Genomic DNA, 72,089 nt, shown 5'->3' with positions numbered 1-72,089 from the left:
TTTTTTTCTGCCTACACACACACACACACACACACACACACACACATTTTTTAAGGAGGACTTCTACTGAGTGGAGTGATAGATTTAGAGAAAGATGACAAACATGGCCAAAAAAGAAAAAGCATCAACAAACCAATTTTTTAAAGGCACAGAAGAAAAGGGGACACAAACAGCTACTTTTTAAAAATTTTCAAACAGCTACTTTTTTTCCTTAATATGTTGAATTCAAACTTTAAAAACAAACCATGTAATAGAAGTTTGCAGTTCCTTACGCAAGTTGCTATCTTGTTCTTTTTTGTAGACCAATGTTTCTATTTGCTATTGTTAAATTTACAATAAAAAGAAAATTTTAAAAATGCAAGACATATGAAATTTGGTTGAAAAAAACTGGGAAGGGGCATGCTAATTGTCTTTACCTATTTGTTTTTCTGGGTTTTTCTTTTAGTGAAAAAGGTGTTAGACTTGTTCTGTTTGACCTCAGAGGGCTGAATTAGGAACAGTGGATGTAAAGTAAGATTTTAGCTTGTCATCAGAAAGAACTTCCTAATGATTAGAGTTGCCCCAGCTGCTGTGCTGCTTTGGAAGGTAGCCAGTTTCCTCTCACTGAAGGTCTTTATTTGGAGGTTATCTCTTGTCTGGGATGTTGCTGAGGCTCTTGTTCAGGTAGAGGTTGGACTAGATGACTTCTGAATTCCCTTCTAACTCTGAAATTGTGTGAAGGGTCAATAATACTTTGCCACACTGACATCAGAACACTTTTCTGAGGATTAAATGAGTTAATAGATATAAAAGTAATTTCAAAACTTAAAAGTGCCATATAAATATAAGGGATCATTGCTGTTATTAGGGTAATTTTAAAGGAGGGGAGGTATTCTATAGCCTTCTCTTCATATATTGTGAAGAGGCAGGAAGGTAGAAAGAGGGTTGGGGCTGGAGTGAGGAAGACCTGAGTTCAAATCCAGCCTTATATACTTACTGACTGTGAGACCCTGGCCAATACACTGTACCTCTATCCACCTCAGTTTCCTCAACTATAAAATGGGGATAATAATAGCACCTACCTCTCAGGGTCCTTGTGAGGATCAAATGAGTTAACATTTGTAAAGCATTTGCTACAGTATCTGGCACGTGGTAAGCACTTAATAAATATTTATTTCCTTTCTAAAATTAAATAATAAACAGAGATTTTCTTCAGATTTACTAGTTTGATTGTGTTCAGAAATTCAAAATCCAAGGAGAAAAACTAAAGTTGCTTTAATATCAGATATTAAGGAGACTTTAATTTTTTTTCCAAATAATATTTAAATAATTTTTTAAAAAATAAGACCGTTTCCTAGAGGCATCAAGGAGGACCCCCCTCAGAAACAACTAAGTCAGAATAGCAAAGCCAGTGAGATTTTAATGGGCATCTAATGGCTATTGGCAGACACTGCAGGGAAACAACACTTTCTAAATATTTTCAAGCATTTTTTGTATCATAGACCCCTTTGGCAGTCTGGTGAAGCCTATAATCACTTCTCAGAATAATGCTCCTAAATCCGTAAAATAAAACACATAAGATTACAAAGGAAATCAATAATATTGAAACAGAATAATCAAAATAGTATAGAAAAGAAATTTATGTACCACCCGAAACTTATCTATGATCTCCTTCCTGGCCTTCCTGATTCCAGATTCAACACTATCCATTGCACCACCTAGCTGCCTCTTTAGCAAGAAGGACTGTTGTTTTTGGTCTTTATGTATAGGCACAGTGCCTAGAACATAGTAAGTGCTTAATAAATGCTTGTTGATTGATTGATTTTGACAATGAGAAAAACTGTTCCATGACCATGCACTTTATCTTCCACAATCTAACTTGAGTTTCCATGGTACTTTACAGGTTACAAACTTTTATAACATTCCCAAAGTGTTATCCTTTTAATTTGGCAGATAATTCAGTTGTTGATACTGTATATAATGTTCTCTTGTTTCTGCTCACTTAACTTTGTATCAGTTCATGTAAGTCTTTCCAGGTTTTTCTAAAATCCACCTGCTTGTCATGTCTTTTAGCACAATAGTATTCCATTACATTCATATAAAACAATTTGTTTAGTGCTTCCCAGCTGATGGGTATTCAGTGGGTATATATTCTTTTTTTTTCAACTTTTTATTTTAATAAAATCAGAATATGCATAGTACATGCAGTGCTAGCATCTAAACTAATATGATAAGCAATTACTAAACCTACAGTGACTTGAAGTTCAATCTTTATATTCAGCAAGTTTAAATCCATTCTTGCACATGATTTTTGAATCCTTATTTATGAACTGAAAATATTGCTGGCTGATAAAACTTGCTAAAATATTACTGCTGAATGTACAAGTCATTGATTATGCCAATACAACAAAGATAAGCACATGTTTGAGGATTGCAATGTGCCAGACATTCATGGAGAAAAAAAACAAAAACAAAAACAACAAAAAAAAACCACACACACACACACACAACTAAACAAAACTCACGCAACAAACATCTGAGAATCTGGACACTTCACATCAGTGTTTAGAAGTGTTTCATTAATATCTTAAGACAAGTGTATCAAAACCTTGGCATATTTTAATTTCAAGTTGCCAATTTTGTTTTACTAACATCAGAAAGTTATGGTTACACTGCTAATGCCGGGTCTGCTTAATTTGACTTAAGAATTTTATATGGGGGCAGCTAGGTGGCGAAGTGGATAGAGCACCCACCCTGAAGTCAGGAGGCCCTGAGTTCAAATCCTGCCTCAGACCAAACATTTGACACTAGCTCTGTGACCCTGGGCAAGTCACTTAACCCCAATTGTATAAAAAAAAGTTTAATATGACTTAACATTAAAAGCTCACACTACTCAGGGGATATATTCTAAAAAACATACAAATAAAGACATTGCATGAACACAATGCTAAGTTCAAGACTCTGTGTGTGGGTGTATAAGAGAGAGATATAGAGAGACAGAGAGGAAAAGACAGACAGTTGGGGAAGAGTTAATGTGTATATATGTATTTCTCTTTCAGTGAGGAAGGGGTAGAAATTGCTTCTGGAGGATACTGAGAGGAATTGAAGAGACTAGAGCAGTTAGTAATGTGGTAACAGGGTGGAACTGGGAAGAACTGAGATAATATTACATAAAGCACTTTGCTGACCTTAAAGCCTATATAAATTTCAGCTATTATTGTTGTTGTTATTAATATGCAACCTCCAAACTAGACCAATATCTTATCTTACACATTAGTCACTTACAGTAATGACTTCCAGGGACCCATAAACTGCCTCCAAGATTTTAGAATCTCAGAATAAGCAAGAGTCCTCTTTGATACCCTTCTAATTCACTTTCTAAACTCTTGCTTCCTTTCCTAGTGGCCTCATGCTGTCCTCTGGCTGTCCAATGCCTCCGACCTATGGATATCTTCCCTACCTCTCCAAAAATTTCCCTTTCCCGCTTTTTGTCCCAATGAAAACACATTCCTTGAGAATCGCTATTATGCCTTAGGCCTTGTTTGATTACTTTATTAAAATAATTCTCACTAAAATGTGAATGAGGTTTAACCTCACCCAGAGGATACCTGGTCATGTGTCATTGGTGGGAGAAAGTCACTTCCAATTCTCCTTGTCTCTATTGGTCATCCCTAATCTGTGACATTCATTGTGTTATTTGCCAAGGGCGTAAATTGCCTGAATCAGTATGTAGTCCCACACCATTATCCCTCCCTTCTTTACTTTTAAAAGCAATACCCTTGAAGAGTATTTAAGAAAGTGTGGATCCATATTTGAAATGTTGGGCCTCCAGTGCAGAGGTCACCCTGTATTCTAAAATTAATACATCATGACTAATGATTGACCCAGGAGAATTCAACCCCTTGATCAATACCTTAAAATTATAAAATCACACTGGCCCCAATCACAGTGTACAAAGGATTACCCTGCTTCTTTGTCCTTTCTTGGGAAGCTTTCCAGGATAGGGAAAGGCCTAATAGGCAGGATACTAAGGTAGAATGACAGGCAATGTAATACAGGAAAGTCTTGTGCCACATCTGTTCTTGGTCCGTTCTCAATATCTCTACATGATGCTTTTTGGGATCATCCAACTTTTTCAAAATGCAAACACTAATAATAAAGTGTCCACACTTAAGGAAGTCATAACAATGTTCTTCACTCTCCAACAGTTTCAAATCATCAAATCTTATGTGTTTTCAATCTATCAACTTAACAATTGATCTAGATGCATTGAAAAAGGATTTCTTGACCTGGAGGGCATATATCTGTGAATTAAAAAAAGTATGTATATATTGGTAACTATATTTCAATATAATTGGTTTCCTTTGTGCACCTATTTATTTTATTTTCTGTATTTAAAGACAACATTCCAAGAAAGAGTTCATAGGCTTCACCAGACTGACAAAGGGGTCCATGACACACAAAAAAAGGTTAAGAACCCCTGCACTAGCACTGAACTCCTGCGCAAATCACTATGATGTTTTGAAGCACCCCTATAGTATGTAGGGGTGTATATTTTTGCCCCAGCTCTTTTTGTTAGTTTCATTGCACAAATGGAAATAATCATTGAAACTTCTCATAATCAGTCATACTTGGATCAGAATCAGGAAGACTTAAATTTGAATCTTGCCTCAGATCCTTCTAGCTCTGTGACCCTTGGCAAATCACCTCTCTTAGCTTCAGTTTCCTCATTGGTGAAACAGGGATAAAAGTAGCATCAGCTTCACAGGGTTGTTGTGAGGATCAAATGAAGAAGCGTGTAAAACGCCTTGCAGACGTAAAAGCCTATATAAATGCTAGCAATTATAATCATTTTACTGAGGTTCTGCCTTCTCCAGGGATAGGTGGGACTAGGTGGATGCCAAAGTCCTTTTCAACTCTCAAAATCTGTGATCCTAAACATTAGGTCAAGAGCTAAGCATTGGTTTAACACGTGGATTTTCATGAAGGAGGGCAGCCTCAGAAGCTGCTTTTCTACCTATGATTCTCAGAAAACTTCTTTAGACCTTCAGAAAGTTCTAGAACTTTATACCAAAAGCTATTTAAATTCTTAAAAATTAATACTGCACAATTAAATTAATATTTTAGATGAGTAATAATTTATCAAAATGTGGCTGTTAAACAACTTAAGACTAAATCAGAATCGCTAAGGACTAAATCCAGGAATTCCAAGATCATCAAAAAATGAAGCTGTTCAATAATTTAAGATTAAATCATAGAATCTACAGCCTAGGTTTAATTTAGTGTAGCCCTCTGACTTTTCAGATGAGGAGCCGGGGGTCCTTCAAGGTTTCTGTCAACATTCTTAATAAGTAAAAGGCAGCACCAATCTGGCTCCTGTGTCGGGGCAGTAAAAGGACTCAGTAGATTTGCAGTTCAAGTAAATCACCACCTGGATTTTAGTCCTGGCTGTACTGAATGTAAGCTATATGACCTTGGGTAATTCAGTTAAATGCTGGGCCTCAGTTTCTTTATCTGTAAAATAAGGGTGACATTTTTACTGCCTACTTCACAATGAGTGGTGAGGAAATTGTCCTACATTAGGGGATCCTAACCTTTTCTGTGTCATGGACCCCTTTGGCATTCTGGTGAAGTCTGTGGACCCTTTCTTAGGATAATGTTTTTAAATGCATAAAATAAAATGCATAGCAGTACAAAGAAAACCAATTATTTTGAAATAAAACTATATTTTTCCCCATCTTAGGTCACAGATCTCTTGAATCTATAGGTTCATGGGCCCCAGATTCAGAACCCCAGATTCAGAAATGTGAATAGCTTATTTTGGAAAGGTTAGTCATGTAAGGATCAAATAAGATAGTGTATTTAAAACCTCTGTCAACTTTATAAATATAAGACATTAGAGAACTGGACAAGACTTCGTAAGTCACCTAAACTAATTTAGCCTTAATCCAAGCTATTTGGGACAAATGGGTTATTCTTTCCTTACCTCCTCATGAAGTCTTTCCTAACTACCTCACCTTTTAGGGATCACTCCTTCCACTAGACTGTGACACTTACCACTTGCACCACTCATTTGACAGCCAATTACTTCCTTGGATGTTTATCTTTTTATGTACATATTTAGTCTTCTCAATTGGATTGTAAACTCCTTGAGGGTAGGGATTTTGTCTTAGAGCTCTTTGTGTTGCTAATGATTAGTACGGTATTCTTAACCCAGTACTCAAAGGATGAGGATCACCCCTAAGATGATATTTTTCTTCCCTCTAAATTAAATCCCTCCTGTTGCAATGTTCTCTTATTCTTGCTTTGGCATAGCTGCAGAAAGGTGAATTATCAGCTTTCTAAAAATCTTTTTAAAATGAAAAAACAGTTACTAGAGTAAAATCACACAGCTGCTGATGTCAATTACATTCTAGGTAAACTGCACCTGAAACTGAAGCAAACAGATCCGCAGTGAAGAAGAGATTAAAGTTAAAACCTGGGAGACAAACCAAACTTTCCAGAAGATCTGAAGATCTGGGTTAATAACTTGCCAGGTTGATGTCTTCAAACAAAGAAAAAAACTTCAGAAGTCATTGAGATAGAGTTCTAGCAATGGAATCACTGGATTAAAAAGTTATCAGTTTTTTACATATCCTTCCTCAAAATGTCTGCAAATCTTTAGCTCCATGAGCAATTAGCTAAATTACCTATTGTTACTTTATACTCCTGCCAACTTCAAATCCTACCATTTGGGAGTATTTTGGTTATTCTAGTGCAGGGGTGGGAAATCTGCGGTCCCGAGGATTTGTTCTGGGAAATTTGGATTCAATCAAAGGGCTGCACTTGAGGACCAAGAGGACCACTTGTGGCAGATTCCCTACCCCTGTTCTTTTTTTTTTTTAAAGGCATTGGGGTTAAGTGACTTGCCCAGGGTCACACGCAGCTAGTAAGTGTCAAGTGTCTGAGGCCAGATTTGAACTCAGGTCCTCCTGACTTCAGGGCCGGTGCTCTATCCACTGCACCCTAGCTGTACCCCCACTCCTGTTCTACTAGATTAAAATGCTATCTTAAAATTTGTCTTGGGGGCAGCTGGGTGGTGCAATGGATAGAGTTCCAGCCTTGGAGTCAGGAGGAACCGAGTTCAAATCTGGTCTCAGACACATAACACTTACTAGCTGTGTGACCCTGGGCAAATCGCTTAACCCCAATTGCCTCACCAAAAAGCAACAAAAAAAAAAAAAAGGAAAAAAGTTGTCTAGAATTCCATTTCTGATTACTATAGAACTTGAACATCCTTTCATGTAATTATTAAAAAAGCTTTTATTCTCTCCTTGTGAATTTTCTGTTGATATGCTTTTGACCATTGCTCCATTGTGGAATGTATATTACAAAGATATGGGTTAGCTCCTTATAGATTTGGGATATCAGACCTCTAGCAGCTATGCTTACTGTTCTTTTCCCCAATCTCTTTCTTTTAATTTTAAATATATTACTTTTATAGTGAAAAATGCCTCTATCTTTATTGAATCATGCCTACCAATTTTGTCCAAGGATTATTTCTTTTTGTTTGATTGGTAAAAATGTTTCTCCTCTATGTAGTTGCAATATGTGTTTTATCTTCTTCCTTCCCTCATTTTATGATTTAAAAAAATATATTTAGATTGCTGATTCAGTTAAAGTTTATTGTGGTTTCTACTGCAAGATTTGGCTCCAAATTCATTTTTGGTTAGTTTTTCAGTAATTTTTTTTTTTTTTGTGATTCCATTCCCCTGTGGTTTAAAATGTAGATTTATTCTATTTCATTGATCTATTTTCTTTATTCTTTTTCTAAGACCAAACCATTTTTATTCTTATTGTTTTACAGGACATTTTGTTTTGTTATTGTTAGAGATCTTAAATAATTATAATATATTAATAAAATTCAAATATCTTTAAGTTATTAAAGTTTATTAAATAACTTTATGAAGTGATTAGCAAAAATTTATCAATAAGGGTAACAAAGATGAAGGCCAAATGAAAATGCCATATATTTGAAAATCTGTGGGTTTAAAAAGTTTAAGCGAAATCACTGTTTATTCATCCTATTACTTTTCATTCTGGATGTTCACTTTTGTGATATCATAGAATTCCTTGACAGGACAAATTCTCTATTAAGCGCTCATTTCATGTTTTGTTCTTTTAAAAAATTATTAATCCAAAAAGATCTTGATAGGTATTAGGCTGAATATAATTATATTAATATAATATAACCTATAATAATATATTATACATTATATAACATAATAGTAAGATGAATCCAATAGGGAAAATGTAAAGTCTTGCAGTTGGATGTAAAAAAATCACCTTCACATGAAGATGGGGGAGGCATGGTTAGAGAGCAAATTTTTGGAAAAGATCTGGGAGTTTTAGTGGACTGGATGCTCAATATCAGTCAGAAACATGGTTGTGGCAGCAAAAAACAAAAACAAAACCTAATGCAATCTGAAGTAAGAAAGTCTGTAATCTGTCCTCAGCAGAGGTCATCAGAAGTATTCTATTCAATGCTGAATACTCCAGTATAAGAACACTGATTTTCTCCATTTTATGATTAAAAAAAAAAAGTCGGAGCATGTTCCCCAAAGGGGGACAACCAGGATGATTAAGCTTTGAAAATATAGTGTATGAGAACTGTTTGAAGGAACTGGGAGTGTTTTTGCTTTTCATTTGTTAGCACAGCATTAGGCACACAGGAAGTACTTAATAAGTGATGTTTGATTAATTAACTGATGTTTAACCTGGAAAAGAGGAGTCTAAGGTGACCTTGAAAGCTGTCACATGGAAAAGAGACTACATTTGTTTTATCTGGGTCTTTAAGACAGGATAGAAGTTAAAAAGAGAATAATTCGGGCTTGAGGTCAGGAAAATCTTGCCAACAATTAAATTGTCCAAAAGTGGAATGGGCTTCCTCTGAGAAATGGTGAGTTCCCCATTGGAAGTCTTTAAATAGAGGCTTAGATGACTGCTTGTTATGTGTGTTACAAGAGTGGAGGACCTATAAACAAAGAATGCTGGACTGGACATTAGGAGAGCCTGTGTTAGAATCCTGCCTCAAACACTTACTGGTTCATATGACCCAGGGGCAAGTCACTTAACTTCTCAGCCTCAATTTCCTCATCTGTAAAATGGGGGTAATAATAGCACCTACCTCACAGGGTAGTCATGAGGGTTAAATGAGATGTAAAGCATTTTGCAAACTTCAGAGTGCTATGTAAATATTAGTTATTATAAGACAACCACTAAGGTTTCTTTCAACTTTCAGATTTTGTGATTTTGTGAATGTACCTATTCTGCAGAGGTAAAGACATACCCAAATCATCCCTATCTTGAATCACCCTATGATAAAATATATAAGCCCCACCAATCATCTAATAATGAAAAGAGTACTGGACTAGGAATGAATTGGGTCAAATAAGAAGCTATACAGTGTCACGTAGAAAGAAAAGCAGTGAATAGGCTTCATGGCTGCTGATGGCACTTTCAGCTCTTTAATTCTGTGAAAATGCTGCTTTGAATGTCTTCAGATAGCTCTTTTTTATTGTTTTAAAAAATACTTTCAGGGTATATTTGCAACAATTAGGTTGGAGGTTATGATTTTTAAAAAAAATTTTACTTCATGATAACAGATTCCACTCCAAAAATATTCTACAAGCTTGCAATTATACCAACAATAAATGAGTGCTCTTGTTTCTCCACAACCCCCAGAAGAACTGAATATTTGTGTCTTTTAATTATTTCTGCCAATTTGGTGGTCATAAAATGGTATCTTGAAGTTGTTATAATTTGCATCTCTTTTCATTATAAATGAGGCTGATCATTTTTTTTCCCATGTGATTATTCATCACTTGTTTCTTCTTTTGAAAATTGTCCATTAATAGGTTTCATTTAATTTGTACAATGCGGACTGAGGATTACCATTGTGATTTTATAGCTATGTGTTATGTCATGTAGATGTCATCTTTTGTCATCAAGAGTGCCATATACCAATGAAATCCCAGCTAAAAAAAAAAGCCATCTTTGCTAGTTTGCTGGGTGTGAGGTGAAACTTCAAAACTATTATAATTTTCATGTCTCCTATTATTATACCACAGCAAGAAGAATGTAAGAAGATTCCTTTTTGAGGTAACCTGTGCTTCAGATTGAAGGTTTTCTTGTTAGGCAGTAGTAGCTTCTCCTGTTCTGTTAGATTTGCCAGGCTTTGACCGACTGTTCTGCCTTGGTCTCTGGCTTCTGTGCACCCCTGGGGTCTTGACTGTCTCCTTAATTTACTCCTGTTCATCATTCTCAGCTTTTGCCTTGTCTCTCCTGAGCCTGACTAACATCCTTGTCTCCCCTGTCCATGGCTAAGACAATGATTTACCAAATATAACTTCCAAACCATCTAAATATTTCCCCCCAATAACTTCTTAAATTCTGTTCCTTAGGCTTGTTACAGACATTGCAGTTTTAAGCCAAGAGGGAGAAAAGCAATTCAACAACCTGATTTATTCTGTTAGTTAAATGATTTAGAGCAAAGGTTCTTAACCTGGGGTCTGTTAACTTGTTAACTTATTTTAAAAAAATTTTTTTTCAATAGCTGTTCTTCAGTGTAATTGGTTTCCTTTGCAATACTATGCATTTTATGTATGTAAAAACATTATTCTGAGGTGACACAGATTTTATCAGACAACCAAAGGTGTCTGGTAATTAGGAATGTAAAATGCTACGTTGTTTATCCCTTCCTCTTTAAACTTGATTTTTTTTTCAACAAATATTTTCCAAATGCCACTTTTAAGTCACCTTTTCTAGATCATTTTATTTGAAATCAGGTGTGTTTTTTTTTAATACCTAATATATTTCTGAATTTTTCTACCTTCTGCCTGTAAGAAACTTGGGAAAGACTTTATTTTTCCTCTGCTTAGCTAAGTTTTACATGTTTACAAAGTGTCTTTTAGTGTGTGTGGACACTGGTTTATGGCCTGGCAAAGTACTATAATTCTATATTTTAAGGGGATCAAAGACAGGAGTTTGGAGGTCCCTAATACTATGCTCTGAGATGAAAGAGAATAACTTGAAAATCCAGAAAATCCAAAAATCCAGGGCAGGGGTAAGGAATCTGGACTTAGTCAAAATGCCAAACTTGAGGACCTAGAGGGCCATATGTGGCCTCAAGGCCAAAGGTTCCTCACCCCTGATCCAGGGGAAGTCTAACTCTGGAACGTAAAAGTCGGCACCGGAACCCAGATGACTGAGGGTAAGGCCAAGAAATAACGACAACCCCACCTGAAGCAGCGGGCAGAGTCTAGTCCTGGCACAAAGTCCTATTTCAGGAATTAAAGATGGAGAGATGAGTAAATCAAATAAAACAGTGACCAGTCTTAAAAATCATTTCAAATCTAGAGATTCCTCCAAAGAAAGAATGAGTAGAACTATAAGCTGAGACTCAAAGAAAAAAAAGATATTCCCCTAGGATTACATGAATAGATATGTAGGAGAAATTAATCAAGAGATAAAAAATTAAATAGAACCTCTTGAGGGAAGAATTAGAAGGAAAATAAGTAGCTTGAAAGAGAAAGTGATAAAATTTTTCCAGGAAATGAATTCTTTGGAAACCTCTATTTCAAGAAATTCTAAATGAAAACTGCCTGCATCTATTAGAATCAGAAAGCAAAGATGAAAAGAATCCACTGCTAGCTGTGTGACCCTGGATGTCACTTAACCCCAATTGCCTAACAAAAGAAAAGAAAAGAAAAGAATCCACTGTTCACTTCCTAAAAAAAAAACTTTAGGGCAGCTAGGTGGCACAGTGGATAGACCACTGGCCCCAGAGTCAGGAGGGCCTGAGTTCAAATCCAGTCTCAGACACATAACTCACTAGCTATGTGACTCTGGGCACGTCACTTAACCCCAATTGCCTCACCAAAACAAAACAAAACAAAGCAAAACAAAAAAACCCTAACAGGTTAAGTCCCAGGAATGTCATACCCAAAATCCAAAGCTCCCACATCAAACAAAAATTAATGTAACCATCTAGAAAGAAACAATTCAAATACTGGGGAACTACAGTGAGGATTACACAAAATGTGGCAGCTTTCACTATTTATGAGAGGAAATTTTGGAATACAATATTAAAAAAGGCAAAAGAGATAGACTTGCAACCAAGAATAAGGGACCCTGCAAAGCTGGAAATAATCCTGCAGGGGATATATAGATTTTCAATGGAATAGAGGATGTTCAAGTATTTTTGATGAAAAGACCAGTAGAATAGGAAATCTGAAATATGAACACGAGTTGAAAAAACCTAGAAAGGTAATTTTTTTTTGGAAGGAGCTATTTGATGATGTAGAGTTAGCATTCTAATAGAGAGAAAAGAAAAAAGTGATCCTTCAGAACCTTAATGTGTTCGTTATTGATGGAATTAAATGAGAAAACATGTATATAGATACTCCATCATACACTCTAATTTTCATGTTCCTCAGTTTATACTCTTCTCTTGACCTACTTATTCCTCCACCCTACCTTAGGTATACACAGAGATGGTCATATACATAATCCATTCATAATTGCTATAATCCATAAATTCTAATTCCATGTTCATGAACTTTGAAATTCCTTTATCTGATCATAATTTATTATTCTACCTTTGCCTCTACTTTATGATCATTAACCTTGCTCTTTGTCTTCATCGTGACCACCAATCCCTCCACCCCTCAGCTTGTTACTAGGTTCTCATTCCTGCGTTGGCTATATCCTCCTTCCTTCCTCATTTTGATCCCTTGGTGAACTAGTTCAACTCTACACTCTCCTCTTCTTTCAAGTTCCTTTCTTCTTTTTCTTATCACCAGTTTTGCACTTCCAGCCTTTACATTACCCCCACTATTCACTTTCTTTGTTCCTAGTCCTGTGCTATTGAATGAAGCTAGAAAAAAATCACAAAACCATGCTGACTGGACAACTACAAATGTGTGTTACATAATCTCAGCTAGGACCTCATTGATGAAAGGCAAACCTTCCCAATTCTATTACCTCTCACTCTCCAAAATGTCTTTTCTAAACCTTTTTGTCCTTCCTCAAACCTTTCATGGTTTCCCTTTCCCACCACCCTCCCAGCTGAGAATTTTGCCCCATATTTCACAGAAAACATTGAGACTATTCTCAGAGGGCTCCATTTTCTCCCCTCCTCATCTCACATCACCCAGACACCTTCTGCCACTATCTCTTCCTTCATTCCTCTCTCACATAATGAGGTGGCCCTTCTCCTTCTCCTTCCTCTACAAGCGCAAATGATCCCATTCCATCCCATCTTCTCCTATAGATTGCCTCCTCTATTTATCTTCAATTATTCCGTGTCTACTGACTACTTCTCTACTGCCTACAAATATGCTCATCTCTCCTTCATTCTCAAAAAACTTTGATTTGAGCTTTCCATCCCCATAACTATTATCCCATATCTCTCCTGCCTTTTGTGGCTAAATTCCTTGAGAAGATTGTATACAGTAGTTGCTTCCACTTTTTCACTTCTCATTGTCTTCTTAAGAGTGAGAGTGCCTTCTCATGCTCACTATCCTCTCTCTGTCGCTTCAGTCGGACTTCCAACTTCATCATTCAAATGAAATGGCTCTATCCAAAGTTACTAACAATCTCTTAAATATCAAGTCTAATGGCCTTTTTTAATCCTCATCCTTCTTGACCTCTCTGCAGCCCCCAGGCTCACAACCTAGTTATTATCCTCATCATCTCTCTTCCCCACCACCCCCATATACAATCTGTTGCCAAAGCCTGTTGATTTTACCTTTGTAACATCTCTCCCATATGTCCCTTCTCCCCTCTGACATTGTCACCATTCTGGGGGTGGGGGATGGGTAGGAGGGACAGGATTACAAATCAGATAACTTTGTTTGCTAGAATCTGGTTGCAGAATTTTAGACTCTTCAACAAGGGCAGCCCTAGATAAAATTGTGAAGAAAAGGAAGTTTTCTTCCAGGCTTTTGAAGCTCCGGAGTTCTTATTCTTTATTCTTCTTAACCTCAATGATTTCTCTTCCCCATGAGGTGACTAGAGAATTCTTCCCAAATCTCTCAATTGCCCCCCGACCCCAACCACATCACTGAAACAGAATCTCACATCCAGCATTCACACTAAAGCGCAACAGACTAATAACTTTAAATATATATATATACACACACATATATATATATATTAATTTCCAGGACTATGCTTTAATGAGGATAAAAACTTGATGCAAAGGAAAGAAGGTCTGATAGCATACTAGGCATCTGGTGAAAAGGGGAAAATCTGGTCAGAGTGGGGAATCAGGATTTCCTACTCTAGGGTTAGTAAAACCATCCTGAGAATCCACAGATGTCTCTCTTCGGCCTAAGAGAGATTAATGAAGGAAAACTCACAGTCTTCCTCTCTGCTTCCTTTTTCTGTCATAATTCTTGGTAACTATCTTCATTTCAGACTCCTTCAGAGATCCTACGCACCCAAGGTCTCTAACTCTTAAATTCAACACAGATTTCCCCTACTACAAAAAAGCTTTAAGAGTTCACCCTTACCTGCAAGGTAACATTAAAACTCTTTAGGTGACATTCAAGGACCCTTGCAATCTAAACCCTAACATTGCTTTCCAAAGTTATCTCATACTACTCCCTAAGAAGTACTTGGTGGTACAGTGGATAGAGCTCTGGGCCTAGAGTCAAGAGGTGCTGAGTTCAAATTTGATCTCAGACACTTAGTAGCTGTGTGACGCTGAGTAAGTCACTTAACTTCTGGTTGCTTCAGTTTCCTCAATTGTAAAATGGGGATAATAATAGCACCTGCCTTGCAGAGTTGCTGTGAGGATTTTTGAGATAATATTTGTAAAAAGTGCTTAGCACTGTGTTTGGTGCATAGTAGTCATTATATAAATGTTTATTCCTTTCCCTTCTCCTTTCCCTCTATTTTGAAACTTCCATTCTAGCCAGAGTGTTTTACTTAACATCCCTTAAAAATGTCATGAGCAATCCATCTCCCATGCCATTAAACCTTCTTGCAATGCTCACCTTTCTGTCTATTGAGCTCCTATCTATGCTTTAAAGTCTAACTGAAATAGCACCTCCTTCCATAAATTTTCTTGACCACTCTAACTCAAAGCTGTCTCATGTGCTGTTAAATTCTGTTCAACAGTAGAGAAGTCCAAACATGTCTATGAATTCAGTCATAAAGTCTATGAATCATGGCCAACATACCCCACATGGTGGCAACCGTTTTACAGAGGAGTTGCCCCTCTCGTATACCATCAATCATATTTTAGCAGCTATAAAACCCAACATAAGAAACTTCTCCATGTTTGTTTTCTGACCTAACTATTTTTCAGCTTTGCTGGGGGAATAATTTGCACAGATGTATCTGTGAGTGACCAGGTTTCTTTATGATCCATTTTACTAAGCAACTCTGACCCTGAACTTTTTATGGCCAAATCCCTATTCCTCTGCTGTCAGTGGATATATGTTTCCTTCCAGACTAGTACCCTGGGGCACTTATCTAGGTCAAATGAGCCATATCTTCTTTGTTCCAAAAAAAGAGAAAAATCTCAACAAGAATGTATGATACAGTGGGATTCCTTTCATGTATTGACTGGACTAGAATAAGGGGTGGGGAACCTGTGGCCTTGGGGCCACATATGGCTTTCTAGATCCCTGAGTGTGGCCTTTTACTTGAATCCAAATTCTACAGAACAAATCCTTTTATTATTAGACTTTAATAGAAAAGTATATTAGGCAGGAGTTTTAAATTTAGATTCTAAGCACTCTAGGTAACAGGTGTGCTAGGAATGTGTTAATTGATTGACTGTAATGTCCTGTAAAACTTGCACTCAGTCAAAAGGCCACACTTAAGGATCTAGAAGTCCACATGTGGCCTCAAGGCTACAGGTCCTCCACCCCTGGACTAGATGGGTGTTGAAATCTCTTTTTGACTTTCAAATTCTGTGATCCTATAATTCTGAACTCCTGGGAAAAATAGAAAGCAATTTGGTAGAAAATGGGTTTAGACAGATATCACATATCATAAAAATTTTCAAGTGGCTAAGAGATCTAAATGTAAAAGGTCACATAATTTTAAAATTAAACAGTGAAATCACCTTGAAGATCTTTGATCAATGGGAGAATTCATAATCAAGAGCTAGAAGAAGTTGCAAAAGAAAAAAACTGACAATTTCAAAAATATAAAAATTTTTCAGTTGTCATATGAACAAAACATAAATAGAAGAGAAAACATTGATTAGAGGAAAAATATTTTTATATCAAATATCTTTAATAAAGGCCTATTCAAGAAACTTAGGGAATTGATACAATTCTCCAAATCTCCAAAAACCAAGAGCAATTCTCCAATATTTTAAGAGGTAAAAGGATATGAATATACAGTTTTCAAAAGAAGAATTGCCAACTATTAACAACAACATTCAAAAATGCTCCAAATCACTAATAAGAAAAATCCAAATTAAAACAACTTTGAGATTTTGCTTCAAAACCATCCATTTGGAAAATTTCATAGGATCATAGAGTTAGAGTTACAAGAGATGGAGGAGACCACTGAGTCCAGTCTCATCACTTAACAGCTGAGGGAAACTGAAACAGAGAGCTTAAATGACTTGCCCAGAGTCACACAGGTAGATGATAAAGGACAGAAAGGATGTAGGAGAGGTTATAGGAAGCTGCATAATTCACTGTGAATAGAGCCAACCATTCTAGAAAACACTTCGGAATTAAAAGTAACCACCCTTTTTATATCCTTTGTCCTAGTGATCCATCTATTGGGCAGGTACCCTCAAATTGGTCAACAACAGAAAGTCCTCACATATAATATAATATTCACAGCAGCACTTTCTTATAGTAGCCAAAAAATGGAGACAAAGTGAATGAACAAATTGTAGCCATAAAATGTAATGGACTACTGCATTTAGCTAGGTGGTGAAATTAATACAGTGTTGAATTGGAATCAGAAATATCTGAGTTCAAACCTTGCCTCAGCCACTTACTGGCTATGACCTTGGGCAAGTCCCATTTTAACCTCTATCAGCCTTAGTTTCCACATCTTTAAGATGGAGATAATAAAAGCACCTACCTCACAAGGTTGTTATGGAGTATCAAAGGAGATAACATATGTAAAGTGCTTTGCAAATCTTAAAATGATATATAATGCTTGTTGATAATATAATATACAAATATTAATTTGCAAAATAATAATAAATATTAGTAAATAAATTCTTTTTGCACTGTAAGTCGACAAATATGAGTAATACACACAAACGTGGGAAATCTAATATGAACTGATAGAGATTAAAGAAAGAACTAGGAGAAAACATATACAATGAATAGAACATTGTAAGTGAAAACAACTCAAAAAGGAACTAAAGGTTAATTGTAGGCAATGATCAATATTAGTTTCAGAGGACAGATGATTAAATTTACCTCTCTTCTATTTAGATAGAGAGATGAGGGACTGTGAGTACCAAATATGTGCATTGCCAAATGAATGTGTTGTGTCAATTAGTTTTATTTGAGTGATTTTATTTTTGGAAAAGAAATAGCTCTATGGGGGAGGAAGAGAGAGGATAGACAATATTGGGAAATTATTTTGCTATTAAAAACAAAAAGTAGCAAATAAACTTTAAAAAAAAAAGATAAAACTGTTGGTAAACACCCACTGATATCTGTGGGGGATGAGAGATTTGGTCATGGGTCTAGAGTTGGCAGACTCTAGGCATTATAGCTACTGATGAGAGTTGGCTTCTTAATAGTCAGTATAGATGTCTAAGAATAAGTGCTAAAGTCCATCTATATTTAGCAGTAGAGACAAGTGCCAAAGAAGATATAATTGCTTTTGATGCTTGTTTACAATGATTTTTCACCCATCTGAATTTTTATTTACTTACTTCTTTATTTATCATTTGAACCTCCATTTCTTGCCTCCAGGTCTTTACACAGGTGGTATGAATCTGGAATGCATGTCTTCTTTAGCTCCACTTCTTAGAATCCTGAAGCTTTTTTCAAAACACAGCTCAGTTGCCACTTCCTATGCAAGGCCTTTATTGATCCCTTCAGCTGTAATGCTTTCTTCTTCTTCAATAACAAACATTTATTAAGCAACTATTACTAGAAAAGCACTTAAGAATTTTGGAGGGCATTGTTTTTGTACATACTTTGTGTTTAGGTATTTGTGCACATGTCATGTCCTTACTCCCTTATCTACCTCTCTCCCCGCCAAAATAACCAAAACAACGCAAAACACAGTAAAAGGTTCCCTGAGTGCAGGAACTTTTTTGTTGGTCTTTGTGATCCCTGGGACTAGCTTGATACCTTGTACATAGTAGTTAGTTAATAAATGGTGAATTAAATGGAATTTTATGTTTCACTTGAGACTTAGAATCCTCAAACTAGAGAGCCAGAAAGGACCTTAGACTTCATTTATCTTAATACCCTCATTTTACAGATGAGAAATCTAAGGCCCAAAAAGGGTAACAGATTTCCTCAATATAATACACTTACTTAGTGGACAGAGCCAGGACGAGGACCCACTCTTTCATATTTATGAGTTATCTTGATGAACAAACCCTCTAGAAATCAAATTCCAAATCATAAATAATTAAAATAGGGGCAGCTAGATGGTGCAGTGGATAAAGCTCCGGCCTTGGAGTCAGGAGGACCTGAGTTCAAATCTGGCCTCAGACACATGACACTTACAAGCTGTGTGACCTTGGGCAAATCACTTATCCCTGATTGCCTCACCAAAAACAAAAACAAATAAATAATGAGAATAATGTTGACATATGTTATACAACCTAACAGTGATGCTCCCTTTTAACTGTGTTCATGGACAAATAAAGGTAAACATCCTGGGGAAAATGACAAAGTCTCTGAAAAGTATAACCTTCATCCTCAGTCTTCCCTTCCTTCGTTTTCTTCTGTTGATATCTTCCTTCCCCACTCCATCTGTTCAGGTGCCCAATGTAGTCCTGCTTTTTAATTCATTTTTCCTCTATTAAAATGAGAAAGTACCTTGTTAATATTTATATTTCTTGATACATTGATTCTGCATCTGTGTGAATGAGTTTCAGTTGGTGCTATTTTAAAATAGGGCATTTGCATTCTAAACCTTTTCTCTCTAATTGTGGAAGGAGAGGCTCAGTCCCTTGTTAAAGAAGGAAGGAAAGAGATTGATCTAAGCACCAACAGTGAAAAACAAAGTGGATGAAAAACATATTGGCCAGTCTATGACAAACATCTTATGTGAGCAAGATGTTTTAATGAGTTAGATATATGGATATATCTTGAATAGGTGTTATATAGATGAACAATGAGCCAATGAGATATGACAAAAATGGAGTAAGGAGAGATAGGATTAATTCATGTTTGGAAAATTGCATAGTGCTTTTAATTATTCCTAATAGTTATTTATTGCAAAGCCCAATGCCAATTCTCTAATACCAATGTTCTTCCAGTGATATTATTTGGCTGCAAATTATGAAACCATTTAGGAACAAAAGACTATCTCAGTGATAATGCCCTATTTTGAAGAGGCTCACTGGCTCTCCCTCCTGCCAGTAACTACAAACAGCTTTGCAACAATAGAATGGACCAGTCTATTACCTAGCCAGAAATTTCCACATCTCCCTACTTTCATCTGCTGCCTCTAGGCATACTCTGAGAGGGAAGCTGATACAGTTTTCGTACCTATTGCCTGGAGCTGCTATTTTTCTGCACCCATATTTCATCTGCCCTGGCTTCTTTAACATGGTAATACATATACGGTAGCATTTTCTCAGTGACTATGGCAAGCTCTTACCCAGTTTTAAAGATCAAGGAAGCTGGTATGCAAATCAAGCTAAGTAAAGCATTCAAGTAAAGCTTTGTGGGCAGAAAGAACAGAAGGTGAGAGGAACAAGTACCTAGAAAAAAAAACCCAGCTTCGGACACCACTTTTCAAAGATGTCAGAGCATCTATCACTTTAACAAATATGGAACGATGGACAAAGCATTTTCTCCCTCTCTTTTTTTTGTTAATATTCAGTCACCTAATAATCACTTTTTTTTACTCACTATAATTCTACAGTGTGAGACTAATTGAAGAGCTTCATTTCTATCAACGCTGCTTCAAATGTCTTAGGCCATCAAACAAATGTAATTCAGCAAAGCACCTAGTATTAATGACATTGAGAAATACCCAAAGTCATTATGCTGCCCCAGGAAATGTGGCCATCATAGAGTTGAGAGACCTTTAGAAAATGCTTATGACAGAGTGGGCTTTATTTCTATGCTTTGAACTATTTATTTTCCTTATCTTGCATCCTTTGCTTATACAACTCAGGTACATTGACCTGACTCCTCTATGAGTGGTTACACCCTGACTTTTATCTATGCTGCAGTGATGGATCCCTATTGAACCCTCATTCCTTGTTATATACATTGACTGATGCTTGTGCTGAGTCATGTTGTTATACATTGATTGATGCTTGTGATGAGTCATGCTGCCTATTGTCTAAAAATTTCCACCAGGATTCAGTTGTTCCAGTTTAGGTGCATGAATTCTGAACCCAAATCACATAAGGCATTTTCTAATTGGTTAAAAGCTCCTTGAATATCCATGACACTGAACATCTCAGAATTCTGGAGTTGTTACGCCCCAAGGATAACTGCTGTAGAAATGGCTCTTTATTCCTGTATGTATTTTTGCCCAATAAACAGCTGATTCTGTCTACCAGTAACTGAATGGCATATTACTTGGCTCAATACATAAGTGAAAGAGCCAATTAGCTTAATGGATATAGTTAACACAGTCAGCATAATAACAATAATAACTGGCATTTGTATATTGCCTTAAGGTTTGAAAAATGCTTTGCATGTATTATCTCATTAGCTGATAGTCAGCCTAGCTACATAATCAATAAATCACAAGGCAATAGCACTAACCATTTGTTTTGAGATTGTGTAGAAATGTGGGGTAACAGAAATGGCACTGGTCTAAGAGTCTGGAAACTTGGATTTGAGTCCACTTGTACTACTTACTGGGTGGGACCTTAGACAATATACTTAACCTTTCTAAATCTCAGTTTCCTTATCTATAAAATGGGGATATTGATAGATGTAATACCTATGTCCCTGAGTTGTTGTGAGGAATAGTGCTTTGTAAACTTTGGAATTATAAAGAAGAGTTATTATAGGAGAGAATTAAATGAGATAACAAATGTGCAGCACTTTGTAAACCAGGTACTATTTAAACATGAACTACTGTTATTTAACTGCATATTGGGGAAAGCAAACCACATTCCTCAGGATTTCAAAGACCTTGACTGTACACCAGTAAAAACATGAAGGGGATTGTGGATGGTGTGATGATCATTGAAGCATATCTCTCTTGTCCACCGTTGGGAAGATATTAACATGTATCATACTCAGTAGTCTAGTTGTACACATCAAAGTCAGAGATACTTGACCTGAAAGTCAGTAAAGCTTTCATTCCAGTCATGGAACAGCAGACACGCTTTTTTCCCTCAGCAGCTACAGAAGTGCCAAGAACGGCACTGTGATTTGTATATTGTATTTGTGACTTTAGCCAAGACATTTGACTTTGTTAACTGTGTTGGTATATGAAAAATTATTTAAAAGATCAGATTCTCATAAAATGTTCAAAAATCATGTAAATACTATGTCTACTAGGGCTCAAAGAAAGCTATGTTTGAAAATACCATTACTGTTTATTAACTATTTTCCCAGCAATCAGAGACTCTGTTTTAGATAATAAGTATTAATGCTAAGTGAAGATATGTTTAAGCTATGATTTCACATCAAAGCATGATGCAATGGAAAGTGTGCTGGGTTTGACGTCAAAGACCTGGGGTTCAAATTCCAGCTCCACAGTCACCTGGGTGACCCCAATTAGGCAAATCACTTAAACCCTCTGGATTTCAGTTTCCTTATCTGTAAAATTAGGGGCTTGAGCTAAATGGGGTGTAATGTCTTTCTGGCTCTAAATCTATGATTCTATGATAATTATTCAAGTTATTTCATGTATAGCCCAAATAAACCTCTGGAGATCCTCATTCTGACTTATACTCAAGCTAATGAGTCAGGCCCCCAAGAGCAAGGCCACATCTCCCCTTAAGGGTTCTAAGGGTAACCCTAAGAGGTTTATATCTTTCTCTAATGCCACTGGCTTAAGCCCTGATTCTGGTGTATTCTCCCCAATATCAATCACCACTGATTAGTATCCCAGCATCATTTATCTGTTTAACATCAATTAACTTCGACAAAAGAATATTTACTGAAAAGGCATAGGAAGAACAGATATATAAACATTTCCCTCCAATACCTGAGGGTACTCTGTGCTATACCGCCTCATGATCCTGAGGATAGTGAGTTTAAATGTAAAAGAGTTTCTACAAAGCATTTGCCAAACTAAGTTCACTTCCAAATTCAGGATAACTAAGGGGTGTGTGGGAGCCAGGTGGATTGTTAAATTTTCAGTGTGAACATTTACACCTTGTAAATTGGCAAACACTACAAATTAGGGCTTAATTTATTGTTTTGTTGATTGTCTAGACTTAAAGTGATAGAGAAAATGTTGATAACGCAGATTAAATTTAAAAGCATGTCCTGTAATCCCTGCCCCCCCCCAACTAGTTGTTAAACATTTACCAACACACCACTAGATGAGCCTCCCTTTTATAGGACTCGTATCTAGGCTGTAGGGTCAATATACTGCTGAGCTGGCCTGGGTCCTGGTCATTCTTTAGTGATATGCTATCAGATCACAAACTCTAGTCTATACTCGGGCTCCCAGACCTTTGACATTTAGCTCTCCTGACCATTAAAATTCACAAGGCTGTAGCCTAAATATACTCCTTCACCTACAGGCAGGTGGGAATAGACACAAAAGAGACAGAAGCAACAACAGAGCCATGAGCTCGTGGGCCATGTGGTAGTGGTGCATGTGGGGAGAAAAAGGAGAAGACACAGAGGAGAAGGTGAAGCCATCCCTTGCTTGCCTCCTCACTTGAACATGGTCATAGTTAGGCAAGAGGAAACACCTTGTCTGGCTGGTGTCTTTTGAATGCATTCTCAGTTCTGGTTCAGCAGCCAATTGGAAATAGTTCAGAATATCCACATATGCCCTGAACGCAGAGCAGGACCCTTCCATTACATGTCATTATACCTTTTTAGAATCAAGCTCCACCTCTTTTAAAAGGTGCACATGCTCTGAGAATGGGATTACATTGGCCAGGGTCCTGTATGTGCCAATTCAATTCAATTCAATTAATATTTAAGTGCCTACTAAATGCAAGACACTATACAAGGTGCTGTACTAACTAGACTCTTGAGATACAATGACAAAAATGAAAAAGGTTCTGCCTTCAATTAGCTTACATCCCACCTGAGGAATAAAACATATGTATAGATAAGTAAATATAAGGTAATTCGAGGGGAATTGAGCAATTAGAACCGAGCCTATCAAGAAGGCTTCATGAAGGTGGCATATGAGATGAGGCTTGAAGAAGATAATGATTCTGAAAGGTAGAGATAAGGAAAGCGTGTAGGGAATGGCTTCTGTAAGTGATTATAGGCAGGAGATGGTAAGTTGAGTTCAGGGAAGAGCTATATGGGTAGTTTGACACAAACAGAGAATAAACAGAAGTAATGTGAAATAAGGCTAGAAAGATAGGTCATCCAGACTGTGAAGAACCTTAAACACTGGGCTGAAAAATTTTTATTTAATCCTAGAAGCAACAGGGAATGATGCATGTTTTTTGAGTAAAGGAATAAAATGGTCAGACCTGTGCCTTAGGAAAATATTGGCAACTTATGTGTAAGATAGATTGGAGAGGAGAGATTCTGAGAGCAAGGTGATCAGTTAGGAAGTTATTATAATAGTTCATCTAAGAAGTGATGATGATCTGAACTAGGGTGGTCACATGAATGGAAATAAGGGGAGGATTGGAAGACACGTTTTGGAGATGGAATTGACAAATCTTGTCAACTAATTGGATGTGAGGGAGAAAAGAAAGAGAGTCAAGGATGATTGGGGTTATGAACCTGGATGACTGGAAGAATAATGGTGCTCTCAACAGGAATAGGAAAGTTTTTTGGTGGGACAGATTTAGGTGGGAAAGTTAATTAGGTGGGAGCTCAATATGGAAACATCTAGCAGAGCACGGTGGCCTAGAGTTCAGGAAAGTGACTGGGTCTGGATTTGGAGTAATTTTTGAAAAAGTAGTAAATGAACCAATAGGATCAGATGAGAATATTAACACCTAGTGAAAAAATGTAGAGAAAAAAAGAGAAGAAATCAAAACTTAAAGGGGAAAAGAAGATTGATCATCAGAATGTGGCACAACAATTATTAGGTTGGTTTGCCATGGCAACCTCATTCTGGTCCATTGGAGAAGTGGGACACAACACCTACAGTGATGCTGAAGTCTGCCTTTTCATATAGCTCTTATGTTAGGTTTCTCAGGGCACTTTTCTTGAAAAAGAAATAACTGCTTGGTGGAGGAAAGTCTGTGCTACAAAGTTAAAGTCAGGAGCACATCATACTTGCATCATACAATAATACTAATTAATTTGTTAAACTCTATGACTATAGACTTTTACTATCATCATATAAAAGTAGTCAGTTTCATATGCACTTCGAATACGAGATAACCCAAACAAAGTGACAATTGAAGATATTGTTCCAAATACACAACATCAGTGAGGTAATAAGTTCATTGTGCTATCAGCATAATTTCAGCTGGTTATGCTACACAAATGTTAGAATCCCCCAAAGAATTTTCTATGGTCAGCTTTGTGGTACATAGTAAGTTATTGGATGTCCTATTAAAAGATAGAAAGATCCCCCAAAGGCAACCTTAAGGGCATGTAACATTTGCCCTCAATCATGAGAATTAATAGTGATAATTTACTCTGCAGAGAGCATGACATGTCAGGATACCATTCAGTTATTTGAAAAACACCCAGTGCAGAAATCAGTGTCTGAAGAGAGGACAGTATAAAATAGATGAAGTGTAGAGTATTAGTGTGACATCTGTGGACAGTACTGAGGAATCCAAAAAAACTAATCAGGAAGTTTACAAATCAACAATTCAGTTTATTCCTTGTTTATCAAGAAAAATAGGCACTCTTTATATTAAATTCAGGCTGCACTTGTAGTCTTTAGGTAGGAATCCTGTTGTTAATTGCAAGGCATATATTGTAAATCAATAAATTTAATCTAAAAATATTTCAGAGTATTACTTTTTTTTGGTCAGTCTTGCTTGCAATTATTCAAAACATGCTAAATGCTTGCTATGCTGCGGTAGTCTGATGTACAGGAAATTCATTAAATGCCTCATATGACATTTTTTGTCCAACAGTTGGGAGCATGCATTTGAAACTAAATAAACAACATTACAAAAATAATGACAAGTATATGCTGAAGATGTGAACCTAAATATTGATAAGGTTGAGTGAGTTTTACAGGTGTTTGTTGTTTTATTAGAATTATACTATATTTAAAACGACATTTAAAACCTAATGGTAATGAGTTGGTGAGAGGGATATAAGATAATGTTCCTAAATATTGCCCCAATCCAAACTTTCCATGCAGAAGGTAAACCTGAATAATCAGGTCAAATACAAAGATAAATATTAGGATCTGGCACAAAAATGCTGTCAATGATGAAATAGATTTGGTATAGGGCAGGATATGATCACAAAATACTGGGCTACAAGTTGGAAAAAATCATGGACTAGGTTTTGACTATGCTTCCACTATCAAGCTGTGTAACATTAGTCAAATAATGTTATTGCTCTGGATTTCAGTTTCCCTGTCTATAAAAAAAGGGTTAGAAAAGAAGTCCTCTTCTAGATCGAAATTATATGATTTCAGGAGCACAAAAATTAGAGAAGCCGGTAGAAGAAATTGGATTATACTGAAAAAGGGAAGGAAGAAGGACCAAGGAAACATCCTAAAATATGTTAAGAGCAACAAAGACAGGTAGTGACCTGAGTGGATGTGAAAAGCAAAGAAATTTTATGACACTATAAATGTAACAAAACACTGATTGAAGAAGCATGAACTAAAATTTATTTATAAAAACCTCAGTGTTATTCATGTGACTAGTATCTTACTCCCATTAGAAAAAAATAGCTACTAAAAATAATAAAAATAGGAAGGTTTATTTAGCTCTTTCTTTTCAGTCTCTCAATTATAGTCAGCTTCCGAAGCTTGAATAGGCTGAATTTTAAAGACAAATTTACTAGAATTATTATGACATTAAAAAACAATCCCTACTAAAGTAGAATAAAGTTGCTCTGATGATAAAAGTTTTGGATTACAGAATGTTTTAAGATCAGTTTTATTATTTTTAAAGCTAATTTACATTCAAAACTAAGATATCTGATGGGTACTAAGTAAGCAAAGTAAATCAGCTAAAGAAAATGATCATCCTCAAAGGGTCACATCATGTGACTCACTCAATTCAACAAAGATTTTAAGCACCTATTAAGTGAAAGATTTTGTCCTAGATAAAAAGGAAATGGTCCCTACCTTTAAAGGGGCTTATATTCTACTTAAGAGAGGAAATAGGAATGCAGATAAGTTTAATAAAATAGAAAAAAGAGGAGTAAGAGAACACTAATAACTGGGAAGGTTAAGGAAAGCAGTCATGAAGAAGCGGCATCTAATCTACCTTACAGAAAGACAGGGAAAAAAAGGCTTGTCAGGAAGTATGAAGAGCTAAGAAGAAAGCTATTTATTATATAGTCTTAAGAAAGGAGGCTGGGGGAAGAGGAAAACATCACTAGTTTTAACTTATTAGGAATATTAGTTCATTTGGCCCACATCCTGCTAGGAAAACAGAAATCTCTCCTCTCTTAAGGTATTTTCACCAAGACTCTGGGGAAGGATTTCTGATGAGATAGAACGTGGTAAAAATGGAACCTCAGGAAGAGGACCCTGAATCTGTCAGTTGCCATTCATGCAGAGAAAAGACCTTTCCCCTGAGAACAAGAAACAAACACCCTGACTCTCTATGTTTATCTATTGGAAGTATAATGGGAATAGATGCATGCATAACCATTCCTTGCCTGGTTTCATTCCAGGTGACCACATGGAAGTTTTAAGGTGAGCTGGTTTCTGGCCATGCAAAACAGAGGCATTGGTACTGTGTGATCATGAAAAGACTTCTAATTGGCCATGGAGCCAAAAGAATTGATGGTTCAGGGATTGCTGAGCCAGAACTAAATAGGTATATAAAAGAAGCATCCCATCCCCTCTTTTCTTTTGTTGCTTCCAGTGAGGCATAAATATTTTGAATTGTCTCCCCAACTTAGGTGGGGGAAGGGTGGCTTCCCTATCTCTCACTCAGCCAAGGTGGTTGTAAGTATATAAGCTATGTTATCTGCATCTGTTCTTTCATGATCTTGGGTGAACTAGTATTCCTAGATGGAAGTGTCCAGGTGATCTTGTAAGTTCTGGAATCTCAAACGTGATATTAGTTGCTGCAGCTACATGTTAGCAGTTGTGGTGTCCAATGGCAATGAAAGAAACAGCAATATGTGTGGGAAAAGTCATCCAAGGATGGAGGAAGTCTCCTGAGGTGTGGAGAGCACTGTAGCTTATCGATGTAAGAAAAATATCTCAAGATCCAGCAGACCTACACCTAAGAGGAGCTGCTTAGGGATTCCACCAAGGAAAAAAAGGACTTCCAGTACAATTAAGAATCATCCTTTTGCCACAAGTATTCGCTATGCATGCTCTTCTCTATCATGGTTCTCTAAGTTTAAGCCTACTTGCCCCATAAACTCTGAGTATATTTGTAGGAGGGTGACTCCATACTTGAGAGGAATGTTTTTTTGCAACTGTTTTCACCATATTACCCTTTATTAAAAGCTAATTATGTCTAATGCAGTGAAAGACTCTTAGTGGAAACACATTGGTGAAGGTTCATGAGCAATAGTATTAGAATTCTAAACCCTTAGGATTACCCTTATAGCCCCAAGCAGTAGTAGTCATCCCACTGAAGGTGAAGCAACCTATGAATGCAAGTGTCCAGTTGGAGGAGTGGTTCCAGAGAGGATGCTATATAAACATACAAGTTATTTAATTTTTAAGAATTTCTATTCCTTAAAATTAAAGTACTTTTAAGAAATTCTTAATTTTTTAAGTACTTAGTTTTATAAAAGCTATCTTTTTTTAAACTGTAGTCTATTTATTATACTTTATTATTAGGTCTCAAGGTAGGGTACATAACTGGATATAGACCTCTTCTCTAGGGTTTAGTGAGAGCATGTCTTTTACATTAAGAAAAGTTTTATTGAGTCTTGGTGTGTGTATTTATACTAATCAAATGTAAAGGAAAAAGAATACTGATATAAGCTGGAGTGTCAAATCATTAATTTATAATGAGATCTGTAACTGGGCAGTTAACCAGATTCTGATTTCAGGTGGTTATAAATTTTCATACCAGTAAGGAGCTATTTACTTAGAAAACCAAATTAAGATCAGGTTGACCTGTGAATACAGAATTCAAGGGGGCAAGGGGAAAAGAAGCATGGATATATTGACAAATTACTCTTCTCCAGTATGGTCTATTAGGAGAAAAATCACTGAATTTTACTATTTAATATCAGTGTGATCTCGAACAAGGCCCTTTACCTCTTTAGTACTTGGATTCCTCATATGTCAAATGATGTCAATGGAATAGTTGACTTCTAAGGTCTCTTATAGATTTAAGTTTTATGATTTTGTCTACCTACCAAGACAGTTGGATGCTCAACGTGTCAAGGCCTTCTTTCTTCCTACAAAGCTGGAGGAAAACAAAGTTTTTATCTTTTAATCCTCCTTTGTCTAGGCTTCATGATGAATTAGTGTTGATGCTAACTCTAATTCTATTTCTTAGCTGTTTGGCTTATGCTAATTTCACTCAAAACAAATTTTCCCTCCACCTTGGCTAAATTTACTTTCTTGAATTCCTGCTATCTTCAGGGGCCCTAGTTTATATTTCCATTTTATGAATTCATTTATTCAAAAGAGGCCTATTGGAGAGAGTGCTAGTCTCAGAGTCAGGATGACATGGGTTCAAATTTCACCTCTGACACAAAGCGTCACTGTAACCCTGGACAAATCACTTAACCTCTCAGCGTTCAAGGAAACTCTTTAAAACCTTAAGCTGCAGAGAAGGTGCAAACCTGCATTGACAAAGAACTTCTTCAACAGATAATTCCTATATCAGTAAATTCATAGCTCCTGTCTTTATTCCTACAAAAACGCTGAATACCTACTATGTGCAAATATGCAAAATGAACAAAATGAAACAAGACACATCGCTCTTTTTGATCAATCAACAAGCATTTATTAAGTGACTACTGTGTTCCAGGTAGTCAGTCAATGAATATTTAAGCTCCTACTATGTGACGGGAACTGTGGACAGGGAATACAAATACCAAAAGAGAAAGTCCTTTTCCTCACGGACCTTACAATCTAATGGGGGAAGATAAAACACAAAGGGAAGTGGAAAGGGGGTTGGGTGGGTGGGGAATAGTTACCAATCAGGGCCACGGTGGAGAAGTCAGAGACATTCCAAAGCAACCCAGCCAGGTGAGAAATGAGATGTCTGAGCTGGGCTCTCTCCTTAATTGAAAGTTTGGAGTTCATCCATTCAAGAATTATTTCCAGTGTTGTAGATAGCAACTCATACATGCTTTCCTTGTGTCTCTTGTCCATGTTCTCCTAAAAGTTCATCATATGGGATCCATCTAATATGCTGAAAACATTGCTAAATTTCTCTCAACATTTTGAGGGTATGTGTGGAGCACTCTGGCTGTCAATCTCTCACCCCTTGCTCTTGCCATGAGACCAGTCCATCTTCTCTCCCAGTCACACAATTTCTTAATGACATCTTTTTCAGAGTTCCTCATTGGTTATACTGTATAAACTCTTCATACCCATCAAACACCTTTCTTTTGCCTTCTCTGTGATACTCGTTTTCAGTTGTTCAGAGGTATATTCCACATTTTATTATAATATAGTAGTTCTGTTAAAATGTTGGTATTGAAAAGATGGGTCTTTGATTTCTTAACAAGCTAAAAATCAACCTAAATTGAGTTGCTTGCCTTTTCAATGAGGGTGGGTGGGGAGGGAGGAAGGAAGAAAATTTGGAACCCAAAGTTTTAAAAACACATGTTTAAAAAAAATGTTTTCACATGTAACTGGGAAATAAGAAATACAGGAAATGGGGTACAGAAATCTATCTTGCCCTACAGGAAAATAGAAGGGGAAGGGGGTAAGAGAAGGGGGGGAGAGAGAAGAGAAGGCAGACTAGGGGAAGGGGTATTCAGAATACATGCCATCTTGGGGTGGGGAGAGGGGTGAAAATTTGGAACTCAAAATCTTGTGGAAGTAAATGTTGAAAACTAAAAATAAATAAATTTATTAATAAAAAAAATAAAGTGTGTTTCTTCCAGGGGAAAAAAAAAAACAAGCTAAAGGTCAGTCAAAGAGCTTTACAGTTACTCAAAAGTGATCTATACCATTTTTCTCTTTTTCAATGCTAGGCTCAGCTTATCATCCATCTGTACAATCTTCTGTCTCAGTTAGATATAATGATAGATAAGTTGTATAGGGTGGCCATCCAAATACAGGATTCAAAGAAACTAAATTTTAATTGGAAAGGTTTAATGGAGATTAGAAGATGCCAAAAGGCAAATATGTGGATTATATCAAGGTGGGGGAAAAAAGGATAGGAGCAAAAGCATGAAGACAAAAAAAGCATACTCTCTATTTAAGGATGGTTTCAAGTAAGAGTCCAGTGTAATTAGATGGCCTAAAAGGCTGGATGATATCAGATCACACAGGGCCTTGAGTGTCAAGCTAAGGATTCTGAATATTTGAAAATTAATGATAAACAACTAAAGGTTTTGAGGGCAATTAATTTATATGATAGATTGGCAGCTGGGTGCTTGGGAAGAGAGTAAAGGCAGAGATCTATCAGGAAGCTTTTGCAATGTGACAGGAAACCATCAACTTAAATGAAGGCAGTACTTAAATGAAGAGAATGGAAAAATTTATGATATTGTAGGTGTGACTTTAGCACAGTGCCTGGCATATGGCTTAATGGGTGCTTAATAAATGTTTGAATAACTGAGTAGAATCAATAAGACATTGGGGTTGGTTGGAGGTGAGCTGTATATACCATTATCTATTTAGGCCACCTAATAAAAGAGTAAGACTGAAATTTATCACTGGATCATTCACCCTCCTAACACCAAGTGATCTGACTGACATGTGCTGATTTGTCATTTTAGTATGCTTTTGGCAATTCTTAGGATGGAAATCCTCTCTCTCTACCCTCTTCCTTTCCAAATGCACAGGGAATGTTTGTTATTCACTTTGTGGGTGAGCCAAAGAAAAAATGCCAAGGGTTGGGTGATTGATGAGCTTAATTGGTCCTCTCCCCTACCACCTCCCCCCCACCTACGTTTGAGTTCACTTTTCCCTGGACTCTATATGTACCTGTGGGAGAGTGTGCTCCTGTTTTGTTGGGGAGTTACTTGTCCCACTATTTTTACTGTACCACCCTACTAAATACTGAGAGAAATGATTATTAAATAACCGACTGTTAATATTAGGGAGATCCAGGATTTTTTCCCTTCCTCATTTGGAGATTAGGTCAAAGCTAAGTTCTCTGAAGGGCAGGGGGATGATGAGATGAAATCTTGGAATTCTTACCCCACCTAGCTAAAAGACCCTTACAAAGAATTTAATCTAAGGTGAATTCCAGCCCATCATGTTCCACTCAGCCAGGTCAGAGTGGAGGCAGATCCTTTATCTAGATTGTTCAAGGCTGGGGGTGATCTGGGAGAGAGTGAACAAAGTCACATCTCCCAACCCCTCATTAGGATGGGTCCACACTTCTCACTATAATATTCATTCTTCTCATTGTTAACCAATCTGATTTGATTACCATCCTCTGGAACACCTGCTCTTCCAAAGGCACATAAGTAATGAGTGGGTTCCATGAGTGGTCTTTGGCATTCAAAGAGTGCCACTGAGCCTTCTTATTAATTATCTGCTAGCATGCTTAATAAAATAATTACCCAGAAACTATATCTCTTCAAATTTTTTATATGTCACAATACCCTAAACAAAAATAAAGTCTGCCTGGTTAGCTAATAACAACTGATGACTGAAGGAAGCACATGAGTGGGAACTTGAGAGCCATACATAACACTAGAAAAGACACTCCCACTCCCACTTCTCAGGGCTACCCCTATAATCCTTAGGGGAAAGACAGTAGTCCCCTTTGGGGACCCATTCTTCCAACGTCGGTGGTGTTTGGAAAAGTATCTCCAGATGCTATGCAAACAAAATAAATACACAGTGATTTGGGTTGGGGCTAATAACCATTAGAAATATCAACAAAAGCTTCTTGAAGAAGGTGGTAGTCCTTGAGACTAGTCTTAAAGGAAGCTAGGGGTTCCAAGAGGCAGAGGTGAGGAGGGAGAGGATTTCAGGTTCTACCTGGTTCTAATGCGTGGAGGCAGCAGATGGAATGCTATATACTGGGAAGAGCATATAGATCAATTGAGCTAAAGGGCAGCCTGTGTGAGAGGGAATAATGTCGAAGCTAGGTGGAAAGACAATAGAACAGATTATGAAGGTCTTTTAAATGCCGAACAAAGGAGTTCGTATTTTATCCTAAAGGCAATGAAGCGCTAAGGTTTCTTAATCAGGAGTAACATGGTCTGGCTTGTATGTTAGACATATTTGGCAGCTGCGTGGAGGATGGACAGGGAGGCCGATTTGAAGGTTATTACAATAATAGTCCAGGTGAGAAATGCTGTGGCCTTGGACTAAGGTAGCTATGGGTGTACAGAGAAAAATAGGAAGGAATGCAAGAAATGTTGAGGCAGTGGAATCAACAGGATCGGGCAGCTGACTAGCTATGGGGTGGGGGAGAATTGAAAGTAAGTAGTGGGCAACTTTTTCCAACTTGACTAGAAGAATGGTAGCACTCTCAACGAAAAGAGGGAAGTTAGAAAGAACATGAAGAAGCAGATGTTACAGCAAATTTGGAGCCAGAGCTTCAGGATGACCAGGATTCAAACCCTGCCTCTGACACGAGTTGTCTGTGTGACCCTCGGCAAGTCACTTAAAACCTCGGTGTCCTAGGCAATTAAGACTAAACTTTTTAACTGGTATTAACTAAACTCATTAGTTGATATCCTGTCTACACCAGTAAAATTATATATCTCGACCAGTGGAAATCGCACATGCATGATCTTCTTAGGGTGGATTTATGTTTTTTTTTTTAAACCCTAAGAGTGGACCAGATGCTGCTAGCCCCATTTGGCTGAGGGGAGGAGGAGAGGTGTATGCATGCTAAAAATGACCACAGGGACCCATCCTCTCAAAAGGAAGGCGCGTTGTCACTACCAAGCTTAGGGCCAGAGAGCCTCTAACCCAATTCTCAGGTTCCTCGTCGGTAAATGGGGTTGGAGCAGTGGGGGTGGGGGTTTACACCTGCAAGGTTCCTCCTACTGAGTCTGCGGTGCAGGCTTCCAGGTCCACTGGAAAGGACGTCTCGTAGTGAGGTTTGGAGCCAGAGGAAATGGGTTCAAGCTGTGTCCTTGTGCATGTGCCTTATCCTCTCCGGGACTTAGTTCCCTCGACTGTGATGTGAAGGGGTGGGGGGATGGATGCCCTCTAAAGCCCCTTCCAGCTCTAAGCCTTGAAATCCGCGCGCAGCTCCGCCGCTCTGCCCGCGCTCCCGGGCACCCGGGGCCCGCGCCCCGCCTCCCGCAGAGGCGGCCACGGTCACGGCCAAGGCCATGGCGGCGTGGCGGCTCCCGGCGCTGGCAGGGGCCTCCCGGGGGTCGCCGCTGCCCTCCTCGCTGGGGCCTCAGGTACCCCCCGGCTCTATGCTGTGTTCCGCCTCCGGGTCAGGCGGCTGCGGCAGCGCCAACGGTTCGGCAGCGCGGGCCCCGGAGAGTCCGGAAGGCACCAGGCCCGAGCGGTCCGAGAGCCCCGAGAACCCCAAGCTCACAGCGGCAGAGCTGCTGATCGCCCAGCTGCACGAGGCCGCCTGCGCGGTGAGCTCCCTCCCTCCACTTCTCTTCTCTACGGCGGCGCGCCTGCGCCTGCGCCTGCGCCACCCCCCGCGCTCGCTTCCTCCCGGCTCCCGGCTCCCGGCTCCCGGCCGCGGCGCCGCTCGCAGCCAGGCCGAGCCCAGTTGTGGGCGCGTGGGAGGCGCGGAGGCGCCCTTCCGGGGTCCGGGCTACGGCGCAGCTCCAGGCCGTCCCGCTCCCCAGCCCCATCTCGCTTCCCATTCGCAGTCCCCGCCCAGGCCGATCCCCTGGAGCCCGCTGGGAAGGCAGCGGGTCAGCTCTCTGGCCCCCGAGGCGTACGCTCTGCCGAGCAAACCTACTGGGCCTGGGCGGGGAGGGATGCCTGCGCGCCTGGGTGCACCTGGGAAGGTGGAAGAGCGAGCATGTGGGGAAATACGGTCTCTGCGAGCTGACTGACCTATGTAGACTGAGTCCACGACACGCAGTTCTGGTGTTTATATGCCAACGTGCGCCCACGTGGGTGTGGACTTTGAGGGAAGAGTAGGGAGAAAAAAAGTTGCACGTTTATTTCACGTGTAAAACAAAGCCATATTAGTGCAGCAGGAATACAACATATTCCCAAATGCATCGTTTCATGTTTACTAACCCAGAATGTATTCACTTCTGTTCATTGTAGGTACCTTCCCTTCCCTTCCCCCCACCCCCCACTTCCTAGTTACCCCTCCCCAGTACAACAAAAAGAAGAATATTTGGAAGGAAACTAGAATCAGTATTTTCCAGGAGACACTTAAACTGCATCCTCATGTGCTGGGCCTTTAAAACTGGTGTCCAAGACTGTCCTCTGAGAACAGCCACAGTCAAAACTATGGCATAACCTACACATGAATAAAGGTTCCCATACCCTTCCTTTCCTTTGAGAGATAATTCGAACACTAACTGAGAGTCCTGTAACTGAAATCAAAATTGATCAAGAATTTATTAATGTTCATTATTTGAAGCTAGAACTTGGCTTGGACAAGGGGACAAAAGGAAAGCTAGGTGGACAAAAACTTTGCTCCTTCAAAATCTTACTTCTTTTGCATAGGAATTAGTGTGTACTAAGGACACAGACTTCCCAACGGCCTCTTTGTTTAGGCTGCAATTTCTTGCCTTAAAATCTTCTAGCTACAGATTGCCTGGGTTTGTCAACAAAGTGCTGGCTATTTTGTTGTTTCATTTTTAAGAGCTTGAAATAAGGCATACTCCTGTTGTTTCCCTCTCTATTCTAATCTAGACATAGGTGAAAGCAAGTTCATTTTTTTTAATAGCCACAGAAACCAATAGTGTCATGGTGCCTATCTCCCACCTCCAGATATTTTCTCTGACTGTGTCCCATGTCAGGAATGCTCTCCTCTCTCATTTCTGCCTACTATATTCTCTGGCTTCCTTTTAGTGCCACCTAAAATCCTATCTTCTATAAGAAGTCTTTACCACCACCTCTTAATTCTAATGCCTCTTTTTATTATTTCTATTTATTTATTTATTCATTCATTCATTCATTCATTCATTCATTTATTATGTAGCTTGTTTGTATGTGTTTGTTTGTGGTCTCCTCCATTAGATTGTGAGCTCCTTGAGGGCAGAGGCTACCTTTTGCCCCTTTTTGTATCCTGTGTGTAGCACAGTGCCTGACACTTAGTAGATGCTTAATAAATGTTTTTTGACTGATTGACTGCCTCCACCTAATGACTGAAGGAAACATTCTTTTTGTAAGAGAAAGCCACAGTTGTATCATCATCAATGTCAGTGTCATGGCTCAAGTGGTCGTTCAGAAGTAAAGCCAATAATGACACTGTTGTAATTTTTCATCTTAACAACAAATCAGACTCACCTAAAAACCCTACTTCAAAGCCACAGGGTAGATGGCTTGCTCTCTTACCTTTCCACCTTGCTTTGATGATCATCACTTCACATCTTGCTCTTCAACCAAACTGTCAGCACTTTGACTGCAGCTTCATCCGCCCACCACCATTATGAAATTCATTTACTGAAGACAAATTAAATTCTTATGGACGAAGGTTCTGGACCAAATTGGAAGGCAAAATCAGAAGTAATCTGTTAGGTTGCTGGGTGACCTCAGAAGGCTCCTAGAGGCTATTGAAAAGGGGTGGAGGGGAGGAGTTGCTACTGATTCCTAGTCTTTTCACATCCCAAACTTAGACCTGGTTTCCAATAAAGAAGAGAAGATAAAGTGATCAACCGTTCTGAGGTGGAGTTTCATGGCCTCAGTTTCCAAGAGGTCTGTCTTTGTGAGTGTCAAGAATTTTGGAGGTATTATGGATCTGTTCTTTGGAATGGCTTGCTTTTCAGTCCCCACTGTATCTACTTCTGGGACGAGGTTTGCAGTGCAGTTAACACTGAGCTTTCTCACTTTATGGTACACTTTTCACTTAATGGAGGAGAGAAAGGTAGAGGGTTAAGTTAGCATAAAATGTTTGATGACAAAGATGATTCCCCCCTTTACTTTTCTTTTAAATAATTTGAAGTGACTTAAATGTTTCCCATAAAATCCCCTGAATATAAAAGATGTTTGAATGACCTCTAAATGATTATGAAGGGAATTTCTTCTCAAGAATGAATGATACACTTACTGCATGTCCATATTAAAACACCCAGAAAAGGTGTACCTATGAAAATGTGAGGAATCAAGCATTTTGCTGAGTCACATATAGTTGAGTTCCACTCAAAGAGGCAGTGGGATTTACTCTTGCACTAAATACTCATTTTGCTAAGTTTGCAAATTGTAGTGTTTCTTTAGCATTGGAACTGTTAGGGTAAGAGCGGCTTTTGATCAAAGAGCAGTTGAAAGCAGTGAGTATTAATATTTTATAACAAAGTTTTTTCTTCAAAATAAGTCATGTTTTCAAAAAATAATGTAAAGAAAGTATAAGGATATAAAGCATATAAAGTGTGATGAAGATTGTAAAATTATAGCACATGTTACACTTTCTCTGCAACAGCTGTTTCTTCCGATAGGTACCTTTTCTGGAAACTTAAGTCCCTCTATACAAATCTAAGTTGAATGTCACATTCAAGGAAGCTTCCATGCAACTTGAGAGTGATTGTCCATTTTCAGAAACGAGAGCTGTTAAAGAAACTTAAATGTCTATGGTCCAGAGAAGAATGAAGAATACTTAAGCAATCATTGGGTGCAGTTGAGTTTTTGGTTTCTTATGTTTAATTTTCTTTGTTTTCCCCAAGTTATGCATTTTCTCCTTCCGTAATATAAATAATGCACAGTAGTTCAAAAGCAATCTTCAGTCATTAATGGGTTTGATTCCAGGGAAGGAAGTAAATATTTGTCGAAAGATTATAGTTTCTTATGGATAGAAGATGCAATATGAATATGAAGACTATATAAATTTCTAAAGTTTTAATTATTTTATTATTTTTAAGGCTGGCCAACTAAACTATGTGGATCCAACCACTGGCCATTTAGTATTCACCAAAGTGGCCCATTTGCAGAGAGGGGACTGCTGTGGTTCTGCCTGCAGACATGTGAGTAGTAAACTCTCCCATTATCGCTGCAGCTTGCCTCGCTTCTATAACTTCGTAAATAGGTATTATTTGAAAAACAAGTCAAATAAAAATCTAAATGGACCTAGAGTGCACTTTTCACAAGCTGCTTTAACCAAAGACAATGACATCCTTAAGGGCCAATGAAGGACCTTTAAAGTTAATAGAATTTTGCCCCATTTCACATGAACATTAGTTCCTTGAAATGCTGTGATTTGAAATTCACCGGAGTTCATTATTACAGGGAAACTTTTCATTGTTTTTCAAGTTAGGTTGTATTCACTAGGCAAACCCAAAGGGCATATTACTAGGAGCCAGTATATTGCAGGCTATGCTACCAGAATTGAAATGGTTGAAAACTGACCAACTTTGTTTCATGGGCTTGCTTTGGGTAATTTTTTCTTTCTTTGCTTCTTTCCTTCCTTCTTTACTCTGTCCCTCCTTCCTTCTTTCTCTATTTCTATCTTCCTTTTTCTTCCTTTCTTCCTTCTTTCTCTTTTTTCTTTCTTTTTCTATCTTTCTTTCCTCTCTTCTCCTCTCCTTTCCTTTCCTTTCCGTAGAATGGTTAGAAAATAGCAAAGAGACTGGATTGTTAAAAAATGACTATTTCCTCTTTATAATGTATGTTATGGTATATACAGTAACACATCATATTTATTGATCAGGAAGTCTAATTTGTTTTTTTTTTTCAAACACACAGTTTGTGAGACTGCCTTGGAAAGAAGAGGCTATTTGAGGTGACTTTTAAGAGAAGTTGATAAGTCAAGGGTACATAAACAGCAAGTCTCAATTCAGAGAATTTGTTTATACTCCAACTTGCTTATGCTCCAAGTTAAGGCACATTATGATTCTGAGTAAAATGCAAATTACTCTATATTTTCAATGGTTAAGAAAAAGATTCATTTAAGATTATACATAAGAACAAACTATAAGTAAGAAAATATATGTATGATTTAGAGGGATAAGGAGAATATTTTCATTGATGATCCATTTTAACAACTGAAAATGAGCATTAAATGTTTATGTTAATTGTAGCCAGTATTCAAAAGCAAAAATTTAACTTTAGAATTTTCCTGTCTCTGTCAATAGCTGTTTCAAGATTGAGTACATAAGCTGTATAGGAGTAAGGGCCCAAATAAATTGAAGTGATTGGGGTTTTTTAAGGAGAGGGTTTGGATTGTAAAACCCCTAAAATTCGAAGGAGCATTTAGGAAGTGGTTTCTTAGACACTAATTAGGACCATTTGCTTGAGGCTGCCATTATTTTTCCTTTTAGTCTGGAGGGCACGATAGATCAAATGAGCTGTATAACATCATTAACAATCTCCTTTTTCATCATAAGCAGCCTTGTAGTTTTTCATGCTGATTGTTTTTTTTAATGCAATAACGATTTTTTTATTTATTCTGCAGTGTCCATATGGCCAAATCAACGTTAAAGATCTGTCGAAGAGGAAGCGATTCAACTCACTGTTTTATATTTGAGAATGATTTCAATTTGTGTTTTCCTTGTTAACAGCCTGCAAAATAAAATACAATAAAAGGCCTAATCTAGAATTGTTATTTGTGAAAGCATTAATTTCCCTTTTAGTGATGCTCTTTAAAAAAAAAGTAATTAAGATTAAAATTAGCTGTTGTTTTTGTATGCTTAAGTGTTACAGAACACATCATTAGTTATTTTCCTCCTTTTAGCTTCATTACCAGACATATTTTAAAGCAAGAAAATTACTGCTCCATCAAATAAATAGTGACAATAAGTTCACATTGGTAGGTCTTGATTCTATATATTACCTTACTTTTTCCTACTATTCTCTTATATGTGTGATCCATCTAAGGAGGGTTGCTGGCTGCTGACAAGTGGAGTTTGAATCAATGCTTCATTTACTGTCTATCTACAGGTATAAAAAGATTGTCATAACCCTCTTTTGTGTGGCATATGAGAGCCCAGGAAGTGTAATTTTGCTGTAGAATGGCTCTCGTTTTCCATCTGTCCTCTCAATAAAAACTTTAAACCATTGCCCCCTGGGGGTCAGGAATCTAAAGATGAGGGGAGGATTTTTGACAATTCTCCCTTCTCTTTGGTTTTGCACTTTCACTTCCCCCGTCCATTCCAGAAGCTCTTCTTTGCCCATGGTTTGCCTAAGGGAAAAACTCTTTCCCACTGACTCACAAGGAGTTTGCAGTGTGATAGAAAGGTGAGCAGGGTCTCACATAAGTAATTTGAGGCCTCCTCTATCTATACCTTTCTCCTTGGCTTTGATCAGAGTGTCCAGGAGACCCAGAGGATCCTTCTGTGTAGCTGGGAACCCTAATGAAAGCAAGGAACTTGCTAAGTTGATCTTGCCCACAAATTCTAACCTCACAAATGTGGATACAAAGGTATTGAAACAGCTTTGGCCCTGCCGAAAGAGACACCTATCTCTCAAGTCAGAGCAGGGTTCCAATGGCATATTCATCCAACCTTCTGAATAGCATCCTTTGTGAGTCCTGGTGGGGAAATCTACCCAGGCAGGAGTGAGGGTAGAAGAAAGATTTAAATTTCCTAATAGGAGTACCCAGGGCTTCTGAAGGGAACAACACTGTGGACCCTAAGAGTGATTTAGCATTTCCAAAAAATCTGGTGTATGTTAGTTTCTTATTGCTAGTTTTCTTTACTTTCTGATTACAAGAATAAGCAGCTTCCAAGTCTTCCACTAGTCTGAAAAAACCGAAGTATAATTCCTACTTCCTCCTATCAGGGTCAAGGCCAGCTATTGGGTTTACTAGCAGCTAGGAGGGGAGAGGGATTTCATTTACGTGAACTAATGTACCAGTCCAGAGGACTCGATCTGGCCTGGGGGAAGGGGAGGTAAAAGGAAGAGATTCTTTGGGGGAGAGAAAAAAAAAAAGTAGATAAAGGTTTTACGTATGGTATTTTCCAGATGGAATCCTCCCAGGCTAGATACCTTCAGAGAGTTATCTATTTTCTTCTACTCAGGGCTGTGTTGCAGTAGGCGTGTGCATAGGAACGGAGAAGATACCCTTAAGCTCTCGTCAACTTCTGGCCGTCACAGGAAGACTCTAGCAGCTCGCCTTTGAGTTGCTAATCTGGGGAGGGCTCTGCTCTTGTAGACCAACGTCATCGTAACCTTCAGGAATCCGCTTCTTGTTTCGTGACGATACCTGTATTTCCCTCCCACCCACCCCCCCTTTTTTTTCATTTACCTGGACCCTGGGAAGCTGAGGACCGCAAGGTTCCGGCTCTAATTCTGGTAATGAGACAGTAGTCAGTAACACATCTGGAAAGGCAGCAGTGAGACCGCTCCCACATGAAACAGAATAGGGCCACATAAATGGGACTCACTTCAAGTGCTTGGAGCTATATTGTATTCGCACGTTGTAAAGTAAAAATGAGGGCATATTACTGTGTGTATGTACGGACGCGTGTGGACACTTAGAAATAACGCACAGTCTAGCAAAACTTCGTCTTAAGCTGCTACTGCTATTTAAAGGTTTCTGAGCATTCCTTTTACCCCGTTGTGCAGGAAATCAAATGATCGATTCTAAAATTCAATGACCCAACAAGAGCTTGTTATTCTTATTGTCAGCCAGGAAAATCCTGCACCTTCCATTCACTTATTAGCTGGAGAATTTCCAGAATGAGGTCTAGTGGCGTTATCTGGGCAGCAATCATGTACTGTAACAATGAAATGGAACATGCTATTATTGAGACACGGCGCAGCAGGTGGCTTATTATGCTTTTGCATATTCTCCTTTCTCTTCCAACCATTTAGATGCTGGTAATTGAGGGGAGCAGAGGCGGAACTAATTTTATTTTCAGAGATTAAAATGTTGGCTTCCCAAGACGTGTTTGGGGTTTGTTCCTGATGGGATAACTGATGATGACCATGGGAAGCGTGTGAGCTGCCCCCGGTGACAACATTAGACAGCTTCCTCTAACCTGTATTCTGCTCCTCAAAGAGTCTTTCCTCGTGTTTGCTTCTACAACCATCCCCTGGCAGCACAGAATTGGCACAGACACAAACACCCGCCAGAAGAGACCACAGGACAGAGCCATGGTGCCAGGCAAGTGAAATATGGCTTCTTGGCATTACAGTGAATTCACTGGGAATCAAATGGACTTCTTGTGTTGGCACAGAATCAACCTCAGTTTTCTCTTCTTTCTATTTGCTGTCATATCTCCTTCCTATACTCAGAATTAACTTTAGACCCTGCGCTCTATTTAGAAATTGCCCTTGGCAGGCAGATTTTTTAAACTCCTGGGAAGGAGTCTTTAAGTAGTAGCGGCAAAACCTTTTAAAATCTTCACAGCTGGTTCTGGTTCTGAAATAATTAAGTGAAACCCATCAGTAGCATCTTTGAGTCCAATAATAGCTTAGAGGCAAAGCCTGATTGAATATTATTAATGGACTATACACAGGAGGAGAGTTGCTAATTTGCTATATATGGTTCCATATTGGTCACACGGAGTAGTATATCACAGTTTTCCTAGAAACTGGCTGTCAGAGTTTCTAGTGCTTAGTTTAGAACTGGAGACCCTCACCATTTATGACTGTTCTCTCCCAGTGCAACCAGGATCAAATGGGGTAGGTAGAGGTGGACAAAGGTAAAAAGCCTTCTCCCAAATATCCCAAAAGAGCCTTCTCTCAAATTCCCTTTGGGTTCTAATGTCATTCGCTTTGCTATCTTACTTCAAGATACTTGAATCAGTCAAGTGTAAGAACCTTGGGCACTTCGAAGATTCCCCACTCATTTACTCCTGATTGGGATCCAAACTGTGTGGAGGAGGTTAACAGATCAAAGAATTTTGTGTGAGGATAGAAGAGAAAGAAAAAGGGGACGGAGAGAAAGAAAGGTTTACACCAATGGGATTTGCTGGTAAATCTAGCTGCTTGGCTAGAAATAGGCATCTGATTTACCCTGACCCAGGGTTGAGTGACAGCTCCAGCACTAAGTGTTAGAAGTAAAGGAGAAAACCAAGGATCCAATGACTCTCTGATTTCCCTCCCCTAAAAGATGTTGCTGAACCTGTCCCAGATATAATGTCCTGTCTTTGGTTGATTCTCTTAGCCTTGGTTGATTTCAGAAGGTCCATTCCTATAGGAGGTACCGAAGAAAATTTATTCTGATAAGCCCCTCTGGATGGAAACTGTCTATTTCAGCCAACGTTCTGAAGCTAATTAACACAGTTTGTCACTTGGAATAAAAGAGGTTGGTTAGATATGCTAAAGAGCCTCATTGTTTGGCTCGGCTAAGGAGGAAAGGGAAAAGAGTGGGGGTGGCTGGCGCTGTCACATGGAAAAACATTAAGGAAGGCAGCCAATCTCTTTGCCCCTACAACAACCACAAATATGATGATCCTTCCAATAATTCTCTCCGAATTCCCCGCCCCTTTCGTCGCTACCCCCTCCTTTCTTAGAGGAGAAAAATAAAGTCAGTAAATAATGGGTGTAAAGGACATCTTTTTCTGGTTATCCCTTCAACTTCCTGGTGGAATTTGCTTTGGTCAGCCTAAGACCAGGCAGTGCTTGCCCCTGTTAGGAACCTGAAATCAGGTAAAACCAATCAAACAACCAACCAACCAAACAAACAAACTCTCTCTACTGCAGGGTGGGTGCCTATTGTTCAGTTAGTTGGATGCTTGTCACTGGACTACAGCTTTCGCAAGGATGATTTCCATTCACTCTGGCATCCGATTTTATCTTAATGGGTTAAATTGGATTCACTTTGCTGATTACTCTGCGTCTGACTGCCTAGCGAGGCAATGCCAAAATCCGACGAGGGTGGGTTGTGGGCTACCGCTCCCTTCGGATACATCAGGAGTTCAGATCACATCAGATCAGTTCAGATTGGAATTTTCTTTTAATGGAGACTAGAATGTGAGAGATGAGAGGGAGGAGGGCTGGGAGGGGGAAAATGAGGAGTTCGGGAAAGGGAGGAGGAGAAACAGAGGAAGACTTGTTGTTTAGCAGTCACCAGGTTACCCATAGAGGTAGCTGCCTCCAATTCATCTTCTTCCATGTGCTCGCTGTGTGGGAAGTTACTGGTGGGAGCATCCTAAGGTACAAGTTCCAAGAAGGAAAATCGAGCTCCGGGCCTGGAGGTACAGGTTGCTCAGAAAGACTCCAGATATAGCATTCTGCAAATTTCTAAAGATGCTATTTTTAAAAATTAGTTTTATTTACAGCAGACTCCCCCATTAACACTTTACTTGATTATTAAAGGATTGAAAAAACTGAGCAAGGGAACCAAACATCTCGATCTATGTGGGCTCTTTGCTTCTCCCTCTTTTCTTCCCTTCTCTCTCTTTCTTTTTCCTTTTTTCCTCCTTTTTCTCCTCTTCTTCCTCAGCCACTAGAAACAAACAGAAAATAAAAGACAGGTGGAAAGCCTTGGCAGAGGAGGTCAGAGGTGAGAATTGCACATCAATTCTTTATTCGAGGCTGCAATGGAAGAGAGAAAGGGAGGAAAGAGAGAGACAGATGCGTGCAGGACAGACATAAACATAGAGACAGACACAAGAGGGGGGAGACACACACACATACATACACACACCCGTACACACACACACAGAGAGAGAGAGAGAGAGAGAGAGAGACTTGTCTTCCCATCCAGCAGTTTGTTTATTTTGATTAACAGAGGTACCTTCCTCGAGAAACGAGGAACAACACCCATCTACTGGCAGGATTACAGTCACCGCCTCTCTGTCTTCTCTCCCTTACTAAGGAGTCAGTTTTTTGGGGGGGTTACACCTGGGAACTCAAGGTAAGATTCTGCCGGGTTTTTCCCCTCTTTTCCGGTAGCTGCGGGTGAGTGCAGTTGTGTCATCCCCCTTTTAACAGCACAGGATTGCCGATTCCCCTAGTGTAATCTCAGGCAAGCCTCTGGTGTCTTTTCCCCGCCTCCCCTCAGCTTCAGATGATTGAGCCTCTCTAGATTCTAAAGGGGAAAAGCCTCATTTGCTAGGGAGCTGCATCCTTCACCTGAATTTGCGGTTGACTGCAGCTAGAGGTTGTGGCTGTGATTACCAGCGTTAGTCTCTAACCTTGCTTAACCAAAGACCGTGCTGCTTAGGAAACACAGTGATCTGATCTGAATGGGAATCTAATGCGCTGCCTTTTAATTACAGTGACGGGCAAGTACCATTAAGTTGAGATAAAATTAAGCCTTAAGGATGCTGAACGGCACCACTCTAGAGGCAGGTCAGTTATACACGACATTCTTTCTCATTTTATGTTCCCTCCCTTGCACTTGTGTATGTCTGTATATTTGTGTCTGCATCTATGAGTTTGTGATTGTGTCCGTGTGTCTGCTTTCGTGCATGCTGGGGGTGGGTGGGGAGGAAGGGTCAATCTGCATGAATTTTATTTTGATTTAAAAATTCATTAACTTTCCAATGCGAAAGTAATCCAGCTAGGGATATACAGAATGGATTCATTCATATTCTCCCATCTTTCTTGAATTTAGTTTTCCTGTCCTCTCACGTCCTTGTGTATCCTTTCATTCCTTTCCCTTGAATCTCTTTGCTCTTCTCCAGGTTCCAGTCAGTGCTCCGTGCATGGCACAGTCGAAGGAGTTGAAGTGACAGGATAGATACCTTGGTCTATTGTAAGGGAGGATTTCATCCCTGTTTCATTGAACATTCGTTCACTGGGATGAGAGATTTTGTCAGAGAATTGATGGAAGATGGACATTGCCTGATGAAAAAGCTGTAGGAAACAGGAGACAGTTTCTGGCACTGGATATACCTTAACTACAAGCTTGGTTCAAGTAACATGGGCATTCATGTAGAGTCCTGAGAAATACTAACTATTTGGTATGGTTTATTCAGTAAAGCCACAAGGCAAATTCTTGTCTCCCCCATCTCTTTTGAGAACCAATACTTTATATTCACCTGCGTGGTTGGTGATTTGGAGTGTGGTTTGGTATAAGTATGGGAAAACTCACTAGTAAATGGTTTTTAGTTTTTGAAAGCATTTTTCTATCACCAACACCTACCTAACTTAAGGGGCTTCAAGAGAGAGGAGGTTTAGAAGATGTGAACACGCATGGAAAACACTTCCCCAAGCAGTAAAAGATTTGGTGAGGGAGATGGGTGTGTTGCAGAGGGAAGAGGTGCCGACCTTTTTAGCTCAAGGAACAATGCTTCTGAGTTCTGAGGGAACTTGTACATGAAGTTGTCCTAGACATAAGACTGAACTGTGGCTTGGCTCCCGGTGGGAGACTATTTCTGACAAAGGCGGAGTGTAGTCTCACCTCTCACTTCTCACCCTCCTTTCACTCTGTCCTGAATTTCCCACCCTAAGAAAGCTCTGTTACAGGGTCTGAAGGGAAACTTTGCTGAGGCCAGGTTCAATCAAATCCATCTTCAGTTGGGACATTTGTTGTCCAGTATTCCACGACCTATAGGGGTACCAGTCGCCATTAAGAAACCTCACCCAACAAAGATTCACTTTGGATCTTAGGGCGTTGCCAGAGGTCCTAAATTGTTTCTAGGTTAGATGATGGTAGGGAAGATCATGAAGTTTTTTCATCATTTACCAGCATTTAGCACAATGCTTGGCACATAGTAGACTCTTAATAAATGTTTATTGATTGAATGAAAAAAGAGAGCTAGGTTTTGGTGGAGCTGAAAAAAAAAGAGTAGGGGGAGCCCTTGACCTTCGATGGTCTGAAGGGTACACAAAGCATTTGGTTACCTTAGATGGCTTTGTAAAATCTCACAATCCCAATCATTGCATTTGTGAAAATGTCTGTATATTTAGGGGAAGGGAAAACCTGGCACTATCTAACTGCTGAATTAAAGTGGGCAGTTTGGGTTTGTGTGAAATTTTGTTTTATTGCCTCAGGGCAAAAGGCTCTAGCTTCAGATTTTGTCCAACAAATATGCTGATTGATAAATCAGCTGATTTGATTGCAAGCATTTGATTTTTGTTTGTCAAGAGTGATTTTCTTTCCTAGTCAAACCATTTTGTCTTGCCACCTCTACAAGGTAAGGATGTCTTAGGACTACAACTTTACCGTGGGGTACTAGAATTCAGGGCTGTAGAAACCTCAGCTGAATATTGCCCAAGGAAGCCCAGACTCCCGGTTTTGGATCCTTCAGATATTAATAATCCCTAACCCAAGAAAACACTGGTTTCTCAGAGCCAAGAGCAGTATTGGCAACAGTAGCATAAGAATGACTGGTGGAGCAGAAAGAAAGAAGAGTATAATTAATTAAGTGTGCCCAATTTAAGGGATTTAGTCGCTTCTGATTTGACTTGTGCGATCTGTCCAATTATTCCTAATAGTGACATTGAGTTAAGATAGGGAAAGAAGCTAAGCACCTTCTTCCAAAACCCCTGGATTGGCGCGAACTGCCTCTTTGCACCTGCAGATTGCATTGAACAAGGCGGAGACCATTAGTTTAAGGAATGGGGCGGGGGGAGGGGGGTGCAGGGGCGAGAGGGGGGGGAAGAGTAAATATTTCAACTTTTATAGGCACTTCCAGGCAATTTATTCTGGAGTTGGGGAGAAGTGGGGTAGGGTAGGTAGACTATTGTGTGCTTTCTTCCGTTAGTACCAGAAACTGGCTAGAAGAGGCTGCTTTCAAATTAAGGAGTGAGGAAGTTCAGAAAGTCGGTAGAAAGATAAAGAACATTAAAAAGTCCTTTTTAATTTTTTTTTAAATTTTAAGTCTTGATTGTCTAGGGACTTGAGACCACTCCTCTTCGCACTTCTTAAAAGAAGGTGAGTTGAATTATTTTTAGCCCACTCTCCTTTCCAAATGAAATTAGCTTTTCCTGTATGGAAGTCGGGACGCCTAAGGGCACAATTCAAGACTCCTGGGCTTCTAAAACTCCACTTTCTGAAGAGTCTCTCGCTCAACGGGGAGCGTCCTAAGCACTTCCTCTTTATATGAATCAGGAGGCACAGAGCAAGGCCGGGACTGTGCTGAGGGATATTTAGAGTGAAACTAGAAAAGGCAAGAGAAACCCAAATTTAAACAAAATGGGAACCTAACATATAAGAAAAGAGGGAGTTTCTCGGGAGCTCCTGGAATCGACGAGGATGCAGTCCTCAATATAAGACATTATTGAAGGGAGCAAAGGCAGAGGAGCAGAGTTGCTAGGAGAGAGATTTGTAATCTGAATTTTAATATTAAAAGGCACACCGAATTTAGGTCTCACTCCCAGGTGAGTTAGACCGTGCTTTGCCGGCTTAGAGATCTGGAGCACCTCTATAATTTTTAATCACTGTCTTCTCTCAGCCAAGCCTCTCACAACCTCATCCTACGAAATTCCTATTTTTGAAATATGAATCTTGGTAGGATCACAAAATCGTAAAGTATAAGGGTTGGAAGGGCAATTTCTAGTTCAAACAACCTCGTTTTATAGATGAGGAAACTGAGGCCCAGAATGTAATTGCGTTGATGTTGTATGAAAGACATAATTTCAGACTTTCCATTTCTGGGGGTGGGGTGTGAGGAGATCATCAGAACTGCAAACCCTTTACCTGGATTAAATTCCTAGTGACTTGTGCTAATTGACCAGTTCCCCCCGCCCCCCCCCCCCCCCCCCCCCCGCCAGGAGAGACCTCTTATTTCTCCTCAGAAGTCTTAGACATTGACTCCTCTAAAGGAAATCTGCCTCCCTTCTATGTGAAAGGACCTTTGGTGAAAAGACAACTATCACTCCCAAACTCCACTCTGAGTAGCCCTTGGTGTTTTGTTGTGCGCGTGTGTGCTTCAAGCACATTGATTTTCATCCAAAAGGGCTAATTACATTACTTACAGTAAATAGCAGCCCTGCTGTCCAGGGTCTAGTGTGCCAACAGAAGGGGGGGGGGATCTTCGGCTTATTTCACTTGGTTGACTTCATTTTTGTGTGAAATGGTGTTTTATGAGCTGCATTCTGGCACGCGGAGGAATGTAACAACAGCCGATCTGCAAATAACATTAATTTTGAGTCTCAGAGAAAAAGCTGGGAGAATGCCGAATGCATCTTGGGTTTCAAGGAAGAGGTGACTCCAGCAGCCCCTCAGGAGGAGTGATTGTGATGCTGGGGAAAGGAAGTTGGGCCCCGCCTGGTGTTTTTTTCACAACTGGGCTGGGTTTAGTGTAGAAATCCCTACGGACGAAGGGAGCAGCACTGCCTCCAGGAAGATCCTTCTGGAGGGATTGAGGTGTCAGGAAACAGCCGGCAGCTGTTTCAGTGAAAGGCACGGAAAGAGAAAAAAAAAAAAAAGCAGGGCATGGGGAAAGGAAGGAAGATAGGAAGGAAGCTAGAGAAGGAATTGATAAATCGTATCTATAGCCTGGATTTACTAGTCCCTTGTCTGGCCTTCTGATTTGGGAAGCCCGCCAGATTTCCGTGGACTTGGAGTGGGTGGTGGTATTGAATGAGACAATCAACAGCCTGGTTTGGTCAGGTATTTTTGGCGGTGGGAAGAACTCTGTAAAGGGCTTTCGTTTACGTGAACCATTTATTTCTTGTCATTCTTAGCTCCAAAGCCTCCTCCCGCCTTCCTCTCCCCCTTCTCCCCCCCAATTTTCTTACTCCTGAAACCCTTTTCACTCCTGAAGGCAAAGTTATCTATAGTGGTCGTGTCTGTAATTGATTTGTCTTCTAACCTTTTGGGTAAATGGAAATGGTGACAGATAGGGATTTGTGGCCCTTATTGGCAAGTTTCAAACAAAACTTAAAAGTTACAAGAAATTTTCCTTAAGACTGCCATTCACTTGGAGTTGGGAATAAAGTTCCGAAGCTACACATTAGACTTGCATATGAAAAGGTACACACACACAGTCCTTTATCTGAGGGCTAAAACATTCAGCCAACAGAAACAGAAGACAGCTTCTGTAACCAACTCCTCAAACGACACTTTTCAAACCTTGGGAGAAAGTGAGGAACGAAAACCCCTTGATTGGATATATTTCTTTGATGGGAAAGGAGAAAAAAGGAAACAGCATCTTTAATTCACCGACCTAGATGCGTCGGTTTTCGGTAATGGGTACAGAGCTAATAGGTTTAAGATGAGAACCCCAAACTAGGGCGTCCGGCAAAGTTTGCGCAAGTGAAGTAGTCTGTCTCTTCTCTTGGCCAGGCTCTGGTTTGGACCTACGATCCGCTTTGCATTTCCTGAGCCCAGCCTGGGACAATTAGTATTGCCTTTTGCCTTTAAAACATGACCGCTGGGAACCGTTGGAAATGTGTATCTAGAGGGGAAGGCGTGTGTGTGTGTGTGTGTGTGTGTGTGTGTGTAAGCGTGTGCGCCATGGTGGGTGTATGTGTGTGTGCGTGCGCGCGAGTGTATCCGGGAGGGGGTGTGTATGCATGTGTGTGTAGGGGAGGGGATGTGTGTGTGTGCGCGGAGACAGGGAGGGGGCTTGCATAAAATGTCCCCCTCCCTTTTTCCTTGCCTCCCTCCTCCCCCCATTGTAATGTTTGTCACTGCTGGCCGATCACTAGGGGGTTGAGAGGAGTATGACAGGTCTTTGTTGTCTGAATAAAAATCAGTGGCAGCTCAAGGGAGAGAACTCCTCCTACTAAATTATCAAAAATGGGCTGGCTTTAGTCTCTTAACAAATTGGACACAGCTCCGGAAAGCAGCAGTCCCAAATCCAACCTACAGGCACTGGGAACTTTAAAGCATCCAGGGACGGCTGAAAATAGCATTTCTTTTTCTTTCTTTGTGTTCAAAACTATTTTCTGTCTCCACCAGATTTTTTTCTCCCCCCCGTTCCAGTTGTTTCCCATTAGTAATCCGATCTCTCCAGAGCAGTAAGATTCGCCTTCTTCTCCTTCTTTTCCCATCCCCCTGTTTGTTTGTTTTCATCACATCTCCTTCAGAAGCTGTTGGTGCTTTTTTTTTCCCTTCAAGAAGTCGATTTTTCAATTTGTCCCTCCTTTTTTCTTTCGTCTTCCTCTCCCCCAGTCCCCTACCCGCGCTCAGTGATAGTCTACAGTGCAGACTTTTTTTTTTCTTTTGGATGATCTGAGACTCTGGGGTGTCTGTATATGGAAATAGTGGGGTGCCGAGCCGAAGAAAATACTTGTCCTTTCCGTCCCCCAGCCATGCTTTTCCACGGAATCTCCGGGGGCCATATCCAGGGGATCATGGAAGAGATGGAGAGGAGATCCAAGACTGAGTCCCGTCTGGGCAAAGGAGGACAGATGAATGGCAGAGAAGCGGTAAGAGGCCCAGGGCAGTTTGTCCCAGCGCACTTTTTTCCCAATTCTACTCTTCCCACATCCTCCACATCTCCACCCTCTGAAGCTGAGGTCACGAGCCCGGAGTCTCTGGTGTGTGTGTGTGTGTGTGTGTGTGTGTTGGAGGTTGAGAGGGACGACTACTCTGCTGTAGGCTGGTGGGTTTGCAGCCTGCGTTTTGCTTACTTAAAATGTGCGAGAAATAACGGGCCTCTGTGCACGGAATTTGGGATGGAGAAATTGCCTTGGAGCGATGGTTGGTTTTTTAGAGCAAGCGGATATACCCTGGGTGGAATTGCTTACTCTCTATGGAAACCCTGGGCAAACTGGTCCTAAACTTCCCAGTTGCTCCTGGGCAGATTCTTAAAGAGCCGACTAAGAGCTTCCCAACAGATCGGGGGCTGAGGCTGTTTCCAGCCCTTGACAATCAGTCGTCAGAGTCCTTTACAGAGGATGGAATCTCCTTGGCTTTCCCTCGAGGGTTACACATGCCACTTGAAGGAATGGGGGAATGAATAGAAGGAAGCGAGGTCCGTGGTCCCCACGTCCTCTCGCTTTTCATCCTGAATCCCTTGTACAAGAAGCATTTTAAGGTATTTTTCACCGCGATCCCACTTATTGGAGGCAGGGGAGAGATTCGAGAGAGTTTAACTACAAGAGCTTTGAGATCATTTTTGAAAGTAAGCCTCAAGATTTTTAACAAAATCGAAAAGAGGGAGATCCATTTGCTTTTATTGTAGACACTTTTCCATAGCGAAAACGCTTCCCACTTACGATGGGGGGAAAATAGCCAGGACACTCTCCGGAAATGATTTTAGGAGAGGGAGATAGATATATTTTTCTGGTATTACATATCTCCTACAAATCACTCATAGGGAATTAGCAAACAAAGTAACGGCCTGGAAAACCACTCAAGCGATTTTATTTTGCTTTGTTTTGCTAAAAGGACTCGTGTGTGTAATTTCACGTCTAGGCTCACTCTACGACACGGTAAACACGAAAACTCTCTTTTGCTTTTGCAATTCAGTAAAAGGAGGGGCGGCGGTGGTAAAACAAAACGTTTCTCTCCTGTTGACGAAAATATCTAACAGATGGCTTTGGCATTTCTCCGTTTTTGTTTTTAAACACAAAACCTGAACTTCTGGTCGAGCTGGCGTCTGTTAATGATGGGATTCAGCCCAGTCCATATATGCCCTCCCCTTGCTCAGGTAGAGCTGAACACAGGAAGCGTGACTGATGCTAGACCATGAATTTCAGTGTGAAGATGTGTCTGCATGTATTCTCATGTGAACAAGAACGTTATACAAATATGCGTATGTACACAGTGTGTCCCAAAAGTCTTAGCATAGTTTAAAACTACACTAATTCATTTGAGACACCCTGAGTATTATATATATACTCAATTGACTTATCAGATAGAAACCCTACAGCCTGCTTTGCAAAGTTATGACACACTCAGGATCTGTCAAATTTTTAAGAAATTTATTGTCTGTTAAACTGGGAGCACAGGCATAGGAACAACATCAGATTTTTCTTCTGCTTTGGTTGGTCCTATGCCTACTAGGATTTAGAAATATAGGTGTGATACCATTGAGAATTTAACCTAACAATAAAATCAAGTCTTTGTCTTAATCTATTCCCTTGTATACCAGGGGTGCAGTTAACATTTCTCCCTGGTTTCTTTTTGCCCATTCCACAAAGGACAATGACACAATTTAGGTTGCAATTACGCCAATTCTGCAGTCCCTCCAGACTGCTGTTAATAAACTCCCAGTACTTTCCCTATTGAAGACTTTTACTTGGTAATCTAATGTCTGGAAGTGGGTTTCCATAGTTTCATATATTTTGTAGCATAGGGTACAGACAAAAAGACAGATGGAGGGAATGGTGTTGAATGAAACAAACACTAAAGTTCCATGTTTACCAAATTAGGCACTGTTTTCTCTTTCATGCCCTGAATTCACCATACTCTTAGGACAGGATTAGGTTCTGGAAAATTCCCTTTCTTTGCTTCAGTTCACCAGTTTGATCCATCTTGTCTAGACTCTAATCTTCAGGTTTAATATGTATCTTTCCTATTTCTTTCTTAACCCATCTGTCCTGTGGTCGTTGTTGGCTTGTTTTTTTTTTTCAGAGTATGCCCCCTATGAGCCCGGAAAAGCCTGCTTTGTGCGCTGGTTGTGGAGGGAAGATCTCAGACAGATATTACCTGCTGGCCGTTGACAAACAATGGCACCTGAGGTGTCTTAAGTGCTGTGAATGTAAACTAGCTTTGGAGTCAGAGCTCACCTGCTTTGCCAAGGATGGCAGCATTTACTGCAAGGAGGATTACTACAGGTATTCATTCAGACAAGTCTTTTTATCGAGGTCCACAGCCACTACTATCCTGCACAAACAAAGCTAAGATCAAGGGATGAGGTCTCAAGCACAACTTGTATTTTGTGTATTTGTTGATGTAATCAGGAGCAAAGAGCTTGCCCCTAGGTGACACTGGGGTTGGTTCAATGAATATCATGCATTTCTGTCCTCATCATCATTGAAAACATATGCATCGAGATGTGTACATCTTAGATCTCTTAGAGCAGTTGTTAGGTCTAGAGAATCCTTAATAGACTACCCAGGCACCTTGATTTCTTGGTATTTGTTCTAGGAAATTAGTGGTCCTGGGAATAGCCAAGTGAAGTTTAAGAGCTGTATCTCTATAGTAGGGAAGACTTGAGGGTTTGTTTTCTCCCCAATTCCCCTACTTTCCGTTTCCTACGAAGAAGGGAAGGCTTATATTTATTAACTGGATTTGATATCTATGGTAATTCTTATTGCTATATTGTTGGGCTTGGGGAGGACCCTGTAAATCAAAATAGAAAGGGTTCTAAGGAGCACATTTTAAGCCTTCCAAGATCGAAATTCTTTATGGAAAGAGGTCACTGAATTTTTCAACTTGCTCTAGTAGTTGGAAAGAAATCGAAAGCGCTTTTTAAATTGACTTTTCCCGGTTTTTATTTTATTTATTTTGGGACTGGGCTGAATATAAATGTGTGTACAGGGGATCATTCTCAAATCTCAGCCAGAGCAAGGTAAGCGAAAAAAGAGGGTCTTCATTAAAAATATGCGTATCCACAGGCACACCTGTGTGTCTACATATTTATGTATACATACATATTTATATAAGAAATACGCTTGTATAATATACACACGTCGAGTCAATTTAAAAAGAAAGGAAGATTTCAAAGTATTTGTCCTTTGTTTCAAACACATAAAATAAACTCCTTTATTTTACTTGCCCCCGGACTCCTAAGAAGCCGCCTTGGGCCCTTTGGGAAGGTGTCAGACAGCTGCAGAGCAGCCCCAGCTGCTCCCCCCCGCCCCCCCCCGCTCTTTTATCGCCCTCCCCCCTCTCCCAAGGGGAACGTGGTTCTGCCTGTTCTAAGTTCAGGCTCCTATTCTGATGTTTCTTTTCAGAAGGTTCTCCGTGCAGAGATGTGCCCGCTGCCACCTTGGGATCTCGGCTTCCGAGATGGTTATGAGAGCCAGGGAGTCTGTCTATCACCTGAGCTGCTTCACCTGCACTACCTGCAACAAGACTCTGACCACCGGCGATCACTTTGGCATGAAGGACAACCTGGTTTACTGTCGGGCCCATTTTGAAACCCTCTTACAAGGAGAATACCCCCCGCAGCTTAGCTACACCGAGTTAGCGGCTAAGAGCGGCGGGTTGACACTGCCTTACTTCAACGGCACAGGCACTGTCCAGAAAGGGAGGCCCAGAAAAAGAAAGAGCCCGGCCCTCGGAGTGGACATCGTCAATTACAACTCAGGTGGGCCCAGGACATCAATAGTTAACCCCTTGCTCAATCTCACCCTGAGGAAAAAACCGGGTTTCCTTCCTCTCTGTGAACTCCACTAGGTTAGGGCTGATCTTGCTCAATTCAGCCTTTCCCATTTCCACCTTGTCTCCCCCCTCCAAAAAAAAAAATCTTGTCTAGGCACACCGACCAACTACAACCAGAGGGACTTGGAGACTTTGCAGGGAGACAAGCGCAACACCCCCCACCCCCACCCCCGGTGCCCAGGTACCAATGGTGGCCCAGTTACTTTCAGGATCTTCCGGTGGTGCAGGACAGAACAGGGGGCAGTTTGTGGATTGCCAGGCACAAGTCCTAGTGGAGGGTTTTTTAAACACTTCGAAAAAAAGCTTTGATTTCACCCTCAACTTTGAAAAAGCAGAGTTTGAGATCACTAGCTAGCCCCGAATTGATGATGAGGGGTCCTTGGCTGTAGTACACCCAAACTTGCTGTAAGAATCAGCCTTTGGTTGGGTATCACGAAGGAGAAAGACGAGTTTGTTACATGTGCTAAATGACCAGTCTGAACACATTATGAGTGACTGACAAATTAATGTCGCCTATGCCTTGCTGGATCAGGTTGGAAAGAGACCCTGGTTAAGCTATTGGGCAGGATTTCCAGGGGTTCAGAGCTGAGATTTACTCTTCTTTTCAGAAGTGAGGCGAAAGCTTCTCTAGTTAGAGGGGGGAAATTCTATTTTTCTCAGGGGGCCACTAGTTTCCTCTTTCTCTTAATTTGTGTGCTTATCTGTCTGGGTCTGTCTTATACTTGGGAGTGGCAGGGAAGGTTGGTTGCTTCCAACCCCCCTCCCCCAGTCCCATCTAAGCCTATTAGTTAATTCCTATTAGCAGGGTGGCTGGAGGTGAAAGCAGAGCAGGTCTGAGCTTTCCTACTTTAAGTCACAAAAAGCGTTGTTGAGGAAAGTCTCAAAAAGCCCAAGTCCTATTTTAAGGCTACTTAGGGATCCCTTGGCTCTTCTTAACCTTTATATCCCTCCGGCTCCCGCCCCTTTCCGGCTCTCAATCCTAAAGAATAAGAGTAAGAAGGCCCCTATCCCAGGTTCCTCAAATTTAGTGAATCGGTGAGCTTTTTAGCAACAGTTCTTAATTGTTGCAGCATATCTCTCCGGTGGGGGCTGCAGGACCCCTAAGAAGTCTGGGGTGGGGGAGGCAATATGACACGTCACCCCCTTGGGCACATTCCACTCCCCAGGGCCCAGAAAGTCCAGAGATGGTGAGAGTTTCTCGAGGATTTATCTAGTCCATCGTGGTTTCAATCTGGGGCAGTTTCGAACAGGGCTGGGGGTGTGGGGGTGGGGAGGGGAGAGAAAAGGAAAAGACCAAATCCTCCAGCCTGCTCCGGGACCTGCTTAATCCTTCTCCTCCGAGGGCAGCAGGATGCCGTTCCTCGTTTTGCCAACCCCCAGCCGAGCGGCCGCCCTCCCGTGCCCCTGCCCCTGTAGCGGCTCGTTAAGGGGCTTTTGGTCTAGGGCCGCATTACCCAGTGCGGTTATTTCATCTCCTCTGATGCGTGGCCTTCGGAGCCGGGGCAATCAGGGCACTAATTGTTCTTTATTAATGGAAGATGACATCGGAATCCCTGGCCACTCACCGGGGCCCTAATTGGTCTCTAGGAAAAGAGAAAAGGGGAAAAAAAAGGAGAAAAAAAAAAGAAGAGTCCTTTCTAGCTAGGGATTCCCTTCAGTCCATAGAAAGCCGGGGCAGTGGGGGATTCCTGGCCAAATTACAAGTAGAGTTTTGCATTTGTTTATTTAACCTAATTAATTCTGTTTGATTTACTCGTTGGTTCAGATTTTGTATTCTCAAATCACTCTTTGTGGGGGACAGTAGGGTGTGGTCAGCGTGAGTGCTCAGAAAAACTGGAGAACTCAATGCAAAGTTTATTTAAAAACAAACAAACCAACCAATAAACTCACAAGGGTTATCCAGGTATTTGGTTTTCAATTTAGGGAAGACTCTCCTAAAAAACCGAGTGTCGGAAGTCGATGGTGCCACCCTCTTCACGAAAGGCCAAAAAAAAAAAGTTTATTTAGTTCTAAAGTTGCGTGTGTTAAGAAATCTGCGCTCTCTAGGGTTCCTAATGATAAAGATTCTATTGAAAAAGACCCCGAAGCACCTTGGGGCCCCTGCTGATAAAGAACATTTCCTTTTCTAAAAAGAGGGTTAAACAAAAGGGTCAAGAAATGTTCAGTAAAGTCAAAAATTCAGTAACTGGTTTAAGTGGTACTTTAAATAAGTATCAAGAGCCACAAAACCATTTTAAAAAGAGTGTTTACGAATCTAATGCCAGTGTCTGGCACTAAAACAAGGAAAAGAAACCCTAGAGAATTAAAAACATGTTAAGCATTTCCTTAAGCAGGAAATAAAATGGTCTAACAGTTTTACCTCATTAAATTTCTAGTCTTCATTGAATTTTGTACTGCTTGGCATCTCTTCTAATACGTAGAATATTTATATATAAGGTGGTACATTAATAGAAGAAAACAAATATAATTTACACATGGATATATTGTACACATGTGTATAAGAATATATGTACATATCAAAATACACATCTATACCTTACTCATTAGATGTATATATGAGTACACACGAAGTTCATAGTGCATTTGTATGTGTGTATACATGTATTACTATATATGTATGTGTATATGTATATGTGTATATACCTACATAATACATATATACCAAATATATATTAGAAGAAACATATATGCGTGCTTCAAAATTTACAGAACATTTATATAGGTCATTTAACATTTGAAATATGCTAAGTGCGTACCAAAGCACATTCATATTTAAATTATACCTACATCCACAATTAGGAATGAACCAAGCAGGCACTTTGGGGAAGGAAATTTAGGGTTTATTTGGTATTCTGAGGACCAGTTTTCAAAAATGAGGAAAGGAGTAGTGAGATTCATGGTCTGGAAAAAGATTATTTAGTTTTAGAAGAAGACAGAAATTATTTTAGCAATCTATCATTAAGCTACCTAACAGTGTCCTCCCCAAGTCCTTTACATTTTTTTCTTAACCTTTCAAACTTCTCTACTTACTTCAACTATTAAAAGAATGTGGCAGTGACCCCTAGTGGTATCTTTAGAGGGGTTTAACTTGCCCATTTTAAAACAACAATAAACTTAGGACATTGTGAAATGTCCTAACCCTAATAGGTGTTTAGATTTTCTTACTACTTTATGTTGTTTTTCAGTTTTATGTTCCATAATTCAAAAGGAAAAAAAAGTATAACTTATGAACTTATATGGTGAACTGAGGAAGACAATTAACTCAATGTTCACTTAATATATTTGCTATAAACAGAGGCAGCATGGTGGGGTTAATAGAGGACTAGCCCTGAAATCAGGAAGACTTTCTGTTCAAATGCTATCTCTGGCATAAACTAGCTGTGCCACCTTTGGCAAGTTACTTAGCCTCTTAGTATTACAGGCAACTCTGTAAGATTATAAATTACAGACTAGTTGCAGATCTTCATTGGTGGAGGGAATTTTGACACTAGGAGTTTCTTCCTTGGATGAAATCAAAGCTTCAACCCCACCCCCTACAGCAAAAATTGTAGTAAAACTTAACTAAATTAAGAGAATATATATTAATAGAAAATGCTTCCTATATTATATTGCATAATATAAATGATAACATTTTGATAGGAATACAATATCAGTGATTCAAATAAAATGAAATATTTCTACAACCACTTGATTCACTAGCTAGTGTTTCTGTATGAGAGCTACTACATAGTTTATTTAATGCACTAAAATATGCATCACCCATCAGAGAAAAATGGTTACAAAAGTACAGCAATGGAGAAATTTTTTAAACAATCAAAATTTTTTCCTGTGGAGATGTGATTTAAAGCAGTGTCCTCATCTAAGAATAACTCTACCAACATATTTCCTAAGAAATAAAAAAGTGAACATGCCATGGGAAGTTGAGTATGTATTTAAAAATCAAATTAAATTTTCTATTCCAAGTATGTTTATTATCCAACATGTCCAAGAAAAGTTACCTTTTGCTTTATTGCCCAACTCTGCTAGGCATATAAATTTTCTTCAGAGAGAACTCTGAAACATGAGTTATATACTCCTTTGATCACTTTGATATTGATGGCTAGTTTTGTACTCAGATCCTGAAGCATGAATTGTTTTCACAGGGCTAAATGTAGGTTTACAGTTGATCTCTGGTTGCCAATTTTGATAATGTAGAAATGTAATACTATATAAATTTGCACTAAAACATCCTTGGCTACATGTGAATAAAGTAAACTCTAAAGTTAGAAGAGAATTGTCCATTATCTCAAGGAAAAATTATCTGATTTCTGACAAGGGTTAAGGGATCTGGGCACAATGTTTAAATGTCTACACATAACTGATTCTATATCAAGTTTATTTGGTTTAAAAAAATAAAACTCACTTGACCTCAGTTGGTTGGTCAAAAAACATTTATATTTATGTGCCAGGCACCTAAGGTGCCTAAGTTCTGGGGAACTAAGAAAGGGAAAAGATAGTCCCTGCTCTCAAGGAGCACACAATCTAATGGGGAAGACATCTTGCAAACAAATCTGTACAAATAGAAATACAGGATAAATTGAAATAATCAACAGAGGGAAGGTATTAGAATAAAGGGGGATCAGGAAAGGTTTCCTATAGAAGTTTCCTATACAGGTTTTAGCTAGGACTTGACCTGTCTAATACCCTGTTCTACTTGTATATCTTAAAGAAAATATTAAGACAGGAAACATTTGGTAAATAGCTAGAACTATTTAGGAGCAGTTGCTTACTTGTTGGTTTTTAGTGTATTTGATCTTTTTCATTTCTTTGGATTAACAAATGACCAAATACAGCCTTCCTAGTTTTTTTGGGGGGGTGGGGATGGGTTTCACCAAGAATAGAAAAATAAGTCTGACCATAAAGTAACATGTAGACAACATTTAAATGAATGAAACATGAAGGGTTAATATTAATTGATGGCAGTTTGTATTACACTTCCTTCAAAATTATGTTCTTTTCTCATTCCCATGCTAAAGTTGATTTTAGAACTCACTGATTCATTTTTTAAAAAAATGAAATCTTAATAGAGCTGAACAAAGAACATAGGCCATTTACATTAGAGGATGAGGTACAGATTTTTTTTAAAAAATTGTTTTTTGTTGTTGTTCTGAAGTTAGCTGTGGCATTAGATGCAGTGATGTGTTCATTTTACTAGTCACAGTCTCCATATGAGTGGCCAATGTTGGGTTATTAAAGTCCATTCAGCTTTACATCTGAGAGATAATGAATTTTAGACTGGTTTCAAGTATCCTTTTTCTTCTTCTTCTTCCTTAAAGCACTCTAGTGCTAAGGAGTTTTGTGTAGAACATCCACTGGTGAAAAGGAAACACTAGGTTCTCTCCAAGGCCAGATAAAGGCACATTTCTTAGGCCTACCCATATTTACCATGTAAAGGAAGTAGATCTGAGTATGTTACCTGGCCCCTCTGAAATGCAAGCTAGAGGGATGCTTCAGGCATAAACTTTAGTAAAGATAAGTAAGGATAGGATTATATTCCCTCAGAAATGTTTATTAAAATAACTCCAGTGGGGAGAGAACACCTTTTATGTACGGTAAAGTCACAATTTAGCCATTTATACCTAGAAGTTCACAATGACTCAAAAATAGTCTAATTATAATTACGTAAGAAATTTCCAAATTTCTATTTACCCTTTTCAAATCTGACATGGAAGAGGTGAAAGAAACTCTCTTCTCTATTATTTGTTAATTTTCTCTGGATTGAGAAGGATCAAGGAAGGGCTCTAAACTTAAAAAAAAAAAAACTGAACAGGCTTTAACCCGTCCTTTAATTTGTCATATATTTTCTCATTGGTTCATAGATCTAAAGATGGAAGTGACTTCAGAGGCCATATAATTTTTAAAAATTAAATAGCATTTAATTTTTCCACAACTACTTATAAAGACAATTTTTAGCATTTTTAAAATTTTTAGTTCCAAATCCCCCCCTTCCAATTCCCTCTCCTCTCCTCTCCCTAAGAAGGTAGGAGATTTGATATAAGTTATATATGTGCAATCAGACCATATAGTTTTAATCCCTCATTTTACAAATGAGGAAACTGAGGCCTAGAAAGGTTGAATGACTTGATTAAGGTCATACAAGTAATATTCATCAGAGTCAGAATCTGAACCTAGGACCACAATAAAATAATCACTTCCTCACCTAATAAAGGAAAAGTATCTCATAATTTGCTAAATGTAGTTGTCAGGTTCTACATTCAGTCCATATTCTGATTCTTTGAAACGTGGTTCTTTCCTTTTAGGAAAGAAAAAAAAAGTTAAAAAAAACGAACACCTTTACCCATAACAATAAAGTGCTTCTTTCAATCTCTCTTCACCTACTTATCACTTTTCATTCCCCTTTCAAGCAGTAATTTTGAAGCAAACAAACAAAAGTATCCCCCATTCTTTTCTTAATTCAGGGTTCTTTACATTCAGCGGTTGTTTTCCCCGTTGTCATTTCACTAGGTTGTAATGAAAATGAGGCGGATCATTTGGACAGAGACCAGCAGCCTTATCCCCCGTCCCAGAAGACCAAGCGCATGCGTACCTCCTTCAAGCACCACCAGCTCCGGACCATGAAATCCTACTTTGCTATAAACCACAACCCGGACGCCAAGGACCTCAAGCAACTTGCCCAGAAAACGGGCCTGACCAAAAGAGTTCTGCAGGTAAGAAGTCACCACCACTGGCTGGGTCAAAATTTCCCTTCCCCTTGCCAGTGAAAGTAGTTATCTTCCCTTCTTAGAGTGATATAGATATTGTCTGTACTGTTTCTTATCAGTTTGACTTAGCTATATCCCAAGTGGGTGTGCTGAGGATTTGAGGGGGAACATGGCAGGGTACCCAAAGAGAGGCCCAGGAAACTTTAAAAAAATGAACTCAAATTCTTCTTTCTTTTATGGAGATGGGTCCCATAGAGAATGTGGGGCTTACCATATTGCTTTGCATGTAGAAATTATGTAATTTACACAGCAATGACACGGTGTCTGTTAGAAAGCAAAGACAGAGGTATTTTATGAGGCTTAGTCTATTGGCTTCTGGAGAATTGTCATTGCAGTACTCGGTTCAGCAAAATCTTGGCAATCCTAGTCACTTGGCAGGGAATTTGAATTGACACAGTCTTCAAAGTTCAGGTGGTCCCCCTTTTCCACTTTGCAAAGGCCTAGGATATGATTTTTTCCCATCTGCAACAAATTTGTCAGTTTCTAACTAATAAATTTTGCTAACAAGTAACAATGAAAAGAAAAATTCCAAATAATTAGCTCTGCTTTATATCCCCTTCCCTTAATATGGTTCTTCATGTGGGAAGATGACACTATAGTCCCACTGTGAGGTCTTTTTCCAGCAATGGGTGATGGGAGGTGCTGAGACAGACACTTTTTTCTTGCCCAGGCTGCCTGATGACCAATATCATGCATTTGCAGTCTGGCTGACCAGGGTTCATCTGTGGCCATGGGACAGAAATACTTTTCACTCTGTGAAAGGTCTAAGGGGAGGTGATCTCATCAATCAGAAAGTCTGTTAGTACTAACTACTTTCCATGTTGCTATTCACCTTTAGATATTTTCAATGACCATGACTCTTCCCTACCTTCAAAAGACTCGAAGCAGGCCCTCTTAATGACCAGTAGCTAAGGGCATAGTGTACTTCCACCCTTATATCCTTATGCTTAATTTGAATTATTTCTTAACTTCATCTCCAGTTGTCCTAAGAGGCACTTGTCATGCTGGGGGGTTATGTGCAGCCTAGCACAGAGAGCATATGAAGTTTATTCGAAAAAATAAATAAGTGAAAAAGAGAAAAAAAAGCTTCTTTAAAAAAAGGACAAAACAAAACAAAACATTTTAAAAGGAGAAACATACATCAAAAATAAAATAAAATAAAAACAATCAGCAAAAACAAACATCGGTAAAGAAATCAATTGGGATTGGTTTGCAGGTTTGGTTCCAAAACGCACGAGCCAAATTCAGAAGGAATCTTTTGCGGCAGGAGAATGGGGGTGTTGATAAAGCTGATGGCACGTCGCTCCCGGCACCGCCCTCAGCAGACAGCGGCGCTCTCTCTCCACCCGGCACTGCGACCACTTTAACAGACCTGACCAATCCCACTATCACTGTAGTGACATCCGTGACCTCTAACTTGGACAGCCACGAATCCGGAAGCCCCTCACAAACTACCTTAACGAACCTTTTCTAACATTGGATTTTTTTTTAATTCTTCCTCTTCTTTTTTTATTATTATTATTCTAATTATTATTTTTTATCATTTACAAGACTTTTTTTTTTTAACCCACAAGATATTTGGGGGAAAAAAAAACAACAGCTTGGTGTGTAGCATCTGCAGCCACTTGGCCAATGAGTTTACAGTCATGTCTCTCGTTTAAAGTGAACATACTTTGTCTACAAACTGTATTTGGATTTTAAAAAATCATTAGGTCTTTCAGTAGGTAAGGGAAGTTTTTGACTCATTCTAATAAGTGCCTCTTAAAATTGTATGTTACTTATTTCCAGAATCTCGGGAAAAATGAGCTTTATTGTCATGGGCAAAGAATCCCATTCCCAGTCTAATAACCAGGCTAAAAAAGAATCAGATAATTATCACCAAATGAAGTTTTCTGTCTGGAAGTGACATATGCTTCTGGAATTTTGCAGCCTTCACATTAATTTTTATTTTTTTGCAACTTAAGGAAAATTTAGATGATTATGATTTCCTCCCGTACTCCAAAAAGTCCAAATGGAAAAAATACGATTAGACAAAAGCACTACAAAATAATGATTTAGAAATGTGTAAATGTCCAATGATTAAAGTCCCATCTAGCTTTAACATTCTAAGATGATTTGTGATTAATTGGGGGAAACTACTCTAGGAAGTTGGATTTTCCTTCCATGGGCATATAATTCAACAACAACAAAAAAAGACTCATTATTTCATTTTAACATTCTAGATATTATTCCACTTCCCCCTGCCATTAAAATTCCACTTAGAATTTTAAAGTTTTATACTTTTAGTCTCCAAAGACTGATAAGTGTATAGTATTAAGGTAATTCTCTATAAATTACTTTCCTTTTTTCAGGGAAAATGGAAATAAGCAAAATATAATTCATTAAGATGTTTAGAAAAGTGGTTTAGTTAATTTGATTCATTGCTATTCTGATTTACTTCAGATTTTCCATACAATTGCTCCTGGCATCACACATACAAAAAAAAAAAACCTTTTCAAACTTCAGTACATTAATATTATTTCTATCAACATTAAGTTTTTTTTGTTTTGTTTTGTTTTATTTTACTTTTGTAAAAGAAAATATGTTTTTGAAAAAAAGGTTTTCTGAAAATTGGCATTTGTAGTAAACTGTTCTGAAGCAGATAAACTCAGAAGCCTTGTGGATGCTGATCTGAAATAATTTCCTAGTTTACAATAGCATTTTTTTTCTTTTTTAATTTAAACTAAAAATCTTAATGGTCTGGGCAGTGGTGAATGTTCATCTGTATGCTTCTGTTGTAGTTAAATACCAATTAGATTGTGAATTTTCTCAGAAAAAGTCAAGATATATGTCTTGCTTTAGTGGATTGTTAAGAATAACTTTGCACATATTCTCCACTTTTTCGGCCCCATAAATCTCTTTTGGTGGTCAGGGTGGCTATTTAATATATTTAAAGGTGTCCTTTTGGCTGTATAAATGTGTGGTTACATATTGACAGTTCACTGCCCACATTAAAGTGCATTATTGTAACTTTTGCTCAGGGTTTTTAGAAAATTAGCACAGAAAGTAGCTTATTTTTAAAAAAATAAAAGATGATGGAAGAGATGTTAACACTGTAACAGAAGAAAGGTGTGATTGCCATTATATATTTAGCAAGTATGTTATCATCTTATATGGAGCTTAAATCTTGACTTTTCCTATTTCTATTACATTATGGGCATTTACCACTAACCAGACCAAACAACCTTGGTAAGGCTGAGATCTTATTAATACACTTTTACAGGTAAAAATATTGATACATATAAATTTTGTTCTTTGACAGAACAATATATGGTACTATAGATCTACTTTATTAAGTAGACTAATCATAACTCAGTTCTAATATGTGCCTTATGATATAACTTGGAAGTAAGTTTGTGAAAAATCAGGATATATGTGTTGTTTGTTAAATTAACTGTTTTAAACCCTTTTGACACCTCACTAGTTTTGTACTGTTTTACCTCTTATTTCTGAAACTCTTTTTATGGTGTATCCTGTTAGAGGGGACAAACATGTCATAGAAAGCAGTTGTGCACTCTTTCAAATATAGTTGATAAATTCAATAATCTTATATATTGAGCTTCGTGTTTATAGTACAGTAAGTGGTCTAGCAAAATTGTCCATGTTTCTTTGTTCATTGAGAAATACATTGTATAGAAACTATTTCCCCTAAATATTTATGGACCAAACAATTGTGATATATCCTATTAAATTTGTGTGAATAAACCATTTTGAATCTAAGGAGTTTTATTTCCCATCAATTTTATTTAAGGTCTCCCTGAATTGGTGTGTTTCCCTGCTTTCCAATATTTATGACTGAATGATGTTAAAAGGGTAATACAAATTTTACAAATATTTAACAAGACAAGTAGTCTGTAGCTTTTCAATCCCTGCTTCTTATTCACTGTGTGTGTGCCACTGAGGATGCAATGTAATTCCAGATTCCTTTCAAAATAATTTTTGGACAATAAAAAAAATGCCCCACTGATTTGATACAACAGTCCCAGTTTCAGATTCTAAAAATGAGGACAAATAGCAGCTAAAGTAATTGCATGAAAAACCATCTAAATATGATAAAGATTCAATGCTAGCTATATTTAACACAAATGAATAATGGTAAACCCCAATAGAAATTGCAGACCCCTACAAGCCAGGTTGCTCTGTAGTTTAATAAATTGTCACTATGATTTCTTTCAGGGAGAACAAATCTTGGGGCATTACAGCCAAACATCCCGACGTTTGAAAATTCCCTAAAGTATTAAAAGAAGGGGAAAAGTTTGATCGGAAATCCACTGCAGTGAAGACAAAGACAATATTAGGTTATGATAATCATATATTAAAAAATCTATTGAGCCAAAAAATAAGAGAGAGAGAGAGAGACTTAAATGTCAATTCCTGAATGTTAAAATTTATGTTCTTTATGACATCTAACACAAATGAAGGCTTACAAAATTGTGTGGTTTAAAACAAAAGTTAGATAAACTGTGTATAAACCAGAGCAACCTGGCAGTAATATACCCTACCCATGTTGGAAGACAATTATTCCTTTAAAAAATTAAAAATATAGCAACAACACATTTGCCAAGCACAAATACTTGTAAAATAAAATCCAAATACATTCATTCCACCTGCTTGCTAATGTGTACTAGTCATATCTGTTAAATGGCATTTTTGTAAATTCAAAGAAAAGCTATCACTCGTTAAAGAGCATAGGGATCAGAACTAAGTAGTTTTAGTATTATTGTTTATTATTTCTTTTTTTAAAAGCCGAAAAATCTGCATGCACTTTTACATCTGTCACCTATAGTGTACATTTCTGTATGATGACTTCTCTTTGATGTTTCTTGTACAATAAATAGCTTTCATGAATAAACATTTTATTTGATGCAAACATAGTTAACTTTATGTAAACACACCTAATCTAGCTGTTGAAATTAACTTAGAATATTTTGGACACTGTCTTAAAAGGCAGGATGGTAAACTTCCAATTTGTTATACCCAGAGGGAAAAAAACCAAATAATGAAAACAACAAGGTGGCATTATTGTAGCTTAGTGTAAAACAATTTCCTTGAACTTTAATGTTTCATGACTTACTTTCATTTGTTGTATGCAATTGAAACATGTACTTAAAATAAAAATAAAGACAGAGGAAACCCAAACAACCATAAGAGAAACAAATCTCTGAAAAAGAGTAGCATGTGTAAAAGCGTCAGCAACTTTTTTTTTTTAGAATATTAGGACAAAATCTATGGATTCTTGATAAGTTTACATGTTCACTATGCAATGAACAAATTTATTGACATAAAAATATATTCTAACTATGAAAGGATCTGATCTTTGCACAGTTCAATTTACATATGATTTTACAAGCAAAAATGAATGGAAAAATAAACCATTATTTAGTAATGAGGTTTTTTTAATTGTTAGAAGGAGTATTTACAGAAAGAATTTTTTAAAAAACTATTCATATTTAGCTGTATATCCAAAGTATATGTTAAACAAATTAACATATAAAATACTTTCCAGAAATTTTTTTCATTAAGATGAAATTTTTATTATATACAAATGAACCCTATGTAAATGATGTAACTTTTATGAATAATTATGACAGACATTAAATATTTCACCTGTATTCTCAGTATTTGAATGTTTTCTTAAATGCTTTCATCTTCTGGATACCAAAAAGAAAAAAAGAAAAGAAAAAGAAAGGACAAAAGAAAGAGAGAAGCTCTTAATAAGAAGGCAACATAACATAGACTATTCTGAAAGACCTTGAAACATGCTGGTTTTGTCAGTAACGAGAATGTTTATGCTTCAGTGAAACCTCATTCATAATTATAGTTGTTTAAATAAATTTTAGAAATACACTTCATGCCAGTTAATTCAAATTCTTGTCCTACAGAGATACTCTTCTCCTGTGTCACTCACCTGTGACAGTTTGATTTAGAAATATCTTGGCACCTCTCCTAGTTGTATCGATGTTTAAATATTTGTCTGGTAAATTAAATGAGGGAAAGGACCAAAGGAGAAAGGGCTTATTGGAAAAACGTCTGAAAAAAAATCTGGAAAAACAACTCAATGTAATATTAATTTTAAACAGAACATTTTACAAAAAGCGAGGAGAACTAATTAAGCAGGTTGGATGTGTAGAAATCATATGATTCAGAATTGGAAGGACTATTGTGGTTTTTGGTATTAGAGAGCAATTCTTAGAGTCTGGGCAACTGCCTACTTGTCTTGGAGTGAGAATGGAATAATGTGAACTTCTCAGGTGGGAGCAGCACAGGAAGTTTTCATAGCTTCTCCATCTAGACTGTGAGCTGGGCAAAGAGCTGAGGATAGTCTTATCTTCTAGCAAGTTAATCTTGGGTGGGGAGAAAAAAAAGACTTCACTGAGACACCTGAATATTACTGGAGATCATAGTGGTTGAGTTGGACCTTTTGATATTAAATAACATTTTAAATCACTAAAACAATGAGTGACTTTTTGAAAAGGCTAGTAAGAGCTTCAAAATATTTCTCAAAATTTGATAATTGATAGCCTAAAAGGGAAAGTTTTACTGTGTCCAAATTCTAACGGACGTCACTTGAAGTATGCTAACAATATCATGTATTTAAATAATCTTTCTTTCAAAGAGCTCAAGGCATTTAATAAATACTTTAAAAATATGTCATTTTCCCTTCAAGATGTCCCTGTGTGGGGAATAAACACCGATATCTATTACGAATTTCCTGATTCATCAGTAGTGAGCAGGAATTGGATATTTGGAGTGATTCTATTTTAAGTTCTTATATTAGGGGTAATTGCACCATTATTATGGAAATGCATTTATTAAGCAACTACTGGTATGGTGTTTTGCAAGACACTGTAGCTTACATTTAAAATAATAATATTTTGACAACGAAATAAAACTGTTGGACTTTCTTGTATAGAGCTTCTTTTTTCAATGGAATATTCAACACTATTTAAGTTTTGCAGACAGAAATCTCTAAGCACCAGGAATAAGTAGAGGAAATTAAAATTTACCCCAAGTAGAAGAAACTACAGCATACTTTCTGTGAAACTAGAAGTATATGCCAATATTTTATTCAGGCTTTTTTTTTTTTTGCCTCTCCACTTCATTGTCTTAATTGTTAGGGACCAATTCCAACTTTTCAAATAAATAAAACATTGTGCTTTATCTTTTAAATTTTATCTTTAAACTTTGTTCATCTATCTTTGTTTTATTGCCAGTGTCCCACATAAGGCACTGTTTTCTTTACTTGTGTCCCTGCTTTTCAAATATTTCATTCAACTCTCCTACGGACTTTTCTTTTAGGAGAATGGCATTAATTTCACTTATTTTTCTAGTTGTTGCTTCGTTTTTTCAAATGTTATCACTTTAAGGTAATGTATTATTTTGATTGCCCTCCTGAAAGATTTGCTTCCATTTCCTATATTGTCATAACAAAAGGATCAGAATTGTGCATGGTACTCTAGGAAAAGTCTATGAATATGGTAATGATAACTCACATTTATTTAATAACTTTCTTTTTCAACTGTGCTACAAAGTGAATCTTCATTCTTATTTATGATTGCTCCTCAATTCTCCCATTTCTTTGGGAGTTCTTTATATAGTCAATCTTCTACTAATATACATATCTTCCCTACATTTTTATGAATCCAACTTCTTAATTTATATTTCTTTATACTTGACTTGATCTCATACTACTATGGCTGGCAATCTAGAGATGACAGGTTTGGATATCTGTTCTAGGAAGTTCCGGCTGTACATCTAAGTGTGCTTTCTCCTCCCATTTTAGGATTGTCAGGAATGATTTCCCCCTCCCCCCTTTGGATTTTATGTTTACATCTTGCATGATCTTAAAAGTTATCTTAAAAACCATAAATGGATACCTTTTTTGGCTATTTGAAAATAAAAATTGCACAAAAAAAAGATTTTCTAGCCTCTATTTCCTCACATTTATGTATGAACTTAGTTAAAATATATTTTGTTTTACACTTTAGTACTGAAACAGAAAATACTAACCATAAAGTGATATTTAAATTGGTGATTGTGACAAACTGACAAAGATGAAGAAACTCCAGGGTGAGGCTGATGTTATTGCCTTAACTATTCTAGTGCTGGTTTCCTGTTCTTTTCCTTCTGTGGCAGCAGAGAGCTCTGAAAGGGTCATTAGCCTCCACTTTGACATTCATAGATCTTGTCAGGGGGTGTTACTTGAATTTTTGCCTTGATTATATTTGGTTAACTTAGATTTTTGGAAATAAAATATTCTTTATGAAATGTGAAAAAAGCTTAGATGTATTTCACAATTTTGAGATAATTAAGTTGTTTGACCTTTATAAACAAATTCACATTACTTCTTAAAAAAAGAGTAAGTTAATGAAAGAAATCATATTCAGAATATTATACCTGACTGACAAAAATGCTGTGAAGAAATACTAGTGGGGCCTGATTCTGACCAGTCTTTTGGTAGTGTAGGTCTGATATCTGAACTAAACATGACATTCATAGACCATTCAACAATAGACAAAAAAAGATTCACTTTGTCATAGCAGGAGAAAACTATGTAACAAGGATATGCAGCAAGGTCACTGCTTACAACTCCTTTGCCTTTGAGTTGCCCAGGGTGATCTGCCAGCTAAACATCAGAGAAGGGCTGGAACTCTCCATAGATTTTCATACTCAAGTGACCAGGAAGCAATGTTAACAGTTAGAGGCTTTAGTTTTCTGAGCCCTCTTAAGGAGGGTTTCAATACTATTAAGGAAAAAAAAACTAGTCCGGTTTACATGGTGTGGTATTCTGGTAGATGTTCTTCCTACCACATACCTGAAAAGGAATCCTGTTGTCATTTTTTTCAACTAAAGAAATGATAGGATTTTTTTGGTAATACATTTGAGGTGATCTACTTTAAAAGTCAATTGGATACTTCTTTTAATTTGTTGTTAGTATTCCGATTATGGGTTTCTTGCCAGAACAGAAAGTAGAAAATTTTAATGAAGTAGAAAAATTGATCTTTCAAAAGGTTCTCAACTCATTCAATTTTATTTTCTTGAGCTCAGCAAGTCAGGAACCTAGGTGGAATGTTTTTGTGTTAACCAAAAGCTTTTTCCTGCTTCCAATGTAGGGCAGTCCAAAAATAAAATATGTCATTCATGACTGTAGGTTCATTTTTTTTTAAAACCACATCTCAATTTGAAGTAGAAAATGGTAAAAGCACTTTGAGTTTTTTCTTTGATAAAGTCTCTATCTTTTTGTTAGACTATCAGAAGAACTGTGCTTCATATGCCTCAACTTTCCCCACCTCCCCCTTCATATTTTTAGTTTATAAGCTTCTTATGGGAAATCAACATATTAGTCTTCTTAGGTTATGCATGCATGCAATGAACACTTAATTGGTACAGCCTTACTGGAGGATGGTGATGACTTTGATTGCTCCTGTAAATATTGTCCTGTTTGTGTCATGGCTAATGTTAAACAACAGGCTGGCCAACTTTCAATATTTAGTATAAACCAAAATGTAAGAGAATTTCCCAGTGGATGACTAGAGTCCCAGAATTGTAGAGTTAGAATGTACCTGCCCCTCATTTTACAAGTGATGAAACTAAGGCCCAGAGAAATTAAGTGAGGTGTCCAACTATTTGTTTGTTGCAGAACTTGCTTTAGCAATTCAATTTCACCTGGCTCACAAAGATATGCTTAGGAAATGGAAGGTGCATTTACATCTCAAGTGAGTACTTTAGTTTAATTTGAACATTAGCCAATCCCTCAGGCTGGTTGGACATTAGCCCATTTAAGAATATTAGCTACAACATAAACTTATATCTACACATGATGTGGAAAGCCAAAAAAAAAAATGTATAAATTGATGGGACCAGGACGTAAAACCAATCACACTGTACATTACATTTCAGCAAATGTACAGTTTTAGTAGGGTTGTTCACTCTAAATAAAGTTAAGAATTTAGCATCAGCCTGAATTTCTCTGATTCTCACTAGTCCAGAGTAGCATACTTGAAAAGGCCACCAATAAAATGAATCACTGTCAAGTTTTAGGAGCTAGTTATTGATATGATCTCAGAATCAAGGCATGAGAAAGGACTTCAGTAGATAAACAGATCCAATTCAGGAAAGTGAAGTATTAAACCACTTAGTAGAGATGGTCATCTACTTATTTTCTTATTAAATGACTTATCCAAATATCATTAGACTTATCCAAAGAAAATCACCAAAAGGACTATTGGTTTAGTTTTCCATAAACTTCCTATTTTCTTACCCTTGAAAGCCAGGAATATGGACTAGACTTGTGATGACATTGGGATAGGGAGCTTCCAGGTGAGGAAATTCACTACATATTCAGGCCAGCAACTTTTCTGCAAATTATAGTATTAGAGATTTGGCTAGAGCCATCTAAAGTGATTTGTTTAGCATCACATAACCAATATGCATCCGAAGCAAGACTAGAATAGAGGTCTTCCTGACTCAGAGGACAGCTCTCTATCCACTATTTCAAGCTGCCTCACCTTTGCAAGAAAGTGAAACTTAACTGGATTTTTACTTTGGTGGGATAGTCATTAATGACATTTTTATTATTATGTACTGTTTCTGTG

The 72,089-nt window shown here is 38.5% G+C and overlaps 2 protein-coding genes across 4 annotated transcripts; both read left to right on the top strand.

Annotated features, from left to right (window-relative positions):
- The first annotated feature begins 33,824 nt into the window (after positions 1-33,824).
- Positions 33,825-39,162, top strand: CUNH1orf53 (chromosome unknown C1orf53 homolog). The gene is made up of 3 exons (XM_027843417.1): positions 33,825-34,085; positions 37,497-37,598; positions 39,026-39,162. Exons 1-3 carry the CDS (start codon positions 33,825-33,827, stop codon positions 39,095-39,097), a joined length of 435 nt encoding a protein of 144 aa, XP_027699218.1. The 3' UTR covers positions 39,098-39,162.
- Positions 39,163-44,745: 5,583 nt separating this feature from the next.
- Positions 44,746-62,929, top strand: LHX9 (LIM homeobox 9). Of its 3 annotated transcripts, XM_027843487.1 has the most exons (7): positions 44,746-44,814; positions 50,669-50,787; positions 52,940-53,142; positions 54,265-54,620; positions 60,135-60,140; positions 61,199-61,401; positions 62,672-62,929. In XM_027843487.1, exons 1-7 carry the CDS (start codon positions 44,787-44,789, stop codon positions 62,927-62,929), a joined length of 1,173 nt encoding a protein of 390 aa, XP_027699288.1. In that variant the 5' UTR covers positions 44,746-44,786. The 3 variants fall into 3 exon arrangements, with proteins under 3 accessions (XP_027699288.1, XP_027699287.1, XP_027699286.1); XM_027843486.1 differs by lacking the exon at positions 60,135-60,140; XM_027843485.1 differs by lacking the exons at positions 44,746-44,814; positions 60,135-60,140 and having other exon boundaries at positions 50,614-50,787.
- Positions 62,930-72,089: the final 9,160 nt, after the last annotated feature.

Source organism: Vombatus ursinus, unplaced genomic scaffold, assembly GCF_900497805.2.
Source record: "Vombatus ursinus unplaced genomic scaffold, bare-nosed wombat genome assembly UNPS02014909.1, whole genome shotgun sequence".
Lineage (NCBI taxonomy): Eukaryota > Metazoa > Chordata > Mammalia > Diprotodontia > Vombatidae > Vombatus > Vombatus ursinus.
The sequence above is the reverse complement of the archived record's forward strand: the minus strand, read 5'-3'. Positions and strand labels throughout refer to the sequence as shown.

Bases quoted from the DNA above. Each gene is read 5' to 3' on its own strand.
- CUNH1orf53 (XM_027843417.1), top strand. From the start codon at position 33,825: ATGGCGGCGTGGCGGCTCCCGGCGCTGGCAGGGGCCTCCCGGGGGTCG. The intron at 34,086-37,496 runs GTGAGCTCCCTC...ATTATTTTTAAG, and splicing joins TGCACGAGGCCGCCTGCGCG to GCTGGCCAACTAAACTATGT. The intron at 37,599-39,025 runs GTGAGTAGTAAA...TTTATTCTGCAG, and splicing joins GTGGTTCTGCCTGCAGACAT to TGTCCATATGGCCAAATCAA.
- LHX9 (XM_027843485.1), top strand. From the start codon at position 50,614: ATGGAAATAGTGGGGTGCCGAGCCGAAGAAAATACTTGTCCTTTCCGT. The intron at 53,143-54,264 runs GTATTCATTCAG...GTTTCTTTTCAG, and splicing joins TGCAAGGAGGATTACTACAG to AAGGTTCTCCGTGCAGAGAT. The intron at 61,402-62,671 runs GTAAGAAGTCAC...ATTGGTTTGCAG, and splicing joins TGACCAAAAGAGTTCTGCAG to GTTTGGTTCCAAAACGCACG.